The sequence below is a fragment of the Simochromis diagramma genome, unplaced genomic scaffold (genome assembly GCF_900408965.1).
Source record: "Simochromis diagramma unplaced genomic scaffold, fSimDia1.1 OVJJ01000603.1, whole genome shotgun sequence".
Taxonomy (NCBI): Eukaryota; Metazoa; Chordata; class Actinopteri; order Cichliformes; family Cichlidae; genus Simochromis; species Simochromis diagramma.
Window position 1 is genome coordinate 22,042,566 of NW_024387414.1, and position 72,089 is coordinate 22,114,654.

A 72,089-nucleotide genomic window follows, 5' to 3' on the forward strand; every position below is an offset into this window, starting at 1 on the left:
TTTTAATTTGAAAGTCTCAATATACATGATTATGTTTTTTGATTTGGTTTAGAAGACACAGCTGATTGCTTAAAGGTCTCCATCCACCCTGAAGTGAAGCTAACACTGTCTGCCATCAACAAGACCCATGCTGGGATAGGTTTCTGAAAGGCAAGCACAGAAAATGACGCAGTGATTCAATCATTTGGCATTTGATTAGCGTACCTGATGCAATAAGAAAAGTTAATGTTAATAGGAAAAGGAAGCTAAATATGCAGATAGGTTTACATAAAAAAGTGAAACTGTGGAAAAAAAGGGTACAATCAGCATAACATGAACTCTGTGTTAGCTTCTTTGTACCATCACCTTTGCCACAAACACTGTTTATATCTCAAATACACAAACGGTCTCATTGGTGTCCCCCATAACCCACCCTCCAGGACCCTGGGGCCCAATAAGCAGCCATCTGCAGACAACCTCTTCCACCACGCTCTGGCAAACATGGGCGAGTGCGTGCGTGTTTGTGTGTGTGAGAGAGAGAGGCAAAAAGGGGAGGTAGAGACAGTTCAAGGGCACGAGTACTCCATCAAGTTGAGTCCAGGGAATAGCCACCACCTTCCCTGGCCCCTCCCGTGTGTGCACCAGGTGAGCACCGAGACCTGTCCTTGGTGCTCGCCTGAATACACACAGTACGGTGCACTGATTACTTCACACCACACGCGCTCTTCAGTTTGAATTTGACCCTCTGCTGCTTCGCTGCAGCCTCCGTGTGGCAGCCCCAGCCTTCTTGCCCGTGGCCCCAGCTGACTCCCGGCTCTGGCGTGGGTGGTTGGGTGGGGTGGCGTGGGGATTTGGGGGCACTGAAGCTGTCCTCTGGTGCTCTTGCAGCCCTGCCTGCTCATCCATCCTAGCCTGCCAGCCCACAGATCGATAGCTCTGCTCTCTTAATCAGGTCTCTGGTGACTGTGGGCGGACGAGTGCGTGTGTGTTTCTGTGTGTGGACAGAAGGTTGTATCAGCTGGGGGCTGCACTTGTATTTCTTTCTATCTTCAGTCCTCTGACTCTTCACCACGACTGTTTATCTCAACCGTATCGCCTTGGCTCATTCTCCTCGTTGCTTATTGCCCCGGCCGTATCACTTACTTCATGCCCTTTGCTGACTTTATTTTTTGCATATTAATTTCTTTCACCCTCATTTTCACAGCTGTTGTTAGGAATCCAATCACTGTGACAGTCCTGCATCGTATTTTTGTCTTCTTTCCCTGGCTTTACTTACATCTCTTCACACGCTCTCTGCACACTCTGGCGGCACGCCAGGGTTCATCCGAGAAGAGTCTCACAGCCGAGTCGGTCCCGGTACCACTGCAATTTGTCGTAACTCGTGATGAAGACAGAAGAGGTTAGACATTGTAGGAATGGAGATGAGAACCGATGAGAGGTGAGAAGAGCGAGCGGAGCGAGAGGGTTAGTCAGATGGAGTGCGGGGCATCCAGCTGTGGTGTTGTGCCTTGCTAGAGAATCCGCCTTCAGGCTCTCATTGCACCTGCATCGCCACAGCTGCACAGACACAGTGTAACACTCTTTGGGAAAAAAATAACTTCCAAAACACTTTTTAATTAAAAATTTCCAAAACTTTTTAATTTTCATATGAAAACTGTTATTCCAAGTGCATCAGTGTGTTTACAAAACTAAATCAACCCAACAGTGTTCATCGTCTTTCTCCTGATTTACCACCGCACCGGCTTTCATTTTGTTTAGTGCAGGTTTAATTAACCATGATCCTTGATTCTGGTTACACCACTTTACCACAAAAAGCTGTCATTGTGCATTCTCTGATCACACCATTTTCACTAATCAAACATCAGAATATTTCAATAAGAGCATATTTACCAAACGCTGCTTCTGGGTTTGAGCATTTTTTTAGTGGAGTATTTGAAAATCCTGGTCATCACGATCCATGCACACCACAGCTAGCTGTTCCCCTCTCATTAATGCAGATTGAAGAGCGGACCCCTCAGTTTCGCTGGGTGCAAAACACTTCACAAAGTGTTTGAAATTTCATATTTATTTTTTGTTTTCCAAGAGCTGCCACAAACATTTGCAACCGATTCACATTTTTTTTTTTTTTTAGCTCTAAAAAGGTCCTCTACGAACCTTTCATTGTGGGAAAGTAGCATCATTTGAAAGCACACTCACAATTGAAGTGGTTTTTTTTTTTTTAATATGATAAGCACTTCAGTAGAAGACAAAGGGTCTTCTTTTTGATTCCTGAAGACAAGAAGTTCCCTCAAGTTTGAATCAAATCTCTTGGACCTAAGTCATGACCTGGATAACAGCAAACATGTACAGAAACACTGTTTTTACCACACCTTTTTGAAGCTAATATGGCTAATTTTGTGTCGCTAACACTGTGTCTCCTTGCAGAGGTTCTGTTTAATACTGCCCTAAACAAATATCAGACTGATGATTTCCACAGTTTTCCAATGTCACAGAAGAGTAAAAAGTGGTAGACAATAAACATGTTTGCCCAGTGACTGAATGATGGTACTACTTGCTCACTGCAACTACTTGCATTTAGTTAGTTACAGATTGCAATCAAAGGAGCTTGCAAAGAAAACTACGATGACCTGGATGACTGAGAACCTTCACAGACATACAGATTGCAATGTGACTCCACAGGCGACCTCCTAATGGGAGGAAACCTGTCTCCCAGCAATCATAGACTGACTGCACTCACTCTCAGAGAGATTGGCAAATAATTAATAACAGGGTGCAAACATATTGCAATCAATCTGCATCAGTTTCCACCAATGGGCACAAACTCTTTGTAACTGGGGACTTGAGTCGCCTGGTTGCCAGCTGGCTGTGTTCTGGTTACATAGTTAAATCACCGTAGCAACAACTACTTTGTGGAGGAATTTCTGTTTCAAACCTGCGAGGTTCTGCTTGGACTGAATGTAAGAAGTTAGTGTGAATTTCTGTAATCTGGCTTTCTGTGTTTGAAGACAGCAATGTATTTACAATTTTTCCTGATATATCTGATTTTTGCATTTATTTGCCAACTTGACCCCATTCACTCGCAAACTGTGAAACTGGCTGTCTCCTTTTTATTTGCCATTTTATCAGTCTTGATGCACCAATGTTGTTTTGAAGATGGCAGCTGATCGCAAGTGGTTACATACCTGTTCAAGGTCACGAGGTCACAAGTTCATTGCACACAGTCGCAAAACCTTTGATTATGATGTGCCCTCCGCTGTGTATTACATTTTACATATAAATTATATATATAGTGTATTTATAGTTGCGGATAAGTTTCCTCAAATGTTAGCTTCCACGATGTTCCATGATGTCTTCATCTACTTTTCTGCCTCCTCTCTGTCTACCTGTGTGCAGAGAAACAGCCGTGTTTCTCTCTGCTGATGTACACCTGCAGTTCTTTATCCAGGCACCTGTATGTTGTCATGCAACTTTTCCAGTCATGAAAAGAATAGTCGCAGGAGGTCCTTCTTGTTGACCTTGCCCATCTGATTCCTCGGCATCTCCTCTACCACCACCAGGCCTGTAGGTATGGTGTAGGGTGCCATGTGCTCCCTGCAATAAACACCACTGTTAATATGGATGCACACACAAATACGCAACAACAACAAAAAAAGAAAAAACAGCAAACAACTGCAAAACAAAGGCTAGCCCTGTGGCGGAGTAGTCGAGATAAGGAAACGTCCTTCATACACTCTGCTGTTCTTCTCCCTTAATATCCCCAATTCGCCTTCCAGGCACAGACAATCCCCCTTCGTACAAAAACAATATAATCACTGCAAGATGAAATAAAAAAATAAAAATAAACAAATAATAAAAAGGGAAAACAGAAGGCTGTGATAATTAAAAGTGTTTTATTTTTTTCCGTTTTGAATGCCTGGTTGTTACGTCAAGTCTTGAAGCCCGGAGCTTTTTTTATCATCTTCTAACCTAGTTTGTTTGTTTGTTTGTGTGTGTGTGGACGCGCGCGTGCTTTGGTGTGCAATCCAGTTGTGCGTGTGTGCGAGCATAATGACTGATATGACCGCCATCAAACACTCCTTTCAGCAGATGTCCGCGTGTTTCTGACTGAGTGAGTGAAGTGTGAATATATACGCATACATACACGTCTCTGTAACGGGGGCTTGCGTGCTTGTGTCGCCGATTTCTCCAGGGCAATGTGTTCCTGCATGTCTGCGTGCACGGGTGCGCGCGCACAAGCCTGAGCGTTCGAGGCGGTGTGAGGCAGTGAGGGTGAGACAGAGATTCAGACTGACAGCTGAAGCCAGGGCACTGAAGAGTGAGCATCCATCTACTTGTTTATGTCTCATTTTATCTCTTTCTCGCTCTCCCCTACACCCAGGCCTCAGCAGAGGGCTGTGTGCTGGAACTGTCTGTCTTCTGGGAGGACCCCTGGCTGCAAACACTGTGTGTGTGTGTGTGTCTGTGTGTGTTAACCTGAGTCACAGGCAGTAGTTGTAATCTACCATACTGGACCAGCAGGCGATAGCAGTGGGATCTAACATCCATACACCATATGGAGCTCACAGCAGTACACACACTCACACACACACTGCGCTCTACAAGAATTCAGTGATGTAAATAAATGACACTGGTGGGTTGTAGAAAGTGTGGAGGACAAAAACAGATGGTTGGAAAGTGAAGAAAGGGTGTAAAAGAGAGTGAGAGCAGATTTTTTATGAAAACAGACTGGAGGAGATAAAAAAAAGACTGTTTGTGTCACTGCAATGTGGAGGGTGAATGTCACCAGTAACCGTCTCTAGCAGACAAAATAAACTCAGCTGACATTTAGGAAGCGAGGTGAAAAAAAACAAACAGTTAGGTAGCAGGACAAAGTCCTCTGTAATAATCATTTGTTTGCTTCCTCCACAGCTTCTTCTTCTTTTTTATCTCCCTCATTAGTCCATCTCTGGCCTTTCTTTCTCTCACATCCTTTGCTATTGATCTGGGGACTTGAAGGCCAGTCACTGGGGATGTGTGTGCTGCTCAGAGACACACACAGTCTGAATTAGGTGCCTCCATTTGGTCTACTAAACTACATAAAATTGAACTAGTAGTTTAGCTTTCAGTTCTAAGGTCCTACAAGTCAAGACATAACAAAAAAAAAATCCAGCCCTTTCCAGGTCCTGAAATTAGGCAATGACAATGTCAGATGAAGAACAAAACATGACATATTACACCATGTCATTATTTATTTAGCAAAAATAAAGTGCAATAACCTGAAGCAATGGTTTTCTGTATGACTTTATCAGCTTCTCACATTATTGTGGGAGAACTCATAGCCCTCATCTTTACAATGCTGCTTCAGTTTATTGAGGTCAGTGAGCGTTCATTCATGCACAGCTCTCTTAAGTTCCCACCCCAGTATTTAAACCAGGCCGAAGTATGGACGTTGGACCATTGCAATGCTTTCTTTGATCTTTTCAGTCATTCTGTTGCAGATTTGCTGCTGAGCCCGGATCCCTGTCCTGTTGCATGACTCAGGATGGGCCAAGCTGTCAGACAGATGGCCTCACATTTGACTCGAGCATACTTTCATGGTTGACTCAGTGCCAGACTTGTTGAGTTTGCTCCTAATTGTACTGTCATGAACGTTAACATTTAACATGCTAACCGTTCTTCTTTTTTTAGTTTAGGAGTGATTCAAGCAGCTCAATTCTTTTCTCTATTTAAATGAAGGATTTTTTACCTTTTATTTTAACATTGCTGTTCTACTGTAATTGGACCTCCTTTTACAAGCCCCACCCACTGTTTATTCATCTCCTGCAAAGGCACGGTGATTAATTCGTTAGCACTGCTTGTGCTCACACAGTGACAAAGTCATCATGCATAAAACATCCCGAATCTCAAATCACCATGGCCACACAAATGCATAACACTGACTACCTCAGCTGAGAAGGCCCGATTAGGAGGATTTTATTGCTACAATGTTACTTTTTGTTTTATATTTTATATATTTTTTATTTGAACTATTTCTTCAAAGCAGCTTTATAAAACTAGATTTCTTCAGTGGGTAGTTTTATTTTAGATCAATTACTTCTAGTATGAAGTAATAGGTTAATTGCAAAGCTATGCCTTCAAAGTACTTTCCCCAGCACTGAGCAGAACTGACAAAGAGCTGTGAAGATTGTCCTTTTAAATCAGCTTAAGAAGACTTAACAAAAACACGGTCCTGTAATAATAATGGGATACGATGCTCTTTTTGGAGTTTGTTTTTGTGGATTCAGGATGATGGATTAGTTGTAAGTTATTCAGGTCACAATCTCCACTGGTGGTATGAGCTTGGAGTCCCCCTGGGCTGCAAAACACTTTTAAGGGTGGCAGGTGGTCCAGTGGCTAGTGGTGTTACATCTCTGTTTTTTCAAAAGCAACACTTTGCTTAAAAAAAAATCAAAGCTTTGCTGTTTAAAGTCTAACACCAGTTGAAACACCAGTTTAAAGCAATAAATCCATGTTTTTTCTCATATGACTGGGGTTCTCTCTGTAATACTGCAGTGTCTTTGTGTTACAATATAATTCACAATGCAAAGTCCATGTTTTAATAAAGTCTGCTTCCACTTGGACGTGTTTATCTGGTGAACAGAGTCCATTCCTGCAAAAGCAGAGCCACCTTAAACTTTTCTGACAGTTCACATATTTGCCTGAAAGAAAATACAGCATGCATTTTCACGCAGTGTGGATGTTAATATCAGCATAGCCTGATAGAATAGTACAGGTTTATGCAAAAATGTGGAAAATATCCCTATATGTAGCCTGTCAACAGCAATGTATTTGCTGGATATCAAAATAAAAGCAGGTATACAAACAGTGACGTTCACCCTGTGACAGCTGGGATAGGCTTCAGTCCCCCCCGTGACCTGAATTGAATAAGTGGGTAAGAGAGTGGATGGATTTTATGCACATAATGCTTACTTTTGTCTGCCTTACATGTTTGATTTGGCCGACTTTTTAAACCGGATGCCTTCTTGACTCAAGCTCAAAGGTGTCAGTATCTCCTCACCGGAGCTTGCTCACTTGCTTGGTGAATAAACCACAACACCAGTTGGTATGTGCATAATAAGAGACAAAATTAATTAGAAAGCTCCAAAAACAGTGCACAAAGTAAAGGTTATTCAGCTGAAAGTCACAGTACCTTGCCCAGGTCTTCAATTCTGGCAAAGTCATGCTCTTGCCCCTCTTCAGCTGCACTACAGCAGTGACTTTTTGACCCCACGTGGCATCTGGGGCTCCAATCACAGCAACATCTACAAGGTTAAATATGACAAAAAAAAATCAGACAAGCTGCAGGTAAAATTCAGCTACTCCTTTATTTTTGTCTTTCTCTACAGCAAAAGGACACCAAACTCATTTTTGATGAGTTACCTTCAGCACATAACTGCTGGATATTAACAGTGATCAAATGGTTGAGGTGCTGATTCAGGGCTTTGTGTGTCTTACAGTGGTGACATTACTTCATTCCACTTACCCGTGATGTCTGAATGAGCCAGAAGGTGACGCTCCACATCGAGTGCGCTGATCTTGTAGCCACCACTCTTGATGATGTCGACACTGGTGCGACCCATGATCCAATATACGCCGTCTTTATACACAGCGGTGTCTCCTAGAATACAGACAGGCCCATACAAGGAGGACAATGTGATGTAAGGGAAACAGGGAAAAATACAGTCATAATTTTCTGGAACACCATTTCTATAACAAGAAGTTATTAAGCCCAATTACAATATATATACACACCTAAAAACAAGGCTGATAATGAACTCAATTAAAAAAATTAAGTAATATTTTTTTATAGCTAAGAATAGGGAATGTAGGGTATGTAAACTTGTATCTGTGTGTAAGAGAGCGTGTGTGTTTGAGACACAAAGTCAGATAACAGTGGATGGATGAGTGTTTAAGTTGCCCCATCCTCCAGACATACATCCTCCACAGACCCACGCACACTCATACATAAGTTTCTGGGGGACAGGTGTGGGGGAAGGCGAGTACAGTATGTGGGATGAGGGGCGCAGCTGCGCTCGTGTATGACGAGCTGGGGAAATGGGTCAGTATGGATCAGTGGGGAGAGATTAGGGAGAGAAAAATGGACGGAGGAGGGAAGGAGAGGAAGCCTGAAAATAAGGATCAGGAATATATTCTTTAGCAGAATTATATTGGGGCAGTCCACAGCTGAAACAGAGTGGACGTAAGTGTGTGAGACACTGTGATGAAGTGAAGCATAGCAGTTAAGGTTGGATGAACAGGTTAAAAGGTCAGCGAAGGTCAGGGACTGTTCAAATATGCAAAGTGAACCTTTAAGTCTTAAAGCCAGCTGTGATGTTAGAAAATCTGACTCTTTTTCACACATTTATTATGACAACTTTTCACATCTTCCAGTTTTCATCGTGCTCAGCTGGGTTTTTTCTCTATCCAGGAAGTTGGTAGGTGGAGTTGGGAAGCTTGTTTGCATGAACCAGCAAGATCTGGGCTGAGCAGAGAGCAAAGTGCATAAAGGACTGCCATCTGGGTTATTTCTCTCTCTCCTTGGGCTCCTGGCCTCTTTTCCTCGTCTGTCTTTGGTTTGCTCTTCCAAACCAAAGACACAAAGACCCATGTATACACTCAGCCCTCCATTAAACACACTACTGGCTGACGTGACTACTTGAATATCTCAAAATTTCAAAACTGTCCCTGTGAAGTTTTCTAAGCAAACAGAAACTCTGGGAATTTTCTACTTTCTGCCAAGAAACAGTCCTCTCAGTAAATGCTCTGTAAAAATGTTACACTCTTGATTTTATTCGTATTTTTTCTATTAGCATATTCATTAGTGAGTTTTAGAGGTGCTTATAAACAGATTTAGCACTTTGTCCTGAGGATGTCATGAGCTCAGATTTTCACTACATAATTATTATGACCAAAAGAATTCTCTATAAGGACATTATTATGATGGCCATAGAAATCTTTAATTTACTTTTCATGTGTTTAGTGTCCTAGTCACACTTGGCTGGCAACACCTTGGCAACTACCAGGGTTGGTATGGAAAAAACTGTAGTTTCCATCTGGTTGGCAAGTGGTTGCTGGCAGTTGTTGTGAAACCAATTTCAAAAGCCTCAGTCACACAGGGCTTGGTCAGTGAACCCTCCAACATCCACAGGTTGTTAGGGAAGAATCTACAGGTACATTTGATCACAAAGAGGTAATACAGCCTGCATGTGATTGCTTTTTTGTGTTACTTTTCTGTGCATACTATACTACGATATACCCGCTACACACGTGTCTTTCCGGTGTACTGTGCACAGCTTGCAAGTTAGTATAAACCTATCCTTAAGATGCCACACAAATTATATATGATGTTACTGCACATGATATCACACGTTAGCCTTTCCTTTTGTTCCTGTTAAAGTAACTGGTTGCTGGCTGGAGCTTCATATTGATTAAAATTGTGTCAGCAGTTTAACTCTCAGTAAAAAAGTGCACAAAGCAAAATCCTTAAAGGCATGGTTGGACGTTTATTCCCCAAAATGCTGAACAATTCTGAGGGACATAGTTGCACTTGTAAGCTTTACACAGCACCCCTCAGCATTGCAAAAAACCTCAGTGTTGCCAGTTAAGAACATTTAAGGTAAAGCTGTGCGTGTTTGCAGACTGTAGCTGAAAAATATGGAGTCAATAAAAGAAAACAACTGCACCTGCCTCACCTGGAATCAGCACGAAGCATTGTAGGAGAGGGATTACATTTTGATGGTGGTCTGTTTTTACTGCCATCTTCCACCTGTCCTCTATTCCATCATTTAGTCTGTACTGCTAACCCCATATCCCTCCATCCGTCTTACCTATACGTCCATGTTTTCAGCTTCTCCAGCTCCAGTGCCACACAAACACAAACAAACTATGTTTTCTTACGTTTTCAATTCTATTTTTATGCTTCATTTTTTTCCCAACTACCTCTCAAACATCTCTCATCACATCTTCTGTTTCCTTCTCTCCACCTCTCTTCCTGTCTCCTCTTCCCCCCTCTTGCCTCTCCACCTCAGCATCAATAGAGGGCCCATCTGTTCCCATACATCATGCACTTCATTTCAGTTTATTAGCTGGGATAAATCATAAATATTTCATTATACATCACGGGCGGCTGTCGCCTGCACACCGACAATTTATCACCGCTGCCCTCTCTGCCGGCTTGCCACGGCGGCTATAAGCTTTCCAGTCTATTAAACAAGATTGATACAGTGTGTAAATTTAGATATTGGGAATTTCTTCACAGACCACTGCTCCGCACTGATAGGCCAGGGTAACAGGAGGGAGGAAAGGGAGGATGGAGGGAGAGGGGGAGAAAGTAGAGAGGCGAGCAGAGGAGCTGGTTTGGTGTTAACACCACTATCAGGGTAGTTACAGTTCCCCCTCTTTAAGATGAGGGGCAAAAGAAGAAGAAAAAAATGCAGAAATAATTTGGTTTCAGCCATGTAGCTCTCTCATCTTAAGCAAACAGATATGGAGAAATGAGCAGTTTACATGCACACTGATAAACTGTGTATCCTGCGTGGGCGTGTGTGTGCGCGCAAATTGAAACAGATAAAAACATACAATAAAATCAGTACATCTAGCTGTAGCGTCAAGGAAGAAAAGCTGCATTAACGAAGCAAACTCTGACAAAAGGGTTTGAAAAGGAACGCTCAGACAACATAGTTGAATTGAGTTTGAAGTACTTATACAGGACTCTTTGACCTTGTCTCTTTGAGGGGAAGGAAGTAACGAGGGATAGAACAACATGTTTGGAGAGACGCACAAGTGGGAATAGCGATTGGAGAACACAGACTGATAAAAGAGGAAAGAAGGGCGGGAGCGGGATTGTTGGGAACTGTGTTACTAGGACGTACATTTACACACACAAATATACACACATGCGTACTGTATGTACTCACACACAACACATGCGTACGCACACACACGCACACAATCACTACTTCAGGCATCAGAGACTCTCCGCCATTATGTGTTATGGCGTCTGAGGCAGATATGGCCGAATGGCTTTCCTAATTAAAACGATAAGAAGCCTAATTGCACTGGGCTTTCATCTCATTCTGAGGCATTAAAGAAAGTGAAGGCACACAGTGTGAAAAAAAGAAATAAAAATAGATCAAGAATTTAACTGAGGATGGAGGGTCAGAGGAAACTTCCACAGTGTCTTTCAGAAAACCAGGAAAATGACATTAGAGGGGTTTGCAGAAGCAGAAAAGAAAACATCAAATTATTTCAAACCAATAACAAGAAAAACAGCATCGTGAGGAGAGGTGAGCTACGAGCAGCTGCAATATTTCCAACTATTTAACCAAGATTACAGTAAAGCAGAAATTGCCTTTGGAAGGTGACTCATTTATTTTAACAAAAATGAATCGCTTTCACTCTTGCTGTGATAATTTTGCAGAATAAAAAATAAGCTTTTGTCGGTGATATCCTTGACGCAGGAAAACCAAACATATTATACTGAACAAACTGTAGGAAAAAAAGTGGAGAAATGAAGGGAAACTGTATAGTTAAAACAAAAGCTGGTGTATGTTTTTGACGGTATGATACAGTTGACAGAGCTGATATACACTGTATGGACAGGCTGGGGTTGGTCGGGGCCCCTTAGTTCAGTCACACAGGCCTGCAGTTGCTAGGGAAAAATGTGTAATCTGAGATTGGCTGGCAAGTGTTTGCTTGAGACTGCTCGCTGTTCCCAGGTGATTGGCTGCAAAGTGGGTATTACACCAAAAACAGAGAAAGTTTTTGTCTTCAGAGTAAAAGTTGTGCCTCACCACTACAACCAACACATGCCAAAAGCTGCAACTTTCACTTTGAAGGCAAGCATTCTCACACTTTTCAGACTCTCACTACCACGCACTGTGGTAATGAAACTGAGACCAGTTGGTACCTTCCATGCAAACTGCAGGTGATCATGTGCTACCGAACAAAGCAGTTTCAAAGCACAGTTTCACTAATAAACCGCAGTAATCAGAGATTCACTGACATCTGTTTAGACCTTTATGCATGATCTCACAGAGCTGCCACTTACAAACCTGTTAGGGAATTCACATTTTTCTGTTGTGGTTGCCAACAGGTCTTACCTGACGCCTTACCACGATATTCGAAACAATTCTGTGTATCTAACTTCATGAGAACAGTTTACCCTTCTCTGTCTCAGTATGACTGTTGGTGTGTTCCTAAAAAAGCTGGAAGTTGGAATTTCTGAGTTCTCAGTCAGAGCTGAAATCTGGAATTCCCCTTCGACTCGGATTTCCCACCAGGAAAGTCGGAAAAGACCCAGCAACCCCGAGTTAATAATCCAAGATGGCGGCACTGAACAGTCATAAAACTATAAAACTGTTCATCTGCACTGCCAGTGTTGTGTATTTATGACTGCCTAAATAAGCAATAAACAGCGCACTGACCAGCCTCCATCCATAATGTGCTGCAGCAGTTTTTAAATTAAAAGTATAAAAAGCCAGGGCTGCCCTTTGTCTCCGGTTCTGTTCATAATTTTTATGGACAGGATTTCTAGGCGCAGCCAAGTGGCGGAGGGCTTTCGCTTTGGTGGCCTCAGAATCTCATCTCTGATTTTTGCGGATGATGTGGTTCTGTTGGCTTCATCGGGTGAGGGCCTCCAGCTCGCACTGGAACGGTTCGCAGCCGAGTGTGACGCAGCGGGAATGAGGATCAGCACCTCCAAATCTGAGGCCATGGTTCTCAGCCGGAAAAGGGTGGAGTGCCCACTCCGGGTCGGGGATGAGTTCCTGCCCCAAGTGGAGGAGTTCAAGTATCTCGGGGTCTTGTTCGCGAGTGATGGGAGAAGGGAGCCGGAGATCGACAGACGGATTGGGGCTGCGGCTGCAGTAATGCGGACGCTGCACCGGTCAGTCGTGGTGAAGAGGGAGCTGAGTGTAAAAGCGAAGCTCTCAATTTACCGGTCGATCTACGTCCCTACCCTCATCTATGGCCACGAGCTGTGGGTAGTGACCGAAAGAACGAGATCGCGGATACAAGCGGCGGAAATGAGCTTCCTCCGAAGGGTGGCTGGCCTCTCCCTTAGAGATAGGGTGAGAAGTTCGGCCATCCGGGAGGGGCTCAGAGTAGAGCAGCTGCTGCTCCACATCGAAAGGAGCCAGCTGAGGTGGTTCGGGCATCTGGCAAGGATGCCCCCTGGGCGCCTCCTGGGCGAGGTGTTCCAGGCATGTCCCACCGGGAGGAGGCCCCGGGGCAGACCCAGGACACGCTGGAGAGATTATATCTCTCGGCTGGCCTGGGAACGCCTTGGTATTCCCCCGGACAAGCTGGAGGAGGTGGCTGGGGAGAGGGAGGTCTGGACCTCTTTGCTTAGGCTGCTACCCCCGCGACCCGACCTCGGATAAGCGGATGAAGATGGATGGATGGATGGAAGTATAAAAAGAAACAAGTATTATGATCCTATTTTTATATAGGATTTTATAATCCTACTTTTACTTCCTTTTTCTGGAACATGCTAAATTGGGAGTGGTGTCACTCCCGAGTTTCGACATCTGAAGTCCGAGGTATTTGGAACACAATGTGTGCCCCAGTGCACAAAGCAAAATCCTTAAAGGCATGGTTGGATGAGTGTGGTGGTGAAGATGAACTTTACTGCCCCACACAGACTCTTGTGCAACTGCACCGAACATCTTTGGAAGGGGCTAGAATGGCGAATGCAAGCCAGGTCATCGTGAAAATTTTAAAAAACTCCAGCAGGATGGTGTCCCAGAATTGGGAAGCTGTTACAGATCCAAGAGGAGGGGGGTCACATCCAAATTTGCCTATGAATTTAGATTGGGATGCCATAAAAGCTGCTGTAGGTGGCTAAATATTTTTTGTATGTTGTTATAGTTCAAGAAAGACAAAGCAGTAAATTAAGGGCACGTTCACGAGGACATGTAGTTATGTTTCACTAAAAATGAAGTTAATGCAGTTTACTCAGCCTGGAGCTTAAATTTTGGTCCAGGAAGGACAGGAAAGGCCCTCCTGCACAGGGTTGTTGTCTCAACCCATCGAACAAACTGTTTGCCTCTCTTGCAGAGTACCCACTCAACAAACACTCAGTGATGACAGGGAAGCAGAAAAGGGGCTCCACACTCATCTTCCTTACATCAGGAAATGTGACAAGATTCAACAGTCTCTTCTATTTTTAAAACTTGTCCTAAATTATTATTAATCCCCCTCATCGATGCTGCCTGTGCCTTAAAAATGATGCACTTGTATTACGCCCATTTTTTCCACACAACAATCCAGAACGACACAAAGACACACAGACAAAGTCTAGACGTGTTACTTTTCTAAGACAAAAAACGTGCGAAAGAAAAGGTCAGAGTGTGACATATGACAAAGGCCAACACTGCAGAAACAGTTCAGTCTGCTGCCACTAGCTTCACTGCGAGAGGTGCCGGGGAATGAAAGAATGAAAGAGAGAGACAACTAAAATTTCACAAAAACAGTTTCTGTAGAGGTGACAGAAGTCATCTCTTAGCTTGCCAGCACCTTCTAGCACCATAAGAGATTTCTGCTGCTACGGGAACACACAGAAATAAGTGTTTGTAATTCAGTGTGGTTTGAGTGCGACCTTGATCTAAGTACCATGCACTTGTGTTTGTGTGCATGCCCCACTCAACCCTGGAGATGTGGCTGGCATTTCACTTCCTGTAAAGTGTACACTTTCAGTGATAAGATGAAAATGTGTTCACATTCACATTTGAGCCCATTCTGGCTTGTAGTTTATGCTTTAAAAAAGGTATAAAAACACAACAACAACAGAACGTGAGCCTTGGGAAGGGTATGGAATAAATAAATAAATCTTATAGACATTCACACTCTCAAACAGCCTGAGCTTCTGGCTGATAGGGACTTACTTGTAAACATAATACTGACTTCAACATTAAAAACTTTAGTCATGTTAAATATGAACATCCAAGTCATAAATGGATGGACACGGTCAGCAACGATACTCAGGCACACTGTGGCATTTAAATGACGCTCAAATGCGGAGCCTATCATCTGAATGTCAAAGCAGACAGACTCATCAGAAAAAGGAAAATCTTTTCCAGTCTTCTGTTGTCCAATTATTGGTTGCAAATTGTACTCTTAGTTTCCTGTTTTTCTGCTGCTCTGTTTTAAGGTTCAGAGGTGCTCTTCTTCATACCTTGGCAGCAACAACTCGCTATTTGAGTTATGGTTTTGTTCCTATCAGCTTTAAGAAATCTTGGCAGTAATTCCAGATTTACGCAAAATATAGAAGTGAACCGTTGGGATAGTTAATGCTGTAAGTGATATGAACTCAGATTCAAGTCTGATGTTTAAGGTGATAAGAATACTTACATTTCACCTCGATGTCCTCATGGCTGAAAATTCCACATGCTGTAAAGGTGACGTCTTTAGCTGCCCTCTCTTTGACCTTCTATCTTCACTATTTACAGCCACCAATAGCCACTAGACAGGCTGCTCTGTAGGTGTTACACCTAATTAATTTTAATTGAGTGCCTTCAATCTACAGCATAGTCCCGTCCTCTGTATATCTTCTGAATACACCAATGTAGGTGGATGCAAACTTAAAAAAAAACAAAAACAAAAAACAGATATAAAATTTCAAAAAAGACTCCAAAACTCAAAAGTGTTTTTCCTTCTGACATTTTTTTGTAGAGCTGTTATTTGACAGACATAGAGTGTTTATACATGCCTCTACATGAGCATCGCTGAAGTGCTGAACATGAGCCTGACGAGGAGACGCTTCTCCTCTGCGGGAAGGTACAAGTGGAGTCAGGGTCTTTCAACCCATTCAGCACAACCTAAACTCTCACACTGCGGGTCAAAACTAAGCGCCCTCCATCACCGTGGAGAGGAGAGCCTTATCTGCAGAAGATGAGACAGGTCTAAATGTGTCATGCCTCTTCAGAGAGTGACTGTAAACACTTAGCATATATGAATATTAATGTTCCACATTAAAGCCCCGATGCCTAGATGGAAGTCTTAATGAGGATAAATAACAGACAGCCAAGCACCGAAATCTCAGCTCTGACATTATTTATCATCCTTAACTTTTGTCACAGCTCCTTTTTTAGTAATTAATATCATACAAGAAAGCACTTTGCACTTGGATGAGTGATCTAATTTGTTTAATATAATGCAATTAAAAGAGCTTGAATTGCTTTATGTTAATGTTACTGATTATATTCCTGGCTGGACTGCCTTTCTCAAAGAAGATAACAGGCTGAAGTCGAGGATTGATGTCTGTCTCAGATCTGCCACGTTCATCAAGGAAATTTAACCGCTTTTTACAAGCATCCACACTCCACAGAGTCACACAAATCTAGTCTCATTCAAGACACAGTTTTGCCTGACTTTGGATTCATAACAACTCTTGCCTTTTTGCCTTTCCCTGGAACAGACAGGTGAACGAGGTAAGAAAAAGAATCAGGAGGGAAGTTTAAAAATATTTTATGCATCTTCAGTTTACCAAAAACCCCAGAAAAAAACCCATCCTGTACACGATATGGTGTTTATTTACCTGCAACTAGTATTAATAAAACAATGGCCAACATGCGTCGACGTCTCAGCTGTAAAGTTGCATGGATGGCTGTTTGATCGAAGTGCTGCGGGGAGCGGGGCGTTGGATGAATCCCGTAGGGAGCACTGACATTGGAGTTAGGAGGACACGATGTAACTTGGGGTGAAATATGACATTGGGAACACAGAGAGGGATGGAGGCAGGGAAGAGGAGAGAACAGCTGGAAGCAAAAGACCAATGCACAAATGACTAGTGAAGGCTCTGCAGGATATGAGCCACACTCCTGTTTGTCTGTCTGCTGAGAATTTCCCCTGCAGATCTAAAGCTCACCTTTAAAGCTGAGGTTACATCTCTCTTGGTTGCACACAAGCACACACAAACACACACGCACACCCATACTCAATCAAATGTGTCCTAACACTCATGTTTGGTGAAATGAGATTCTGAAAAACGAAGCCCTGCATCATAATACAAATATGATAGATGCCAAAAAAAACCCAACCAAGTCCAAATTCATATTTTAACCACATTTGCAGCTTTTAAAAGAGCCATTTACCTCACATTAAAACCATTTGTTTCAAGCAATTTCGCATTAATGCTGCCAAATGAAAGACCAGACTTCATGAAAGGATTGAGAGGCAGTAACACAACAGGACCATCATGAAAGACAGCCTCTCTCAAAAACCCCCCTAATGTTTCTGCAGTTATTCTTCAGCTGCTAATTTTGAGGTGGAAAATCTTTGCTGCAAAAAGTGCAACCTGCTGATGGCAGACTTGGAAAATCTCCAAGTAATCCAGTCTTGTGAACAAAAACAGCTTTGATAAACTGAATGTTTCAGCTCCTCAGAAATCACAGTGAAATAAACAAAGACGTCCTGGACTGAATGATCAGCTTGCTATATGGTGGGTCAAAGTCACTAAAACATATCAATAACAGAATAGACTCATTTATTCATTCAACCATTCATCTCTTCATGCCTGTCTTTAAGGGGGACACCAAGGTGTTCCCAAGCCAGCTGAGAGATACAGTCTTTGCAGCGTGTCCTGGGACTGCCCCGGGATTTCTTCCCAGCAGGATATGCCTGAAATACCTCACCTACAAAGCATCCTAGTCAGATACCTGAGACACCTTAATTGGCTCCTTTCCTTTTGTGGAGGCTCTACACTGAGTCCCTCCCGCATGACAAAGCTCCTGACCCAATCTATAAGGGAGAGCCCAGACACCTTTTAGATTAAATTCCTTTCCACCGTTTGTATCTGCGGTCTTGTTCTTTTGGTCACTACTCAGAGCTCGTATCCAGATCACCGCAACAGGCTGGTACATCACCCATGTTACTACAGATGCCACACCTGTCTGTTAAATTCTTGCTTCGTGGATGTCTCACTTGTCAACAAGACCCTTTGACGCTCTTCCACTGAGGCATCAACTCATTCCCAACCCCGAGTGGGCATGCCACACTTTTCCAGTGTGTCAGCCAAGACAGCCCCACAGCATCCAGAGCCTGAAGAAACCTAAATCTCATCCAGCCCAGGGGCTCAGTCAACAGTTTTCTATTAAATTTGATGTTTTTATTTTACTACTTGGGTTAGATATGTCAGCTGACTAGTTTGCGTGTTTGTTTTCTGTCACAATGTTTAAAACGATTCATACAAAAATCTGTTTTTCTATCTCTGAAAAGCTGCTGGGAGCTCATGAAAGTTGCCCTAATAAACACCTTTCACACAGTTATGTAATTAAATAATTTAACCTCTCTGGGGCTAATAGTCAGATTCCAGGCTCAGTTTTATCCCAACTGCTCTCTGCAGCACAGCCAAACTTCTTATTAGTGAAATAAAAAATTCAAAAACAGCTAATGCTTAAGCTTCTCTTTCTTCCCATGAGTTCTGACTAATTTATGCATTCATAAATTACTCTTGGAGGAGTTCTGAGTTTTGTTTGTTGGCATCAACTAACAAATAACGAGCAAATCTGAAGCAACGCCTTCAGTCTCTCTTCTCACTGCTTCCATTGCCTTGCTGTATCTATATGTGTACAATAAATGGAATAACAAACGCTCTTACAGGCTTACTGGGTCAAGATGAGCTTTCTTTTTAGCTCTGGACAGCAGACAGACTGTATTGTAGAGCACAAAAGGAGGGCTAAAAAAAAGTGAGAAGGGATCAATGTGCTCAGAGATGTTTGTGAAGATGAGTGGAAAGAGAGAACGCTTAGGTGACAGCTTCCCTATCGAGCTGTCAATCACGCTACACAGCACCTGTTAACTCTGGAGAAGACACCTTTGGCCAGCTGAGAACCTATTGATCTAAACTCCCACTCGTTCTCTGCTTCTCAGATTTCACATTTCTTTTCCCATCTCTCTTTGCTTTTGTCAGTCTCCCCTGTTAGCATTGTTTTTGCAAAGTTCAAACAGAATTTTTTTAAAGACATTTTCTCCTCTTGCACAAAGCAATTGTGGCTAATCTAAAAAATGCATTTTTTCATTATGAATATTGAGGGCTGGTGTGCGTATTTTTCCTAACAGTCTCCCTAATGAGATACATTTAATCTAAAAATAATGAACCCAACAAAACACTGTACATTAACTCTATTGCCTTTCGACCTACAAGACGTCTAATGCAAAGTTATTATCATTTTCTATTTTCTTATTCATTTTTATTACATTTCCAGTTCAGGTTCAGTTAGCTGCCAGAGTGGATTTTCGTTTTTGTTTGAAAAATATTTAACTTTTTACAAGTTTTTATTAGTTTAGGCATGAAGGCTTTCACACACCGGACGTGTAAAAGTAGCGTGCACATTTCATTTGCAAGAAAATTTCACAGGACGAAATAAAACATCTGGTTTTCTGTTCCTTTTTTGTCTGCAGCAGATTATTCAGATCGCATCTTCTAAAATTTTGCCATTTGCAATCCACTTTAAAAGTTTGTACATCCACGTTTTTACAGCCCAACTCCATAAAGAAAATCTTGGTAAGAAATTTCGGTTAGCAGCCACCTTTTCCCCCAACCAGGCAGTTAAATCCCAGAGCATATAGAAAAAGTGAGATACAGAAATCTCCATGTGAAGGCCGCAAGAGATCAGCCCACTGTTAGCAAGCGAAAGATGGAGCGTGAGATTGAAACTGTGAAAGAAAAAAGTTGCTGTGTGAAACGTGGAGCAGGTGTAAGAGTAAAAAAGGAGACAGTGTGAGAAATGAGTTAAGAAGCTGGGAAGGAAGATGAAGTGCACAAGGTCTTCATCAAATTTTTGGACTTTGTCTTTCCCCCTTCTCCCTGCCTGCATGTGTATGACCTCAAACCTGCTCAGTAAACCCACATCTTGGATATAGTTTTACTTACTAAAAATTTCATATTTCAAAGTTTTCTATTATTGATATTTCAAATGTTCCAAAAGAAAACAAATAAACACAAGACAGAGTAACACTATTATAAGTTTATGTTTTTATGTCACTTTGGTGTGTTAAATAAATTCCTCAGTACTAAAGAGAAGAACAGAAAAGAAGCAAAAGCGTGAGTGGGAATAATTACCAAACTGATCTAACATTCACAATCATTTCGATGTAAACAGACAAAATGTTACTGTTCAACATTTTAAATGCACATCTCTTAATGACTGATGAGGGGATTCATATCGATTCAATAAATATTCACCTAAGTCGAGCAGGCACCAGGATAAAATGGCAAGCCTGTTTCAATCTAAAGCTCATAATAAACCTACCAGTATTTAATTCCCACTAATGAACACAAATCTATAATGTTTTAATTGCTTGACTTGTTTTAATATTGCAGATTTCAATCAGCTCTGGAACCACAAAATGCTTCAAAGGCATTTGTCATGCATGCAGGAGGGCTGCCAAATAGGGCTGGGCCATATCGTACCGTTCACGGTAATACTGGTATAATGTTGGGCAACGATAAGAAAATGAAATATCGCGATAGAATGTGGGTAAAATGCACATGCGCAGTGCCTTTGTTTTCATACGCACATGGCGGAAAAAGCATGGCGGTGACGGAGAATGAGAAGGGCGGAAGCGGATCTTTGAATGAAACGGATGAACCAGAACTGGTTTGTAAAAATGCTGCAACTTCAGTGGTGTGGAACTGGTTTAGCTTTCGTCCATCAGATACACAACAAAGCACTATTTTTGGTAGAGCATGCTAGCGGGCCGTCGTTATTACCGTGTTTTTTGGAAAATACAGCACACTTAAAATCAATCCTTTGATTTTTCTGAAAATCGACAGTGCCCCTTATAATCCCATGTGCCTTATGTATGAATTCTGGTTGTGTTTACTGACCTCGAAACGATTTTATGTGGTACACGGCGCTCGAAAAACTGTCAAATGTTTTAGTACGACTTTGCTAAGCTACGAAGCCAAACCGCTTGATGGATTGTCGGAGCATTACGGCTATCGTAGGCAGGAGCCTGGCGGAGTGATACGTACTGTGCTTCAACATAATATTACCGTATTGTGTGTGTATAACCTCTTTTTAAGTTTTGTGGATATTATACATGGTTATACTGAGGATATGTCAGCCAGTTTCCACTGGAAATGCCTTTTGGTTAAACTGTCAGCAAGGAATTTGCATTTGTGCTGTTAAATTTTTATATAACTTTAATGCAGATAAAAAACAGCTGCTCGTTTACGTGAAAATAGGTTGATTTTTTTTTTTGCATTAATAAAGTTGTGGAGTTTTAAAGTATTTTGTCTAGTCTCAATTATATCGTCAGTTATATCGTTATTGCAAATTTTCAAATGCATATCATGATAAATATTTTGGTCATATCGCCCTGCTCCACTGCCAAAGACCTGTGAACACACTGATTGGTAAAATCTGGATTTTTTTTTAAAATGTACTTGAGCTTGTTCTCGAGCTGAGTTAAAACACAAAGAAAGCAAAACAATGTGAATTTCCGACACAGCTGCTCTTGTTTGAATCATCGATTCACCGGAGAATTGAAGAAAATCTGAATTTGAAATTTGAAGGAAAAAAAAGCTGCATGTGTGTTGAAACTGGCATCAGCGAACACAGGCAGGGCAGGTAAGGTGTTTGATAGCTTCCAACAGAGTAGTCCACAGTGTGTGTGTGGCTTGAGGGACTGGTCTGTGGGGAGCTGATTGCACAGGCTCTCATTATGTGGCCAGTGGCTGTAATGGAGTGTGACAGCAACGTGCTGTGCTCTGGATCTCTGTCCTTCCAGCCTGCAAAGCCAATTAAACACACTCTGGCTTGCCCTGCTTCGTTCTCCATCACTCACTCCTTCCTTGCTGTTCCCCACTCCCGCCTCCACCACCATCGGCAGCTCCCAATCGCTACCTTCTTGGTCCCCAGATTCAGCTTTGCAGCTGACTCTTTCTAACCCCCTCCAACACATCTCCAAGCTCAATACTTCAAGCTCCTTCCCAAATCTTTTGCTTCTTCCTCTTATTTCCTGTGGTCTACATGACAATTCAAAGCTCTGATTGCTTCTGCCCTTCTTCCTGCACTCCTCAGCCCCCCCCTCAAAACTAACCGAATGCCTGCCTCTCCCGCTGCTAAAGTATGGGTCTGTTTGGGGGGGGGCACGAGGGGAGAAGTGCTGGGCTAGAGAGAGGAACATCCTCTGATGACAGCTTCCCTCTATGCTACCACACACACACAGAGCAATAGTTGGTTCTTCAGGACCTGGAGCAGTCACAACCACTTAGGAGGAAAAATGCCCTGCAGCACCAAAAACACACATAGTCCATTTATCACTCCCTCATAGTTCCCCAAAACGTGCACGCGCACACACACACTGTCTGAATGTGTGAGTATGTGTGTGCTTCCAGCATTGGACTCCTGGTTTTTAAGTGTTTAAAATCATGTCATCGTGCCCCGAAAGTACAGTGTGCAACACTGATGAAAAAATCTTATGACATCTTTCATCTCCTGTGAATCCCTCTGACAGTACAAACCATAAATGGTAGTGAAATGCACTCGCTATGCATGCATACTGCTGGGGAAGATGAGGGTTTGGTACCTGTCTTGAACCAGCCATCCTCAGTGAAAGACTCTCTGGTCTCCTGAGGTTTGTTAAAGTACTCTTTAAAAACAGATGGCCCTCGAACCAGAAGCTCCCCCTCTTTCCCCTCCAGACCAGGTCGTACCTGATGCATATACATGGAAAGAAAGAAAGAAATCAGGATAAAAAAAATCACCGTGCTTAACAGCTGGTGTGAGATGTTAGTGCTGATATACTGTGTTCGTTTTATATACTATCATTAAAAATCTACACTGATTTTGTTTATCCAAAGGACATTTTCCCAGAAGTCTTATGATTTGCTTGGATGTAACATAAGCTGTGCCGCCATGTTCTTTTTAAAGAAAAGTGGCTTTCTCCTGGCAATCCTTCCAAGCAAACGCCACTTGTTCAGTCTTTTCCTAATATTACTGACATGAACTTTAACATTTAACATGCTAAGTCAGGCCTGCAAAGTCTGAGATGTACTTTTTCTTTATCCGTCATACAGTCTGACCTTGGGGTCTCACACTTGTTGGTCATCAGTTATTCAAGTGCATTTCATTAGCAACAGGAACAGGATTGCATTGAGTCTGATGCTAAACCTTTGTTTTCACATGATTTTACCTGATGACACCTATATATATTGAACTTATGGATTACCTGAGTCTCTTTGTGAGTGCCTTCCACAATGGTTGTATTAATTGTGTTATTCATAACAATCCGAACTTCCACACCAGGCAGCGGCAACCCAACAGCTCCTGTCAAACACAAAGAAAGCCCATGAACACAGAGAGAAGAGAATACACTTTGTCGAAGCAGAATGGGATGATTTTTGGCCAGAAGTGGAACACATATTCTGGCAATAATCAGTGAAAAAGCCATCAAAAGCATTCAGTGAGAGATTTTTAACACAAGAGTCATCTTCTCCAAGACAGCATTAGCCTCCATCTGCAGGCCAAAACTGGCCACTGGCTTGCTGAGCTTGTAAAACACTAAACTGAAAGCCATTCGTCTCAGTCACCACAAACCAGCTTACACGGACAGTAATGGGGATTTCTGGGCAATGCCTGATCCAGCCGTTTTCACAAACTTCAAGTAAACGTCAAGTAATAGAACTGTTTTTAGGTGTTTGTTTGCACTTTCAACCTGTTTCTGAAGCCTCCAAAAAAACAAAAAAACAAAAACAAAGAAAAAACAAGGACTCAAGGGTACAGCAGGATTCAGTCCTTCAGTCTAATTTACTGCTGAGCACTTGACATGTTTTATTAATAAAGCACAGCAGCATGAAATGTTATAACTGAGCTGACAAGTATTAAAATACAGTAAGAAGTCTGTGTTAAAAAATCCAGTGTTCATAACTGTGAGGTGCAGTAACGTTTAAGAGAAAACTGTTACTAAAAAAAGGATTTCCACATTTCCTGACATCACCTGCTGTCTCCACATACTGTGTGTGTGTGTGTGCGCAAGTGACACCTGGCGAGTTAAATAATTAAGGCACAAAATAAATTCTCATTGGTCTTCTGTGTGCATTAATATTTGCACCTATATTTTATTTTATAGCCTGGTTTAACTGGAGGTTTCTTCCTGCTAAAAGGGAGTTTTTCCCTTCCCACTGTGGCCAAGTACTTGGGTGTTGTGTGATTGTTGTGGTTTCTCTGGATTATTGTCGGGTCTTCGCCTTACAAAAGGAAGTTCCTTGAGGCAACTGTTGTTGTGATTTAGTGTTACATAAATAAATGAAATAAACGGAATATTTTATGTCATTTTGCAGACTAACATTTGCCCAATAAAAAGACCGTCAGGTTTTGAAGGATTCTATCAATTCAAACTGTATGAACTTTGGCTTGGAAAAAGCCACACTTTGCAATCCGTCCCCCACCAAGGGCAATTATAACACTGAAAAAGTACACCATTTGAACCTATTAAATGTAATCACATTACTGCAGCGGTATCTAATAATAGCATCTAAATGTTGGGCATCAGGAGAAAAATCCTGTAAAAATTAATTCCTTATCTCAAGATCCTTTTTGTCCTTGAAAATGTCTGCAAGTGAAGTAACTCTGTACTTCTTACACAGGTAGAATGAGAATCCTACTACATCCTATTTATCATCACTTCATTCATTTTCTAACTACTTATCCGATTTATGGTCATCGGGAATAGTGTATTAAAATAACAGTTTTCAGATGCTAGCACGATTACCCTTAATTCACTAAAACTGAAAATGGATCCTTTTGATTGATAAAAAAGGCTGGGGTGTGAGAGCTTTTGTTTTGGCTTTTTAAGGTGGGGAAAAAGCTATGAACAACTGCTTTTATAAGACTACCGTATCTACACTTTCTCTGTGAAAATACAGGGAAAAAAAGCCTGAAAAGTGGGACAAAAAAGAATCAAAGAGATGAAAGGGGCAGCAGTGTGAGATAATAATAAGATGGGGGGAAAAAATGAGGATGATCTCATATGTTTACATCTCAGGACGGGCAATATGACCTAGAAAGACACTCAGCTTTGTTAATATGAAGAGCTCCAAAAGTGTAAGCACCACAGCAAAATCAGGATAGTTACATGGCCTAAATACAGGAGAGAATTACTAATGAAACTGCTGCCAATAAGTTGTATTAAGAGCTGAAATGTCATCTGTTTAGCTGCTGTGGGGCGGGGGGGTGAGAAAGAGAAGAAGGTGAGAGTGAAAGAGAGATCCCACTCCACTGCTCTTCTGAGAGCGTTTCCTGTGGTTGCTATTGATCCATTTTAACCTACTTAAAAGGCAAGATAGGAACACGCCGACTCAAACAGGCGCAGCCTCGTGCCTACATGTGCTCACACCGTCATACACACACACACACACACATACAGGCAGACATACACATACACTTACACAAATGCTGAGAGGAGACATCAATAAAAACACAGACCTCTTGAAGCCATTCTTAATAATCACCTGAGAGGAGTCGAACGCAGCCTGCTCGGTTCATGCCAAACATTCAGTGAGCAACAAACAAAACAATACCCTGACAAAACAGGCAGGCAGAGGATTACCAAATCCACTTGCAAGCTAATTAGCTCTACCTGTAAGAGGAAGTGTTGTCTGGGGAACAGGAAAGGAAGAAGACGGTGGAAGAGAAAGAGAGGGAAAGAGAGAGAGAGAGAGACAGAGGAAGAGGGGATGACAGGAGAAGATGGCAACCGCCACTACTCTGACCTCATTTCCAGACCTTGCTTTTGTTTTTGCGTATGTGAGGGAGGTGTAGTTGGGATCATGGGGTTTTACCTGACATCACGCCAGAGACAACTACCTTTGATTAAAGCACAACGGGTGAAGTTGAAGTACTCACTCAAACTGATGAGGGAGGGTCGAGCAACATCAGAGGTTTTTGGATTATATGTGAAGAAGAACAAAATTTTTGAGAGCATTTTCAAAGTGTAGTGTAAACCGGGAACACTGGCTCAATTAAGCAAGGTTTGCTTTTTAAATTATTATTATTTTATGTCGTTCTGTTAAACCACACTGCCTTTCTATGTTTCCAGGATACAGATTTCTAATATATATGTGTATACTTTTAACATAGAGTGGCAGAAATCAGTGATTGCAAGTTTGTTGATTGATAATCATACGTTACCAAATTGTAAACAGCAATGTCAACTCAATGTAGAGCTTAATTAGTACACACAGGGGGAAAAAAAGATAATTACCCTCTTTCCTACAAATCTGAGACATTCGTTTTAGAAGAGAACAACATCCACAGTCACAAAGGCAACCTTGGTTGACTGCCAACCAATCAAATATTCATCATCAATGAAACTGTGACTGACAGACACACTGATGGCAGTATGCTTGGATAGTTGTGCTGTGCAGTATCTCAGTATTTGGCACCAAAAGATAAATGCACCAAATGACAAACTGATCGAGGGTTGGCCTGATTTAAAAAGAGAGCAGAAAACGCTGCCATTGGTTTGTCATTAAGGGGTTTCAAGAAAAATGCTGATAATCAGATGCCAAACCGATCTTTAAGAGGTTATCTGTATGGCCTCATTTCCTGCCATTGCTTCAGCAGCTGGTTTGTAACCTGACCATATTCTGCTTGGAAGAGCACCAAGACTTGCATTTTATTATCAAGTTAGTATTTTGACACCTGAGGTTTCACAACTTTATCATTATGCAAAGGGATAAAGGAGTTTGAAAAAAAAAAACAACATACGCAGCTGGCGCCCAAACTATACATGTATCCGGTACTGACTTTGACATTCTAGACAATTTTTTAGAAGATAATTCAGAATACAGATTTTTGGATGAAGCTAAAATTGCGTAATGCAAGTTTATCTAGCTGAGTGGCTCCAACCATTGTTTACAGGACTCTGCAACAGTGACACGTGGCAGATAAGAAGATAGTGGTGCAAAGTTAAGCAACGTGCAGCGAGTTGCTGACTTGTTTGTGAAATACTTTGCCGGAAAGTTAACTAATGATCCCATGACTTCCCTTTTTAAGATAAGTAACACACATACACATGTAAAAAAAATATTCTTTCTTTACTCATGTGTGTGTAAGGTGTGAGAGTACAAGTGCATTCACTTAGTTCAACCTGGGACGCGTGGGCCCTTGAGAGGGTTGGACAGCGCCATGCCGATCTCAGTCATGCCGTAGCGTTCGAGGAGTGTGTGCCCGGTAATCTCCTCCCAGCGCTGCAGAGTGGGAAGCGGGAGAGCAGCCGAGCCTGAAACCATCAGCCTGGAGAGAAAGGGACGGGCATGAGGGACACACGCCAAAAAACACATCTGCAGTTTATATTTTGCCTGAAAAACCTGTGTGAAGCATGTAAATGTCTAATTGTTTGCTAATTAGAAACATCAATTTTTGTGCATCTTCTTATACATCTCCAAGGGCCTGATTTGTGAGAGTCAGTAAGCATAGGGTTGTGCCTTACAGTATTCTATAAACTGCAGACTGTTTATGAAAAATATACAGAGTGCAGCATGGGAGAGATGATTGGCAGCACAAAGGAAGCAAAATAAAAACACACTTGTAAAAGAAACTGTGGCAGTGAAAATTATTAAGAAGCAAAACATGTACTGGAAATGTGGTGTGACATTAATACACCATCCACAAAGGTCAAAAGATTATCAAGTAGCAAGAAAACATAATGTAACAATAATGCATGCCACGAGTGCATACACACAGAAAGGTGACAAATAAATTACAAATGAAAAGAACTACAAGTGTCTCAGGGCCAAAATAAACTTTTAAAAACAGGCTTAATGCTTCTTGGGACTGACTTTGCTTCAGGTTTGAACACTTCAACACTTCTGGGGAGGAGCGCAGTCTGACACGCACGTCAACCACACCATCATGTGGTTTTCAGCTCGGTAAAAGGAGCAAAGATGGCAAGAGGGGTGAGTTGGACAGGTACTTGTTGTTGCTCCAAAAGCAGCCGAAATTGTTAACTGTGGTTTGATGCATAGATTTGGTTTAGACACCTCCGCGGTCAACAGCTGCAGCTGCATCAGTCATTGTTACACAGAACTTGCTGAGGTAGTTGAAGCACTGAAAAACTTCAATTTGTCTCACAAATGAACTTTATTTTCCAATTTTGCTTTTTTGTCTTCTTTGAATGTGAACCGAAAACACTGCCAGGATAGGGTGATGGTCAATGGGCCCAATTGCTAATCACTAACGCATCTGTCAGTTAGCTGAGCTACTAACATACAGATGTTTGGAGCCCAGAGACTGGCTTACAGCCAAACTCAAACGTTTGTGCTGTCATATTCTGCTCTGTCAGGTAAAGTCAAGGCTTCAAGTTGAAGGAGTTTCACCAAAAATACTCTCCATCAAAGTCATCTGGACACGGCTGTCTGCACATACATAAATACTAACAGGAATGATGAAGAGCCCAAAATAAACGAACTCCATAGCAACATTAAATTTCCTCTTTAAATTGCCTAAAGCATCCAACTATTGGGTGATTAAAAAAGATGATAATCTCCCAACTGATGACAAAATGCATTAATATTAACTTTAATTAAGCTCTATACATCCCTGTGAAAAGGACATTTAAGAAACACTGCATAAAAACCCTGCATTAAACCATTCAGTGCTACATTATATTTGCTCTGTTCTTAACCATTTTGCCACCAATCAATATGTACTCATACATACATGGAAGTATTCACAAATACAGCTACTTGTGAGTAAAATCATGTGGCACAGATTCCACAACCAGTACCTTATTCTCTCTTTGCAGACTGCTTTGACAAAGTCCTTCACATGAGGCTGTGTGAAGTGCTGATCATAGTACTGGATCAGCTTAGAGTAAATAGTTGGCACGGCCATGAACACATTAACCATGGGAGCCTTGGAGCTCAACAGCATCTCCCACACCTGTGGGGGGAGAGAGGGAGAGAGATAAGCACAACACATAACTGAAGAAGGAAGGAGGAGGAGGAGAGATAAGGAAAATAAAAGCAGTATATCTAACAGTGGGGCATTGCAGACTAAATTATTAAATCCAGATTCATTCCATTAGTTTTAGAGGGGAAAAAAAGTGACATTTTTTCATTTATTTGATGTAAATGGCAGAATAAAGTCCAGACAGCAGCCTCATATTAAACCTGTCAACATAATGCAGGAAAAAGACAAGCAAAAAATGCCCAGATTTCTAAAAGGTCAGGAGGAAGAAAATAGCCGGCTGCCCCGGACTGGAGCGGTATTGCCGGCCAGTTAAAAGACCTCGTGTGCAGCTACTTTTGACAAATGTGCTTTTCGACTGCCACAAAAGGAGCCGCTCCCATCCTCAGCTGCGTCAGACGTGCCGCCTTCAACACCGGCGGGCACTAATGGACGCAAACATGTGTCGCCAACTACATGCACATCCAAACATACTGTATGAAAATCACATAAACTCACTTGTTCAAGGACAAAGTCATTTTACACACCCGGCCCCGCCCACTCAACCTCATTCCTCACACACGCTCACACATTGCAGTAGACGGCAGAAGGATAGGACGACAGCATGAATTAAATGAAGGTGAACGACGGCTTCTCTAAGTCACTCCCCCCCGCACCACCGCCCACCACCAGTGCCCCCCTCCAAGCTGTCTCTCCTCTCAGGCTACTCGATCTCACTTCTTCTTCATTCATTCTGCCTCTATTTTCCAAGTGCTCCGTTTTCACTCTACTTTCATCTCTGACCCCACATCCTCCCTTCATCTCTCCCCCCCCCCCTCGTCTCTCACCCCCCTATCTCACATTCACTTACCTTCTCTCTCCATTTCGTAATTTCCTGCTTCACTGCCTCTGCAGTCTCTCGCTCTCTCAGACACATACACACCTAGACACATACTCACACACAGAAAAATGCACTCTCTCCCATCATTGCGCTCACCTGAAGTAACACCACATCCTTCTTAATGTGCCAGCAATTTCTAAACTCTTCCTTCCACTTCTCTTTTGTGTGACCCTCACATCACAGACTCACCCAATCTATTATCTACTAAACTATCTTCCAATCACTTCCTCTGCCTCTAATAAAAACACAAGTCAAACACACAGACAAATACAGCTAAGATGATTAAGATATGCCAACAGTACAATTTAATCAAATCCCAATCCAGTCTCCCAGAATAGCGTTACAGGCCGATCTAAAAATTGCAAGTAACCTGCGGTTCACGCGAAGAGATACAGAATAAAAGTTTGAAGAGAGAAAAGGATGATTAGCTGAGCGTGCCCTGACCATACTGGGTGGTGTCTGTCAAGTGCAGTGAAGCGCTCCCACCAAGCCCACTCTAGGCGGGAGAGGAAGGCAATTTATGTCCGTCAAAGAGCTGGCCTCCACCTAGGGGACAGGATGCGGTGAGAACCGAGAGCTATGGCCTGCATCCTAAACAACTTCATGTGCGCTGCACTCAACGTAAGACCCTGAAAACAGTTCTTCCCGAGAAGGCCCGATTGTTGAATGTCAATGTGCCAGCAGTGCTGATTCCTAAAAACTGTCAGGTAAGTTCACTCAGCTCGTCTGTCTCAGTAAAGAACATGTCTTTCAGTTTTAAAGTTTTACGTACTGGGAAAACATTTAAAATAATCTGGTCCTTAGTGGGTCTAAAAATTGGGTAAATAAAACCTCAGATGAGCAACAATATGTGATCTTCAACTGTTTCATTTTTAAAAACAAAACAAAACCAAACAGCAGAATCAGTGTGTGAAAAACTAAGCACAGCCTTACAAAACCACAGGAATTAAGAGCGTAAGTAGCAGCCAGATGCTGCTAATCAAATGCACTTGATTAGGCAGAAATTTTGGTAGCTTGCTGGTCTGGAGCATTCAGGTGTGTGTTAACACAATGCCAAGGTGGGAAGACATCAGCAGTGATCTTAGAGAAGCAACTGCATCGTGTTTTAATGTTCGAGCATTTCACTGACCTTACAGTGGAGTAGACCTTGTTTTAATAGCCAAGTCATTAACATAGTAGTATCAGCTATGTAGTTAGCTAAGTTTTTAATTAGTGTTTGCAGGTTCCTACAAACAGACAGCTTTTTTATATTCCTCGTGGATAATAGCTTCAGCTGTAGGCAGATTACCACAGTCCTTGACAGCAGTGTCACATTATCGGTGTCGTAAATGCTTCATGTGAAGCAGAGGTGAAAAACATCAGTGTTCAGGTTGCCAGTGTGTCTGAATTAGCAGATAATAAAAGTTCCTGCTATTGACATTGATAAGTAGTATCAGTTCTTATATAAGACTTATCCTAATAGTTGACTCTTCCTAGAGAAGGCTGACTGTAACAGAGAGCAACCTGCTATACAGAGTGGCATACGGATTCTTACAGCCAAACACTTTCAAAATGCTTTATCTGTCTGAACTAGACAACTGGTGTATGAAACATTATTTTAAAAATGTCAATTTCACTTTGAATTACAGAACAGGCAGTTGTGAGTATTTCCAAGCAGCATTCCCATCAATCAGGCTACTTAAAAAAAATGCCCTTGCCTGTTAGAATTTAAAAATTGATGCCTTAGCCATCCCTCTTGAGGAAAAACAATGACAGTAATATTACATTTGAGTAGTTGCTGTGATGAAGCAGTCAATAAGAAATCAAATAAATTAAAAAAAGAAAAAACAAATCCGAGCAACGCTGTTTGAAACCCAGGAACGCTATCTGCTCCCGTCAGTCTAATACAGTACACTTGAAAAAGACTTATCTGTGATTTACTTGATCACAATTCCTGCACTGAAAATTCCCGACACTATCTCCAGGCAAAATCAGAAGAAAAAGAAATCAATGCTGGCCTCTGCTGCCTAGGGTACCCTTCAGAGATCTTAGGGGATAGAAGACGATCGATCACTTCATCAATGTACTGTAACTTCAGGAGGAGGAGAATAAAGGCTCTTTTTTTTCTCTGAAGATGAGAGAAGGGGTTTTGTGGTTTGGCACACAAGGTCAGGAATAACAGTTGAATACTGATAGCTATATTAGTCTAGCAATACCCATGTTGACAGATACACATTTTCTTTAAGGTCGTTTCTTTTTCATTCACCTTAAGTGTCATGAAGTGGTAGACTTCCTGACGTACAAACAAAGAGAGCAAAAAACAGAAAGGCACACACACACATACATTAAAAATTGTGCATTTACACTTCAATACAGCTACACTTATATACACACACTTAGCACCCCATCTTCCCCTCCCTTCTCAGGGCCAAACAAGCACTATCATCCTTCAATGTCAGCTCATCGATTGATCTGCTGCTTAAGCCCCTGCCGTGTGTCGGCATTGGTCAGATACAAAGCCACACAGGGCAATTCATCACTGAGCCCCAAACACTTAGTTTTGACAGTGTGAGAGGGGGAAAGAGAGGGAGATGCAGACGGAGAGGAGATGAAGCGAGAAGAGAGGAGCAAGAACAAAAGAGCAAAGGGAAAGGGAAGCACCAACTGAGAAAGAGGGATTCATGTGGAAAGAGGTAATGGTCTTTTTTAATCCATCAGGGTTGTCTGCAGAAGACCTCTCAATCTGAAAACTGTCTTTGCCTTATGATTAAGTTAGATGGAACCCTAAAAAAAGCCACTTTTGTTCACGGGGGATAATAAAAGACACTGTGTACTGTGCCGAGAGACAGAAGAAGAAGAAGAGTGCATCTCTGACCTTCTGAGGATGGAATTCGGGAAGCATGACACAGGTGGCGCCCACCCAGAGTGGGCACAGCAGCTTGTTAACGACGCCATGAACGTGGTGGAGAGGCAAGGTGTGCAGGATGACATCATCTCTGGACCACGCCCATTCTGAAACCAGACACTGGACCTGAGGGGTGGGCCGGAGTGGGTTGTTAAGATGTCATATTGTCTTTACAATAAATTACCTCAGTCAGCTTTCACTGTTACAGACATTTGTTACAATGATCTCCCCTAAGCTGTCGTTTGGTGCACTTCCAGATGGCAAAATTGATTTTTGTAACTTATTTGAATTCTTCCCCATTGTCACAGTGCGCTATACGAGAGGAGGCCAACAACAGCGAGGTTCAAATGAAAGTAGTAACAGGAGTATCAGGATCCCTGTGTTTTAATAACCTTGATCTTGATCCCTTTTATTGTATTTGTTTTGTTTACTGCATTAAAATTGGGAAAAATAACTTTAAAAAAAAACATATAATTACGTGTCTGATTTACTGTATTTTTTGTGATGTTGTTTACTTGCTGAACTTTTGGCACCCAGCTAATTTCCACCTGTGCACGTATGAGGTCCGACAAAGTCAAGAGATCCCTGTGAAACTGGTTACAGCCAAAAAGCACAATAATACTAAAAATCATTATAACCTAACCCCACTCCACTCCACTGAGGTGGCTGCTGGTGTAGAAATCTGTATACACCTCATCAACAGTAATTTCTCCCTCTGTGCTGGGCAAACAAAACACAAAAAAGAACAACATATTCTAAAGTTTATCATCGATGCTCTGCTGCTCTTAATTAAGGGTAGCTTAAACATCAGTGCAAGTCCAACATATACAGTTAGGTCCATAAGTTCTTTGACACTGACACAATTTTATAATTTTTGTCTATTCACATCACCACAGATGACCACAAATGAGACTGAAGTGCAGATTTTCATCTTTAAATGTAATGCAATCCCCCATTTTCAGTGACTCAAATATAAAACAAACAGACATAACACCGGTGTTGAGCTTTATTAATATTAAATTCTGAAAAAAGGAAAAGCATCTAGTTTTTTAGTCTATTAACTTTACTATAAAAATGATTAGTACTTTACACTTTCCATAATTTTCTTTTTAGTTTGATTTGCTCAAAAAATTTCATTTGAACAAATCTTTTTCTTATATGATGCTTCAACACTGAAAGGCAAAAACATTTCCTACAATCACTCTAGTAATGAAACCATCAGACTAAGGACCTGCTTAGCATTACATAGAAATGGCCACGGTCATGTAAACAATACACACATGTAATTTTTAAACTATGCCACCAATAAAAGTATTATTATTTATTAATTTTGTTAAAATGTTTCAAGGTCTAAACTTTGTGAAACCAGGACTTAAATATAGGTAAAAAAAACAACATCTAACTTCATATTCAGCTTATCTATTATTGGTTATATTGACACAAATCTCAGTGAGAACATCACAAAACTAACACATGCAGATCTATAAACTGTATCTATGATTTTCTTCTTAAATTAAAGAACTGTTTAGACACCCCCAGGAGACATATTCCCTGATTAGCATCACCCTCGTTTTTCCCCCACCGTGCTTCCTGAATAATCACTAATTTATGCCATTAAAGATCTCCTGAAGTTTTTCTGTGCAATTTTAAGTGAAACTGACCTACATGCCTGGCAGTGTGGAAAATTAAATCACTCTAAAAGGAGGCAGAACTTGAATCTGGTCGGTCTGGAAAACTGAGTGAGTGAATGATTAAGTGAGTCTGTCTGGTTTTTTGTTTTTTTATTTTTTGAGAGGTAACGTCAGGTTTTTTTTTTTTTTAAATGCCTGCAGTGAATGTGATCACTAAGGTGCGCTGTGTCCAACATATTGTGCATAATGGTATTTAAAGAGATGAGCATCATGAACAGTGTCAGAGTACTAAATGCCATCGTACATGGCTGCTGGCTTGTGTTATGACTCTTTGAATCATTAAATTAATTCTGACATTTGTGTGCATGAGCATCACCAACATGCATGTAGAACACTGAATCTGGTTGCCTGTACAAAATAACGTAAACAGAAATTTACCTTCACGTCTCTCCCCCCACTTTTATTTTCTATGAAGTCACATTGATGGCCAAAAACATCAAATGATTTAAACAGATGCACTTCTGTAGTTTAATGCCAAACAAAATTATTCGTCAGGCCTTCCGTCAAATTTATTTTTTTCCCAATAAATGAAGCTTAATTAACCTTTTCTTTGTTTAAAATTTTCAGTTGTATAAATAAAACTGACTTTGCAAAAGAAAAAAATGTAAACAGAAATCCAGCAAAAACCTTCATTCCTTATAAAAATAATCTTTCCAAGCAACAATTATGAAATCTTACAATAAGATAGGACTTATTTTTTATTGAATACTGTTATTAAGGACTTATACATTAGAAGAACACAAATAAAACCTAAACATTTAATAAATAACTGACATAAACTGATTTTAGTTGTACATTCACATAGCTTACAGCAAACCATGAATGCACTGTTAAAAGGTCTAATTTAAGAGACCCATAACCCTATGATAAAAAAAAAAGCTAATAGCTTAATTTACTTTGGCTCCAGTGTAATTAATAGACATAATTTACCATTGCTTGGACGCTGCCGTGTGTATGCAGAACCCCTTTGGGTCGCCCTGTTGTTCCACTGGTGTAGATGATCATAGCTGGTAGATCAGCCCAGTCTGTGATGGCTGTCTCCTTCTCCTGTGCGTCTTCCTCACATAAAGCATCCAGGTCAGAAGTAGGGGGCAGCTTCAGACACGGCAGCCCGAGCTTCTGTGCCAGAGGTTCGAGGGTTTCAGTGTAGGGGTCCGCTGCCAGTAGCAGCGAAGTCTGGGAATCAGAAATGATGTACTCCAGTTCTGCCGGTGGGTGTTTTCGGTAGAGTGGCACCGCCGTCCCACCACTCATCCAAGTGGCCCACTGTGCTACTGTATAGGAGGCGTCATTAGCACACAGGAAGGAGACGCGTTTTCCTTCCAGACCTCCAAAGTCTGAGTTCAGAGCTGTACCGATTCTATTTGCAAGACCTAAACTGCGGCAGTACAGCTGCTTGTAGCTGTGGCTACCACTGCTGTCCATGACTGCAAGCTTTTCTCCATACACTGGAGCTCTGGCAAACACCGGCTTCTGGTTTAGCCTTGATGAAGGTGCTGTAGTCCAGCTATGAGCCTTTCTCAGACCTGCCTGTCTTAAAATCCATTGCCCTGGCTCCAATGGACAATAAGTTAAGGAAAAGGCAGGTTTCCAGTGAGGCAAAGTCCACTTCAAATAGTGGCAAGTAGCGGTTATACATCCTGGCAGCATGTTTGACTTTTAGTTGTTTATACTCTCCACAGTTAGAAGCTCATTACGGCTCCATCATCAGTATCTTACATCTGCTCATAGTGAATATCTGTGGGTTGAAGTGAAAAACATTTGCGCTTAGTTTGATGAAGCAACACACAAAGTCATAAAGCCAAATCTGTATGATTAACTTTGATCACCAGGGATTCTTTCTGTGACAATTAACCACCTGATTAACCGCTAGTTTTGGGTTTTTGTAGATCTGCTGGTTGATGGTTACGAATACAAAACAAGTGCACTGATGTGGTCAGCTTGATAAAATAAATAACTGTTTAATTAAGCAACAAAGAAGATGATCTGGTTCCACCAGTGTTTGAATTTTTCATATATTATTTCCAAAATAATTACAGGAATCACTCAGAGATACAGAGAGTCACTGGCTGAATTACATCAGTACTACTGAGCACTGTTTCACCCAGTGCCAAAGTTTGGTAGCAGAACACATCTGGGATAGAGGAAGAAAGGGAGTGAGACCGTGTGGCATCACTCAAAAAAAACACACAGGACTTTAGCACATCTGTCACCAGCGTATAAGGAATTGAACCCGTGAATGATGATAATGAAATTTTTAGTGAGACATCGACATTTTCTTCAGATCATTAATTAGACAGTTGGATCGGTTGTTGTCAGAGAAACGGGCCTTTTTTCACTGTGTTGGCTGACATTTTAACGTGGCATTTTTACACTGGCTGCACTGAGATTTCTTATCAGCCTGGTATTTACAGTAAACAAGCACGCTGTGTTAGATAGTGTGTCTGCAACCTTAGTATCTAAGCATAGACAATGCTATCTAATATTGTAGCGTACAAGAACTGTGACAGTGACAGCCTCAGACACTATCAGACAGTTTCAAATGGTGTTGGTTTGACGTGTAAAATGTGAATAAACAAAAAAATGCTTTAACTGAGAAGTTTTGACCCATTTTGTGAGATACATTTTTGAATGTATTATTTCAAAATAAGTAGAGTCCTGAAAAACACGCTGTGAAACCACAGACGCTGGACAATTTCAAATACCTGAGGCTAGTAACACAACCACTCTTATAAAAAAGCTCTGAATGACTTTTGTCCTGAGGCCTTTAATCCTCAGGGACTTGTACTGGGACACCACTCAGAGCTTTCTGACAGGTTGCTTCACCACATGGTAGAGCAGTAACAGCAGGGACTATAACATCCAAGAGAGGGTGGTGGCAATGCAAAAAATATAACTCATAAAGGATCTATCTCATTCACACAGCAGTCTGAGACAAACACACAATGAACATTAACCTTTGTACTCTATATAGTTAATGGTTTATGGGTCAATCCATGTCAGCTGACCAAATACTTTAAACTACAAGAATATACACTCTGGGATCATGAATGCTGCCTGAACATATGAATTAAACTAATATTAAACTAAACATATGACTCTTTCTAAAAATTATTTATGGAAAGGGGGGCTGAACACCACCACAAGTTTTAGACTACAAGACAAAAGCCTTTCTAGATTTTTTTAGGTGGTTTTATATTTTTGGAATATCACATTAACTTGTTTTTTTGTCATAAAAACAAGAAAACATGACGAAAAATATATTATTATTAAACAGGCAATACAAAACCAATTCATGTTTTCCTATGAGCCAAGTCAGAGAAATTATGGAACATTCACACACTAAAACTACTTTTTTCTTTTAAGGAATGCAAATAAATAACAACTACAACTGGAATTAAAAATAAAAATATTTTTTTCTATAAAACTATGGTTGAAAATTCATCAACAATAATGACATATTAGCATAAAGAACTGATTTTGATTTCATCTTCAAGAAATTATGATTTGAATAGTTTCATGGTACAGAGTACACCTCATATGTGGAAATCAGTGTTCCCAATTTCAAGGCCTGGGTGTTTTATATTGACCTTTGCTACAGATTTGCTACAGATTTCACAGATTTCCTGTCACAGTAGCGGATATTTACCCGAATACTTAAAATTACTCAAGGAATTCTCTAGATGCATCTATTTGAAATGGCTCCAACTGGTAGAAAGAAAAAGCTTGAAAATGCCCCTGACTTCAACAGAAATGACTTCTCCAGGCTGGGGATTTTTCTAAAATTCTAAAAATCGGTCAATTAAGCTTTCACTGTTATAGTAGTTACTTAACATATATTGCGCTATTATTTTAAACATTATTTTAATCAATGATTAACAACATCGTGACTCTTTAATAGCATTAACATCTTTCAGTCACTTGTCGACTTAAACAGCTTTAAACAGCAACAGCGTGAAGTTACAGGAGGACGGACGATGATGAGGATGACCACCGACCGAAATAACCTCTTCATCTTAACGCCACTGTGTTCAGTCCAGGTGACTCTGACCGTCTCTGACTTTCACTTTATTCAGCGAGGACAGGTGACCGGACATCAGCCATGATATGAACGGTACACCTCCGCGTTTGACGGCTACAAACACAACGATATCTCGTAAAATAACACCCAGTTTCACTGTCTACACCTTTCTCTATGAACTATTTCACTTTCACCTTACCTACAATAACAGTCGGCATTTCTTGGAGTGAAGGACAGTGCCACGGCATTAAGCGTCCGGTTTGAAACAATAGTGGTTTAAACAGTTCCCGTCTCGTAAGTATACAGCACAAAGCCAGTTTCTGCAGGGTGGTTGACACTTTAAATACGCAGCTTTAATAACCCTTGAACAATGTTTTAAATGATTTTTAATGATCTTACTTTATTAGTCTACAAAATAAAAACTTACATAAAATAAAATGACAATCACACATTCAAAGCATGTCTGGATATAGCAACGCAAAACCCATGATCTTGTCTCTGCCTATCACTGTACTGCTGCTTTAAAACTCAATTAATTTTCCTATTTTGATGATTAAAGGGGCAAAACAATAATAAGAAATGAGTTAAATATCAGGCCAACAAAAAGATAGTTTCAGATAACTAAATCCTTAATTATAAACAAACTAGCATGAGCTGTGTTTTTCTGTCATCCTGTGGTTATTAACTCAGCTTGGCAGTTGTTGGCATAACCTCCACCCACTTTACTGAGGACCTGCAGATCCAGTGGAGAAGCTGCTCGCCAGAGAGGAGGACACGGGAGGGGAGAGCGGGATGTATACGCAGCCGCTCCACACAGTGCTGTGTTTTAGATCACGTGCCAGTCCCACCACGCAGCGTGCCAACTAGCTTGGCTGGCTTCATCATCACAGTGCAAGTGGGCACATTCAGCCGCCAGCTGGCAGTCGCGGGCCTCAGATAAGAGAATGGTACAGACATGGCACACGTTCAAAAAGTTTTCACTTCCCTCCCCAAACCCCCTACACTGCAAACGAGGATGGCATGTTCCTAAAAACTGGAGCCTTTGTTTCTCAGTGCTCCCCTCCACTCTCAGGAATAGTGGCAAAGACCACTCGTTCCCATTCGCAGGGAAAATGCTATTGAAGGGAATGCTATGCTACCCCAGCAACTATGTAATTTCCAGAGAATCCTTTATTTGTAGGGAATTTGGAGTCTTCAGTGTTTTTCTGACGCAGATGGCGCTGCCAGATTTTCGAAGGATTCAACTCAAAAATGACCGAATGTCATCTCTGATGTAACGAAATAAGGCGCAGAAGACCCGTGTTTTTGGATTTGTTTCCTGGAAGTTGGCCATGTCTTCGACGTGCGTTATGTGGGGACGGGAATCTGAGCCAGAGATTTATTTACAGCTACTTGTGACATGCAGGGATGGATGAACAGGGGAGGATAATAAAGACACGCTTGTCATGTAAGGACGAGACACGGCTATCGCAAGGAGTTACGGTTTTGGCTACATTGCGAAAAACGAGGGTTAGATGCAGTATATAGTAAGCAGAGGCTGGCATTCTGCTGTGGTGGCCTCCTGCCAGCGCGCCATTCAAAAAAGAACACCTTAAAGGATCTCGCCACTGATGGGCAGGATGGCCGCAAGCAGGCGCCAACTCTCATCTTGGCAAGGGACGGCATCAGAGGAAAAGAGAAAAGAGGGGACCCCCCACAGATCTGTGAGAGTGGCTGAGATGGTAACACAAACCGTGGGGAGTACCCAGGCATGTGTCAGGTTGGCATCAATGTGAGAATGTCTTGGCAAGCGTGCCGTTCTCTCCCCTCCCACCCCAGCTCACACACAAACACACTGTTGCCCTGCTTGGAACACATGGTACATCAGCAGCGGCATCTGGCCACGCTGACTCCTGGCAGCTGCGCTTCGTCTTCGCCAGTTGGGAGTCTTGGCACTGCCACTTCATCAACTACCTGTGGCTCCTCCTGGGTAAAAAAGGCGAGCGATGAATTATTCCGAGGCTGCAGCTGCAAACTTGACTTTCATCCAAGAGATTGGATGTAAACATATGACTGCCTCACGGAGCACATGCCACCCACATGCTAATGCACAGTTGACGACGTTGCTTGTGTCCTGCGCAAAGGGACATGGGTGTCCTTGCGCGATGGTGCGGTTCACTTTAAGGGAAAGTTAAAGGCTTGTGAAAGAAGCAGCAGATGCAACTGGAAGCTTTTGCTTGACAAAAACAGATTTGAAAGCTTCAAAATAAGAAAAAGCAAATTGAGAAAAAGACACATTTAAGAGGCAGCGACACAGCTTTCTGAAGGACATAGGAATTTGAGCTTAGTAATCTTCATACAGCGGCATCAGCATGTCTTATTGTGTTGGGAAATAGCGTTGAATAGGCAAATCGAAAAGCCAAGGATTACTCTGAAAGGAATCTCACTACCATTTTGATAATGAACAAATGGACCTTTCAACTCTACAATTACTGCCTTACATTCCAGTTCTAATGGAGGTTTTGACAACTGAGGGCATTTATCTGAGGTTTTTTGAATTCATTTCAGCTGTGACATCATGGATTGATGGCAAAGGTTAGGAAGATTACCTCCAAATGGAAGAAGAATTTTCAATAAAATCATTGGGAGATGTGATCATAAAGCCGATAGACAGTATTCCCTGATGTTAATTTGTTTAAAGCTCTGTAGTTTTTTTTTAAACTCTTGTCACAAATCATATCGTCTGCTGTTTCATAGCTGAGCTGCATTTAATGCCAGCTCTTCTCCATCATTCCAGAAAGGTTTGGGGGATTTCCTCAATTGATTTTTCTTGCGCTGAACACCTCGTGGCAAAAACCCAAATGTTTCAGTTTATCCCAAATGTCAGCTCTTCTTCCATCCAAGGCTGTTAGTAGTGATCCAAAAAGAAGAAGAAGAAAAAAAAAATTACATTGTGTTTACAACGAGCCTTGTTGAGTTTTAATGACATTATGGGCACCCAGTCAAGTTATCGATCACATATTTTTTGTTTATGTTTATACATTAGGTAAAGTGAAGGCAGGCAGAGAAGGGAAGAGACATTAAGACGGCAAAATGCCAAATGAAACACGAGGAATTCTTGCTATCCCCTCGCTTTCTGCAGAGTTCATGTTCTTCTCTCGGCTACTCGAGAACTGCCTGACCCAATTTGAATTCAAAACTTGTTGTGTTAGTATTTTTTCATCCTTGTTTCGAGAGCAACGTTGTTGGCAAGCTGTTAAAATCTGTCAAAAGTTGAATAAATCACTCACTTGAACACATATAAACACACACACACACATTCTCACTTTTTTTTCTGTGGGTGTTAGTCATCTGACAGTGACCCAGTGGGAGTTTTTTTCTCCATCTGTGTCAGTCTGACCCATTTTTGCCCTCGGCCACATCCAACTGTTCCATGTCCCAAACATATGTGTGGTGGCAGGGGGATAAGCGAACCATCGCCGCGCGGGACCTGCAGACACACTGCAGATATGACACTGGACCCTGCTCTCCTGTCTGTCTGCTTCCCATAGCATATGTCATCACTGCTTCTTCTGCTTCTTTTCCTCCCCTGAGTCAGACGTGTTTCATCAGATTTGATTATCTGATGACGTGAAATTAATTTGTGCCTCCTTCTTTTCTATACTGGCCTCAGTTTGTCATCCTGAGTCTGCATCTGTCTCATTAACAAATTTTTATTGAATGTGCACCTAGGGCTGGGCAATATGGCCTAAAATCCATATCACAGTATAATTTGAAGCATGTGCGGTAACGATATATATTGCGATATATTTTTTTCTTCTGTATAATGTATTTTACACACTGTAAGGCGCACTTAAAATCCTTTAATTTTCTCAAAAATCGACAGTGTGCCTTATGTATGAATTCTGGTTGTGCTTACTGACCTCGAACCGATTTTATGTGCTACACAGCGCACAGAAATCTGTCAAAAAATGTTTTAGTTCGACTTTGGTAAGCTATGAAGCCGCACCGCTTGATGGATTGTCGGAGCATTACGGCTACCGTAGTCAGGAGCCTCGCGGAGTAATCTGGGTCCTAAATTCTTTCATCTTTAATAAAATGATCAGCGTTGCTGCTTTACCAGGTGTAACAATTAAGTTTAACATCCAGGCATCCATGAAAACAGAATTTATTACATTTAACAAAGTTAGAAGTTAGCAAGAAGTTAGCTCGCTAGTTTCCACCTAAATATATATATATAGCATGTTCTGACTGAGAGATTTCTGAAAAATTCAAACGTACAGCTCTGCTATCACTTCCAACATAAATGAAGACAGAAAACTAAACAGCAGTGACGTTTGTAGGGTTACTGAAGTTGGGCTAGCTGGTATATAATGATGCTATGCAATCGCTAGCTACACAGCTATGTTAGCATAACATTAACACAGTGAAGCTGGAGGATGAGCGCTAACTTTTTTCCACTCGATGAAAGTTAATGTGAGAGTTTCTGGTGGTTAGGGGCAAATGCAATCACATGGCAGGATGCTGTAAACGGACCGAACTTCAGTCAGGAAAACAACTGAGATAATCCATCCACAATACGAGGTTAGTCATTAATATACTGCAACAGCATGGGAATAGAGCAGCTGCGAGAGAATTCAGCATTAATGAAAAACAAAACAAAAAACAAAACTCACAAATTTCCATAATGAGACATCGAAATCTAGCACATGCTTTGATGAGGGGTAGGGAAGTGGAGGAAGCTCAGGTTTCGGCTTTCATCATTTTCCAAAAGTGCTTCATCTCTTTGCTATTACTGTCGCCCGGCATAATTTGCAGATGATGTTGTTTGTAGCCGCTGCAATGCTTTCGACCAAAACAGGCGCAGCTTAATGACACCATCAACATGCGCTATCGTGGTAGAGCGGTATACCGTTGGCCAAATTTATATCGTTTCTACCGTATACCGTTTAGACCGCCCACCCCTATGTGCACCTTTTATATTTCTTCTGTTTCTGCTGGCCAGCTCTGGAGTGGGCCCTTGACTTGGTGGACTGACTTCATTATCTATGCAGATTATAACATTAGCCATTTAAGGGCAAAATTGCCCAAGTAGAAGAGGGATTGTTTTTTTCCTTCAAGTTGTCCATGTTGGCAGATGAGATGGTTTCATTGCACAGAGCCAGGACTCACTGGGGACTAAGGGTGTGAGGCACATATGGGCAAACAGGCTGCTGATGAGCTGCTTATATGAGCCTCTCATCATGGCCTTAGAGAGTGATATCTCCACCAGAGGATTTAAAGTGGCTGTGTGCGGTGGATGTGCATTGTGTGGTTTGGCACCACAACTTGGACTCATGCCTCATGGAGAGCAGATATGTTTGTCTGCATAGATGTTCTCACTCAAAATATCGAGCTCCATCCGGGGGGGGCAAACACTGTAGAACAGAAAAGGGAACATAAAAATGCCCGAAACTGGAATTTACACGTTCTTGAATAACCGAGGGAGACGGTGCAGTCAAATGGACAGAATAAAGTTGATTTAACTGTAGTCTTAAGCTTACTCACCCTCTAAATAAATTCTATCTAACTTCCTGACCTACTGGCTGTAATAGGCTTTAGACTGCTCAAGAATTTTTTGATAGCTTTCCACTAATGCCTTATTGATTCTCCTCTTTCCCTTTTAACTCTCTCATATGGAAATGGAAACTATTCTGCTAGATGGACAATCAGGGCCTCGGCCCGGCTTTCTCATTCACCTCACTCCCTCTGTCCTGCATCGTCAACATTACGCTGCCTGCGAACATTCAAAGTGTTAAATCGTCTCATTCAAACAAGCGTAGCATGCTGTTGTGCTGTATTACAACCAGATGTAAACTGAAATCATTTTCTCTTCAGTCACTTTTGTTTAGAAACATGCTGATAAAGAAACTTGGAGAAAAGTAGAGTTCACACCAGGAGGTGGCTGTTCGCATTGTTTCCCAAAGTCTGTAAAATGTTTGCCATGTTGATATCTGTGTGGTTTAAGTGACTGCGCAAGAGAAAGATTTCCAATACATGCTTTCCAATAGAGTTTCCTTGAATTTATTTTTCTACTTGGCAGCCATCTGTCTTGCTCCATCTCCTACAAACATGCCCATAGCACAGCATAAGCAGCTACACACACCCTCAATTGCCCTACACACATAACATAGACACAGGGAGAAACGCACACACGAAGGCTGCCAGGATGCTTGGGTGGTGTGTTGTTCTCTGGGAGACAGTGCCATATGCTGTCTAGCCTCCCAGGGAGGGCAGAGCCTGCCGCTGTACTGTGTGTCCTGACTCTTAGGGAAACCCACTGCAGTGCAACACCTCACCTACTGGTAGTCCTGAAACTCAGCCCATTTATGTGCATTCAATAGATTTTTCAACTTAAACTCTACACAGAGACTGCAAATGTGAGATATTAAGCTAGAGTTTATCTCAATGACTAAATTTGTTTTCTTTCTTTTAACCAAAGTAAATGTGAAGATTTTTATTTTGTTGTTAATTTTATGGAGTTTACTCAGGGGAACATGATTTAAAACAACAAATGGACTCTTTTACAAAGTATAATGTTCCTTTTATTTATGTCATTGTGTCTTAGCGTATCCTTTTATTAGCTGTTATAGCACTTAATGTTGTTATTTATTTTAGTCTTTTTGTGTTCAGTGCTCTGTAACTGTTTGTCTTTGAAAATTCTACTTGTTTTTGTTACAATCTTTATGAGAAAGAAAAGAAATAACTCACACGATACATACAGGGAGTGCAGAATTATTAGGCAAATGAGTATTTTGTCCACATGATCCTCTTCATGCATGTTGTCTTACTCCAAGCTGTATAGGCTCGAAAGCCTACTACCAATTAAGCATATTAGGTGATGTGCATCTCTGTAATGAGAAGGGGTGTGGTCTAATGACATCAACACCCTATATCAGGTGTGCATAATTATTAGGCAACGTCCTTTCCTTTGGCAAAATGGGTCAAAAGAAGGACTTGACAGGCTCAGAAAAGTCAAAAATAGTGAGATATCTTGCAGAGGGATGCAGCAGTCTCAAAATTGCAAAGCTTCTGAAGCGTGATCATCGAACAATCAAGCGTTTCATTCAAAATAGTCAACAGGGTCGCAAGAAGCGTGTGGAAAAACCAAGGTGCAAAATAACTGCCCATGAACTGAGAAAAGTCAAGCGTGCAGCTGCCAAGATGCCACTTGCCACCAGTTTGGCCATATTTCAGAGCTGCAACATCACTGGAGTGCCCAAAAGCACAAGGTGTGCAATACTCAGAGACATGGCCAAGATAAGAAAGGCTGAAAGACGACCACCACTGAACAAGACACACAAGCTGAAACGTCAAGACTGGGCCAAGAAATATCTCAAGACTGGTTTTTCTAAGGTTTTATGGACTGATGAAATGAGAGTGAGTCTTGATGGGCCAGATGGATGGGCCCGTGGCTGGATTGGTAAAGGGCAGAGAGCTCCAGTCCGACTCAGACGCCAGCAAGGTGGAGGTGGAGTACTGGTTTGGGCTGGTATCATCAAAGATGAGCTTGTGGGGCCTTTTCGGGTTGAGGATGGAGTCAAGCTCAACTCCCAGTCCTACTGCCAGTTTCTGGAAGACACCTTCTTCAAGCAGTGGTACAGGAAGAAGTCTGCATCCTTCAAGAAAAACATGATTTTCATGCAGGACAATGCTCCATCACACGCGTCCAAGTACTCCACAGCGTGGCTGGCAAGAAAGGGTATAAAAGAAGAAAAACTAATGACATGGCCACCTTGTTCACCTGATCTGAACCCCATTGAGAACCTGTGGTCCATCATCAAATGTGAGATTTACAAGGAGGGAAAACAGTACACCTCTCTGAACAGTGTCTGGGAGGCTGTGGTTGCTGCTGCACGCAATGTTGATGGTGAACAGATCAAAACACTGACAGAATCCATGGATGGCAGGCTTTTGAGTGTCCTTGCAAAGAAAGGTGGCTATATTGGTCGCTGATTTGTTTTTGTTTTGTTTTTGAATGTCAGAAATGTATATTTGTGAATGTGGAGATGTTATATTGGTTTCACTGGTAAAAATAAATAATTGAAATGGGTATATATTTATTTTTATTTGTACAATTTGTACAATTTTACAATAAAAAAGGAGTACGTTCTGTAGAAACACACTACATGTGTGTGTCTCTGTCTTGCTGGATGATAAAAAGGGCTACCAGCAGCACAGTGAACACTTCTAGGGGTAAAGAGCAGCTGAGATGGAGTCTAGACAATGACTAACCTTAAAGTGAGAGCACCTGTCAATGCCTCTGCACATCTGCAGATGAGAAGTCTTGAAAATTCATTATAGCTTGAGAGAGTTCAGTTGTGACACACAGGGTCTCTTAAAACCGATGGATTTGTGCTTTCTCCTCTTTCCGAGTGAAGGTGAGACAGATGAAATACAGATGGTAAAATCACAGAGTGCAGCACGGTGGAAAGAGTGTTTGGATACCTTTGGTCAGAAGTGGCGGTGGGTGTGTTTGTTGAAAGGGGATGCAGGAAAGAGTGGGTGTAAGAGTGCGTTTGTGCAATGACTTGAGGGGTAGGGGACGCGTGTTCAGAATTTATCTTATCTGTGTGTTCATTACTACTTTGCATTTTAGGCAGAGAGCTTGGGTGCTCCACTAAATCGCAGGAAGGATTGTTAGACACGCGTGTTATTAATTTTTTCAGGGTCCCTGTGGCGTCTGTATGAATCTTAATGCTGCTGACTGGGCTGCAGCTCTATCGACTTTCTTTAAAATATGAAGAAGCTTTGCTGGAAGCGCCTGGGGTCATTAGCTGAAGAGTAGGCGCAAATCCCTCACCGAGCCTGCTCCGGCTTCGCCATGTTAAATGTGCTCTTAAAATATTCATAATCATACTCTTGCCTGCACTCACGTACACACACATGCATACACACGCGCACACACACACACATACACACACATGTATGCACACAGACAAAGCACCAGGGACATAAGGGGATCAATATTAAAATGTATTCCTGTTCTGGTGTGCGGTTAATTAGCTGCGGTTCTTTTAAACCATGAAGTTTGAGAACAGATTAACAGTATCTTTTTGTACACAAGATAATATTTACTTGTGCTCCATCTATGCAGGCATATATGAAATGCACATCAGAAGATGTTGACACATAAAAAACAAACACACACACACAGATTTGATTTTGTGTTCGCGCTTCTTTCATGTAATCATAAGAGAAATACGCAGTGGCTTCTGTTTCACCGAGATGCTGCTATAATTTCTATATTTGTGTGTTTCTGTATTTCAGGGTGGCTTTGCATGAAATTTGCATTAAATGCTCACAAGCTGCCATTTGATCCACTGTACTTAAACAGCAGTTTCAGTTAGTTTACTGTCTGTTCTTTCTCTTGCTTTTATTTCCATATGTTTTTATGTTAAAATGCTGGTTTGCAATAACTAGACTCAGGTATGGTTTAATTACCTGAATGAGTCTACAAACAAAATCAAAATGTGGACATTTTACAGCTTAAAAAGACTATTTTGATCATTCAGGTACAGACCTTTGAGTGTTGGAAACATACATATTAATAAAACAAAGTGCAGGTTAGAAACTGGTTTACATACCAGCATGAAATAACTGAAGTGCAGCTCTTATTGCTTCGTGTGTTCGTGAAAGTTTAACCTTGAGCTGCAGCATACTTTCCTGGATTTTAGGACAGTATTTTATTACAGTCTATATAATCACTCCATCCACTTTCTGCCTTCTGAGTTGGAAACGTGCAAATATTCATTTAGAAAAAATGAAAATGTATTAACCCGAAGTAACATAGCATGGTCCTGTTTAGGCCAGGTAAATAATTCAGGTGACAGTTAGTATCAAGGGTGAGCGGCCTTCTCTGTTAGGGAACCCACTCTCTGAAACGAGCTCCCCAGGGAGATCAGATCGACAAGTTCCCCGTGATCTTTTATATCTCTCCAAAAAACGTATTTTTAAAAGTCGATTTTCTTGGTGCTTCCAGTTTAAGCTACTTTTATGTTGTCTCCTGTTATGTTTCATCATCTCTTCTTACTGATTATTTTGAATTATTTCGTGTTGCTTTTAATTTATTTGTTTTTAATTTTAAATGTGTCTATTTATTGCTTGTGCTGCTAGGTTTCACCTACCTATGATGTATAATTCTGAAACTTTTATTACAGTCTGTTTCATCACGTCTGTCTTTGAAAGGTGCCTCGAAAAGGTGTTATATAAATAAAACTTATAGATGTTCACATGGCATAAAGAAGAGAGGAGGTTGTTTAACTGTAGTGGTACGTGTTTCTTGAATTAAATGTGTTTTGGTATATTGTGATTTAAATATTGCTGATATTTAAAATCCGCTTTTGCTTTGTCAGCAAAAAACAGAACATGATATCAGCTGTCAGCAATCTTTTCTCTTCTTCTCCAATGAATTTCATTATAACACTTGTTAAACACAGGTCATACAATAGGCCTGACACATTTACAGGCCAATTTAATGAACACAAGTAAAGAGTAAATCTACCTCTGTTAAGATCTACAGAGAAACGGGTTCCTCTGAGGTGTAAAGCAATGATCGTGAATTGTAATTTTCTTTTGGTTTGAGTCCTTTTTTCCCCATCCTTTCCTGTCATGTCTCTTCTGGAGGCTCTCTAATAAAGACATAAAGTGTCCTTAAAGTACTGATAAAAGAGAACATTACTACAGGTCAGCCACACATCCTTAAAAAGCCATGACACTAAACCATGTTATTTAAACAGCTTTGACATCATAAATTTAATTCCAGATTCCCTGCTGTCTAGTAGCTGAAATTACACATGCTAACAGTACACAGACTCTATCATTTGCCACAAAAGAACTGAACTAAGGTAAATTAGCTACTCCCAGTCTTCTATTCGCCAGTCCCCGCATTTCTCTTTCGCTCCATTTCTTGTCTGGCAAATGTTTAAAATGGCAGTAATGATTGATTAGTTGATGCATAATAGTGGAATGAGGTCAGATTACTTAAAGGTTCTGTTTTAAAGCTGTGGACATTGACCGGCTTATGTGATAATTATTTTTAGCCTGGTATTAGCTATTGGACATCGAGTATGACCATAACATGATAGCTTTCATTAGGCGCCCTGAAACCAGCAGTAATTTATATGTGCAAACAGACATGTATGTTGATGTCAATAAAAAAATGGTGCTAGTATTATTTCAGTAATAATTTGTACAGTAAAGAGATATCAGCTGTGCAAGTCATTAGCTGAATGTGACCTGCGTGGCACGTGCTATTTTTAACCCCGTTTGATTTGAACAGGGGTTAAGTTACGGCCCATCAAAGGACTCCAACATGTCCGAGACAGGTGCTGCAATGGAGATGAGATCAAAACAATCATGTTGCTACAGAAAGGCGGCACAGCTTGCTTAATTGAGGCCTGTTTGTGTGGCACGCTTCTGGACAATGGATCAGGACTGGCAGATGTATTGTGGAGAGGGGGGGGGGGGGTTGAATGATACGCACAAAGCCACTGAGAACAATACTGCAGAAATAATTGGGGAAGGCAAGTCTATGTGTGTTTGTGTGTGCGTTTGTCTAGGAAGAGACAAAAATCAGGGGACTCATAAGTCTATAAGTTACACACATTCTGTTATTTAGCAAAGTTTGAATACTGCTATTAAAATTAAATCCTATGTTTTTAAAATTACATGAGTGACACCCCTAATTTCCTTACATGTTGTTAAGAAAATCTGAAAAAAATGCAATGACTTATTGAAACATGTACAAACATGGAAATGCAGAATGTAGGACAAGAACCAGTTCTAGCAAGCTTAAAAGTCAATATTTGGTATGGTACCTTTTTGGTACCTTTATCCTTCAACACAGTCTGAACTCGCTCATCATTTCTTTAAGCAGTCTTCAGGAATAGTTCTCCAGGGTTCTTGAAGGACATTCAAAGCTCTTCTTTGGATGTTGGCTTCCTTTCTGTCCTGTTCTCTGTCAAGATGATGTCACATTGCTTCAATAATGTTGAGGTCCGGACTCCAGGGAAGCCAACCCAGTACTTCTTGACAGCCACCCTTCCACTGAGACCATTTCAGATGAGACTTCAGTGAGCTGATAGATCAACTGAAGGGCGAGTCTTTTGTCAGGTCTTTGCTGGATTCTTTCTTTTTCATAAGGACATGACTTTCAGGTGCTCTTCATTAGTTTTCAGGCCTGACACTTCTTCTTTTGTCCTCCATTTCTCCAGTTTCCTCAAATTTTCAAGTACACATTGCATACCATGCTGAGATGTGCCAGAGTTTTGGCTAATAACTCTTTGAGAATCACCTTGTTGGTGTAAAAACAACTTCATGCGCATCAAACTGCATCATCGGCGGCTTTTTTGTAGATTCAACTAAAAACGGGGGAACAAATTATTTTTCGGGACAGGCTTCAAGTAACAAAGTGGAGAAATATACAATTGAAAGTTGTTTCTCAGGTAAGAACACAACAGTGTGCAGCTGTTGTATAATATGTAGACACAACACTTGTTAAGGTGCGTTTGTCATGCTTGAATGATTCACAGGCCATTGTTAAGTGGCTAAATAATTAAACAAATTAAAAAAAATGTTCCTCTGAAAATGGTCTGAACTGAAAATTTACAAGAAAATCTGGCTGCTTTGAAGGAAAATGTGAAGAAATGAGGCATGACTCAAGACTTTTTCACTGCACTTTATAGAAGAGTGCATAAAGCCTCTTTTTTAGTTGTTACCTTTATAAAGTGGTTTGATACAAAATGACAGCTACTCACTAGTGGCTGATGTGCATTATTTAGATGTGGCCGCACGTGGATGAAATACACCATTACAATGCTGCTTACACTCAGAATCATTAATATTTAACAACTTGAAAGGAACTGGTCTTTTACATGAGTCATTATAATACATTAGTTAAATTTACAGCTAATGCTTCCTCAATTTTCGTCAAATAAAGTTTGAAAGCAAGAGTTTTTAATGGACTGTTTGTACATTGTGGTGCTGCCACTTTTTCTTAAGTAGCCTGGGATGTGAATGTTTTTTTCCCACCACTTTACAGATGATAAGCATTTATGGCTAATATATTATGAATTTGCTGTAGATTTGTGGTTTGCATGTAACCCATTAAAGTCTAAACAGATGGTGTAAGTTGCACACAGTCAAAAGTTTCTTGACAAACTGTTTTGTTAGGGTCATTTTGGAACACCCAGGGAATAAAAAAATCTGGCATTTCAATAAAAGAAAATATTAGTAAATAATGTAGCTGTCCTTATTTTCTTTTTTGTGTCACCTCTTTGGGAGTTTTGACCACTGCTGTAGCAAACATTCGATTCAGGGACGGTGTAGCTAATGTTACACAACATTAACGAAACTCACACAAGAGGCAAATGTGTTAAAAGATTTCTTATAGTGGAATAACATTTAAACTTTCTCCAAGGAAAGGCTTAATCATGGCCTTACTCACGATCTCCCCCTTTCCAGTGGTACATATTGATCTGTGTGTAGCTTAATGTTGGTCTTTATGGCTACACTGCGGTCAGACAAGCCAGTAGGAAAAACTACTTACTCCAGCCCACTGTTATAACTGAATCAATCCATTAGGTGAATATTGAAACTGTGGTCACTCTCCACAATGTGTAGTGATTATATATGGCTGCAAATTGAATTATTCAATATGCGATTCAGTTATGAGCAGCATGTAAAAAAAACAGATAGAGATGAATGTTTTCCTCAGGCCGCGGCGCATTACATCTATACATAAAATTGAAAATGGGGAACCATGACATTAGGCCATGAGACATAATTACAGGCCGTTCAAGAACAGTAGGGAAAGGAAATAACTGTGTGTGTGTGTGCTTAACAGACTGAGAAGTGTGTGTGTGCTTCTCTGGGAAAGTGACTGCTGTTTGGCTTGGCCCCCTGTCCCCTCTTCCAAAGGACTGTGAAATCAGAAATTAAACGCCTCGCCATCGTGAACCAATTCAGCCTGATACATCTTCCTCTCTTGTAATTGTTTGTTTATTGGACCTTGTTCAAAAGCAATATTGTGAAGGTCTCTGCAAACTCTAGGGGGGCAGCTTGTGTACTGGAGGGAGGTCACACCATGTCAATTAGCAAGCCTGCCTGGGCATTAAGAAAGAAAGTAACACAAAATACAAAAAGTCGCCAAAAAACCATCATTTTACATTCAGACATTTAAACATCTATATCTATTCTAACATTTTCCTCATAAGTTGTAAAGCTGCTATGACAGGAGAGGGAGAGATGACCTCACTAGCAATAACAAGCATCTGAGGTGGTGGCAGCACAGTCCACATTGATACTAAATGACTACAGAGGTCATGACCAACGCGACCTTTTAACCTTTTACTTCAGTGGTCTATTGTATACTTTCATTCCAGTGCATTTGCTCTTCTTTGCTCTTTCTTTGTTCCAAATATTGAACAATACGGGGAGGGGATGAAGAACCATGGCCAGGCATAACATTTCTTATTAATGAGATGACAGGGAAAAGAGACATTAAAGACCTGAGCAAGAAGATACAGCAATTTAATGTTTCAAGGAAAAGAAAGAAAAGGGCTGTTGAGGTCAGAAACAGCAGGACTGTGAAGCAGAGACAGTTGTTACTCAGCACAGGAAAATTCTTCTCATCTACTGAGAATCTAATGAGTTAGATGAAATAGATGTCACAAATTAAGTTATGATTTGTTATCGTGACTGTAACAACATGAATAGATATTAATGTTTCTCCTTTGACCTACTTTATACAAATAACATATTTAAAATGTGCTTACTGACTTGTTTACCTTGAATCATTCTTGACTGTCAGTAAGAGCTGTCTGAACAACATTAGCAGATGTAGCTACTTACTTAACCTTCCAGTGTCTGGCTGTAAAAATCCTGCAAACCTAATATGAATTGAGAAACAACAAAAACACTTTTTAAATTACTAACCTCTTTTATTGCTAATACATTAACATGTAAGACATGTAGGATTGTTTTATAAGATTTAAAGGCCTGGACATGTATAATCCATGATAATATTTTGTGCGTTAAAAATATATTTTTTGGACTCTTAGGAATTTGCATGATTTTTTTCAAACCAAGTTCAATTTTTTGGATCCGAATAAATCGATCTGACCAATCAGACCGCTGCACTTGGCAGGTGTGCTATACCTTGAAAGGTACTGAGTATACAATAATAACGGAAATAGTAAAATACTACTATTTTACCTCAAACACACAGTCATGTGCTGCTGGTCAGTCGGCTCTCTGAAATTATTTCTCTGCCTCCTCAGATGTGCGATGTGCGCTCACTCCGCAACAACAACGCAAGTTCAAACTGTTCCACTGACATCCTGAAATACGTGATAAAACTTCAACCCCTAGATCAATTCATGAAATTCTCGCTGCTGCTGAGTTCTCTTGAGAATTGCATGAATCCAGAATCTCTGTTTCTTATTTTTCTTGTTCAGAAACATCAGGACAACCGCATCGTGATTTTTTTTTACAGTGCATTTTTTGAGGATACTGCGTTTGGTGTGCATATACGATACACGGCATCTTCGGATCCGACAGATTTGGAATTTCGGTTTTTTTTTTCACAAAGCCAGGTGTTTAATTAAGTTAAACAAACCTTAACTCAGTTAATCTGTAAAGTGACTCAGAATTAAAGCTATCAAACATATAGTACAATAAATAGAGTAATAGTTACTGTAAAACACAGTACCTTAACCTCCTAAGACCCAAACTCTTCCATGGCATTCATTTCTAATTTCTCTTTGCTAATTGGGCTGATTGGGACCTGATGAATGCAAAAAAAAAAAATTACCAGATTTGTTTTGTTTTTTGTTTTACCTGATTTTTGTTTCTAAGAAAAATGAGAGCCACATATGAGGATATTCGTTTAAATTTTGATAGGACAGTGGCAGTATAATGTCCTCGTAAGTGGATATCAGGCCCTTGTAGCCACCTCGCAAAGAGCTAAAGGTTTTAGCATTTATAAACCTATAACACGCTGCAAAACAATGTTGTCTTTTTCATGTCACCGCAATAACGTTGCATTTATATCCACAAAAGCTAAATTATACATGATTGTATTTGACCCCATTACCCCATTGCTTGGTGGCTGTCACCACATTGCACCAGCTTCAATGATGAATAATCTATGATCGATCACGTCCATTTTCTTTATTTACTTTTTAAAACATGATTAAGTATATCAGTTTTTCAACAGCACAATCAAGCCCAACAACACTGTAGCATAGAGCATGTTCATGTTAATATGAAGTAGAAGAAAACAAAACGTCGTACCTAAATTGCCTAAAAAAACGAACAAAACAAAACAACAAAAAACAAGTGACGGTAAATAATTTAAGTAACCTTAATTTACATAATCTATACGGACCTCACTGTTACAGTATGTTAACAAGTATTTTAACTTTAACTGCAATGTTTCAATGTTTACCTACATTTGCATTTAAAAAAAAATATAGCTGTAATATGTTATATCCCAACAGATAGATGGATTGCATGGTGACAGCTGCAGGGTCTGAGAGCAGGTGCGATGGGATAGAGGAGACTAATTTAGCCATGCACTAGTGGTGCTAACAAGACCTCCACAATGTGAACACACACACCCACACAAACACACACACTCATGACATGGAACCAATCATCTGTTCTCAGCCCGGAGCACCTTCAGCTCTGTATGTGTGTGTATCCAGGCACACATGCCATATGTACTTGTAGACACCTGTCAGTTGAAGGTAGAAAAGAATGGCAACATCTGATGAATAATTCAACCTAAGCAGCAAGTTCACCTGAACTTTCACAGCTTGAGTTCACAGTATGTGACATTTTCTGGACTTTTCTGTATCCTTAGACAACATTTTCTTTTTGATTCTTTGCCATAATCGTCCTGCAGACAAGATTTCTGCAGACAGTGCATTCGTTGCTTAGATTTAGTCTATTGTGAACGATTAGGTGAGCCTCAGAAAAGAAAATATTTAAAGTACTAAAATCTCTGGTGAAATACATGTGCTGATAATATTCGTCTGCCATTCAGTGGAGCTAGTACGTGTGCACTGGACTTTTTTTTTTTTTAAATGATGTAACCAATAATGAAGATTTTATAAATAGAAAGTGGGCTATGATGACTTTACTGTTACTAAAATGGAGGTTAATAGGTTTCAGATTGCTTCTGCCAAGCTGCACTTTTGGATGGGGAACATAGTTAGAAAGACTTAATTTGGGGTTATTTGGACATTATTTACCTAGTTAGTTATCACATTATTGAGAGTTATTTATTACTACTAGAGAATTACTACTCTTTTTGGTACTAACCTACTATGTACTGCAAGATCATAACACATGAACAACTTTTTTTACTTTCCAACAATAACTAGCAATTTGGAGGCTACTGGGGAAATTTAGTTATTTAAGTATTTATTTATTTGTTAAGCTGTTAAAATACCTCTTGTAAAGAGTAATAAAGTAGAAATAGACTACACATAAGTATGATAATAAGTAGCTAAATATTGTTAATCTCTGTAGGCAAATCTGAAGCTTTATTGAGTACACACAGTACTGTGAGTACAGGGACAGGGTGGAGCAACAGTTTGACAACCCTCGGAGTATGTGGCAGGGACTAAACACGATCACAGACTTTAGAGGGAAAACCAGCACACCGCAGACCACGGCCTCTCTGTGTGAGGATCTAAACGTATTCTACGCTAGATTCGAACACCATGAGACCGGACAGTGTGCGCACCGCGGATGACGTCAGTGCGCACACTGTGTCTGAGGAGGATGTGCGGAGGTGCTTCAGGAAGGTGAACGCACGCAAAGCTACTGGTCCGGACGGGATTCCCGGCCACGTCCTCAAGTCATGCGCGGCTCAGCTGGCTGGAGTGTTCACGCACATCTTCAACCTTTCCCTCTCCCTGTCTGTAGTCCCAGAACTGCTTCAAAATGGCCACCATCGTCCCTGTACCCAAATCCTCCACCATCTCCTCATTGAACGACTGGCGACCTGTAGCCCTGACCCCCATCGTAAGCAAATGCTTCGAGAAGCTGGTCAGGGACTTCATCTGCTCTGCACTACCCGACTCACTGGACCCTCTACAGTTTGCATACCGCCACAACAGGTCCACTGATGATGCCATAGCCCTGACACTACATACTGCCCTGTCACACCTGGAGAAGAGAGACACGTATGTGAGAATGCTGTTTGTAGATTACAGCTCAGCATTCAATACCATCGTTCCCTCGAAGCTGGACAGGAAACTGCAGGATCTAGGACTGAGCAGCTCCCTCTGCAGCTGGATCCTTAGCTTCCTGTCTGACAGACGCCAAGTGGTCAGACTGGGCAGCATCACCTCATCCCCCGTCACACTGAACACTGGTGCTCCACAGGGGTGTGTACTGAGCCCTCTCCTATACTCACTCTACACCTACGACTGCACAGCCACTAACAACTCCAACATCATTGTGAAGTTTGCGGACGACACTACAGTGGTGGGTCTTATCACCAATGGTGATGAGACGGCTTACAGGGAGGAGGTCAGCGCCCTGACCCACTGGTGTCAAGACAACCATCTCACCCTCAACGTCGCAAAGACAAAGGAGTTGATAGTGGACTTCCGGAGGTGCAGAGAAGTACACACCCCCATCACCATCAACGGCGCTGCTGTGGAGAGAGTGAGCAGCTTCCGGTTCCTTGGTGTACATCTGGCTGAGGATCTTACGTGGTCAGTACACACAAACAAAACAGTGAAGAAGGCGCAGCAGCGCCTCTTCTTTCTCAGGAGACTGAAAAGATTCGGCATGAGCCCCCGCATCCTCAGGACCTTCTATCACTGTGCCATTGAGAGCATCCTCACTGGATGCATCACCACCTGGTATGGCAACAGCACCGCCTACAACTGCAAAGCTCTCCAGCGAGTAGTGCGGTGCTCTGAACGGATAATTGGAGGTGCGCTTCCCTCCCTCCAAGACATCTATAGGAAGCGGTGCCTGAGGAAAGCGGGGAGGATCATCAAGGACTCCAGTCACCCCAGCCATAAACTGTTCAGACTGCTTCCATCAGGAAGGAGGTTCTGCAGCATCCGGTCCCGTACCAGCAGACTGAGAGACAGCTTTTTCCATCAGGCCATCAGACTGCTGAACACTTCATAGACACCTCAGCTTCACTACTGGAACTTTAACATTATGCACTCCATACTGTACAGTAACGCCACTGTTTTGCACATGTCTCACTCTGTATATTTTATTTTATATATTTTATTTATTGTTTACTCTATTTAATTTGGAAAATATGTGTACACACACACACACACACACACACACAGGTAGAAAAATATTTAGTATACACATCCAGAAATGCATATACTATTATATATTGTACATATATTTATTAGTTTCAGATGTAGCCATTCTTGTATTTTGCTTGTTTACATTATTGTATTTTGCACAACTCTGTTGCTTGTGAAGCTCGCACACAAGAATTTCACTCACATGTGCTGTACCAATGTACCTGCACATGTGATGTGACAATAAAAGTGATTTGATTTGATTTGATTTAAAGTTTTAATGCTGAATTAAAATCGCCTAATTTAGCAATGACTAATCAACCTGTTTGGGAATATTAATCATCCTGAAAACTGATAACATACAGCCATTACTTTCAAGTTCATTTAAAAACTATAAAACGTTTTAATAATGAATACAGAATTCTGAATGCTGAAAATGAATATTAAAAACAAAAAACTAAATATAACAAAAAAAGCAATTTATATGGCAACAAATCCACACAGCGAGACTTTGGGTTACTTTTTTTTATCACAAATATTCCACAGTGACACAAACTGTGTGTCAGTCAGTTGTATCATGTGTGTAGGCACCCCTCTTATAATATATATTTTATTTATGATTTACAATTTAACGAAGATCATTAAAGTAACTGGTAGAGCTCTGACAGAGCGCAGCTACAGCAAATGAGAATAAAGCAAAAGCCCCTGCACACTGAATCTATATTCATTCTTCATGGCAATCTAATATCACACAATACATGCTAATGAGTTGTCATTGTTTGAAGCCTGAGCCATGGAACCGAGCTCACACTGAGCGGAGATGTGTGAGACGAGTGTGAAATCTTGTAGAGGAAACAGACAGACAGTCAAGAGTCTGAGCCCCAAGGCCTCAAGATCTCACCACAGCAGATATGCTGAACAGTGAGGAAAATGTGTTGCTGCAAACTGTGCTAGTGTGTGTGTGTGTGTGAAGGGTTAGCCTAGGATGGCAGATGTCAGACCTCTCAGCCCCACCCCCACTATGGGACCACCTGTTGGACTGAGGCCATCTGGAGGGTGGGCCGTCTCTTTCTGGTGTGATCCTGCAAGGGTCTGACCCAGGATGCTGACCAACGATAGATGATCACATGATCACACAGAACGTTCTGCATGTCTGAGTCCTTCTGTCTGTCTGTCTCCTTTATTCTCCTTTATTTCTGTTGTCTCCTTTCAGCTGAATATTTGGTGTTACTATGAAGAAAACTGAGATCAATACAACAATAATACAAATATTTTCAAGTAATTTCTTAGCAGCAAAATCGATAGTCGCCAGCTAGAAATGAAAAGCCAACAAAAGAAACCAAGAACCCATTATGTAAAAGAACAAACAAACAAACAAACAAACAAAATCACAAGAAAATTAAAAGTTAAATCTCCATCATCGCTGTCACAGGAACAACTCCTGACAGGTCAGTGTTACTCATTTTAATAAAAAATAAAATAAAATGCCATATCATTTTTTTTATCACTGCAAAGATAATAAATGATAATTCCAGAGTTTTAAATTAATTTAATCTGCACATTTTCAAGTCCAGAAAAGCAAATTTCACTAAATGTTTTCAGTGTCAGCAGAGCCTAAGAATGATTTCTGCCACATTTTATTATTAAACACAAAGTTACTTAGCGCCCTCTCACACACATACACTAGTTACCTTTCTCCTAATTTCACACACTTGATGTCTCTCTCTCCATCCCTTCCTCCTCACCTGCGACCTCTCCTCACCTTTTCTGTGCTGTTTTTATCTTATTTTCCCTCTGGCTCTGTCAGTTGTCCTGCCAGCCTCACCATGCCTGACACAATTGAGATTTACATTGTAAATGCTGTCCCAGCTTTTCTTTCTTTCTTTCTTTTTTTAAACTGGGGTATATAACAATATTTTCCCTTTCAGTGCATTTTCATGTGAATATTGGCAGGTGGCAGATTGGTGGCCTGTGATGGACCCACTATTCAAAAGGTGCTTAGATGGCTGCACCAGCTTTAAGATCTCCATCTGTTAGCACTTTACCTCTGTTGTAACACACTGTAACTGAGAAAACATTTTTGTCCAGCAAGGAAAAAATCACCAGCATCTTTCAGCATTTAATAAACCAGCTGTGGTGCACAGTAACTCCAATAAAATGTGTGTTTACAATACATATTCCCAACAGTCAATTTACTGTTAACGCAAGTGGTGGTGTAATTTTCACATTTGTTTTCCCCACCTTCTAGGGGCTCAATTCTTTTTATGTCAAAATTAACGCAGAGAAAATGGAAAGTTGCTCAGCATAATGAAACACCTGTTTGCAATAGTTTCTATTATTTTACCTTGGAGTTTTGACGGTGTTAGTGAGTTCAGAGGCTGAAGTGTTAGTGAATATTTGTCAAAGTTATTTGTCTGATCTCAGAATAGTGTACTGGTGAACAGTGTTGGGAAGGTTACTTATTCCGTTACTCAATGTGAGTAACTTATTCTGAACACTTAATATATTGTCATGCTTTTCACAACTACATGAATGTACTATTGCTGTGTGATTTATTACTATTACTGAACTGAACATGATTATTTGCAGCTAGCAGGTTGCTAATGCTATCCATCAAGTATAACAGTCTGCAGCCTATGAGCTAACCTCAGCTAACGCCAGCTAACAATGTTAGCTCGGTGATGAGTAGCCTTCATTAATAGTAATAAAACACACAGCAATAATGCACTGAAGATACTGAAGTGGCACATAACCCAGGTAGCTACCACAACTAAAACAAGGTAGTTGCAGAAAGCTAATGTTAGTTTTTAAAAAGAACTTACTTCCAGATGTTTCTTTAGGTTGGAGGTGGAGTCTTTTGATGCTGAGAGCAGCTTGGTTGCTGGCAAACAGAGTTTGCATTGCACGGTCAGATTTCGCCCATCCCTTTCTTCTTTAAATGTAAATCGGTTTTGGAATTTCCAAGTAAGAAATACATTCCTGCCCGTGCACTGCTGGCTCTGTTGTGCTGGCTCCGGGTCCACTGGCAATGCGTGGAATTACCAAAATTAGAGAGGGGATAGCCTAACATATGAAATAGAAAAAGATCACTGTGTAATCCATTTGTTTCAACAAAGTAACTGTATTTTAGTTATCAACTATTTAAGTGGTAACTGTAACAGAATACAGTTACTCATATTTTGTATTTTAAATAAGTAACGCTGGTACATGTATTCTGTTACTCCCCAGCGCTGCTGCCGAACAATTAGGTGGTAACCTACACAAACTTCCAGTAGTTTAACATTAACTGATAAAAGAGTTGGCAAGTGGCAAGCTAGCCAATCAACACTTATAATCAGCCCTGCAAGTTGATGTTGCTGCAGGACCAAATTTCGATATTCTGCTTGCAATACTGCATGACAGCTATGTGTGTGTGTGCTTTTAATGCATATGTAGTGTTTGTGTTGAAGCCCCTGTTGTAGTTAATGGGTTTTGCTGACATTAAAGACTTTTTGTTTTTCAGCTGGTTTTAGTAGAAACATAGAAGTAAAAATAGAAGTAGAAAATGAAGCTCTGAGAAAAGGCACATAGGAATGAAAAAACACCATACCGTACTGTCTTTTACACATTGGTTATTCAAAGACAATTTATAGGCAACCGTTGTAGTTGGAGAAAAGTTCATTTTAACAGTTACAGCTATTCACACATAACATATGGTCGGTAAAATTTAATACAAGAATAATGTTTCATATTTTAGACAAAATTCAAAAGCCAACAACAACTGTTTGCCAAAGGCACTTTACATTGCAAAGTAAGTACCCTTCAATATTATAGAGAAAACCTTAACAATCAGATGACCCCCGTTGAGCAAACAATTGATGACAGTGGGAAGGAAAAACTCCTTTTCAACAGGAAGAAACCTCAGGCAGAACCAGGGTCAGGGAGGGGCAGCCATCTGCTGATGGGGAGTGAGAGAAAAGAGAAGAGAGCAGAGAAAGAAAGGACAAAAGACACCAGAGAGCCAGAGCCAGAATTTTAAATTAATTATTAATAATTAAATGCAATAGTGGTGTAAAAAATATATGGAGTCTAAAAGAAAAGATGAGTGAAGAAGAAACGTTCAGTGCATCATGGGAAGCACCAGGAACCTAGTTGCAGGGTAACTAGCAGTGGCATCACCATCACCCTGATCCAGCCCTAACTATAAGTTTTAAGGTAAATCTTACAAGTAGAGAGAGTATCCGTCTACTAAATCCAAACTGGAATCTGGTTCCACAGATGAGGCTCTGCCTCCCATTCTACTTTTAAATACTCTAGAAACCACAAGTAAGCCTGTAGTCTGAGAGCTAAGTGCTCTAATGGGACAATGAGGTCTTTAGGATATAATGTGTTGTTATTCAAGACTTGCGTCTCCATTTCAGTGTTATCTCCTTGTGCATTTCAGGACTGTCATCATAAACATTTCTTGCAATTTTTGTGATCAGTTGCCGGGTTATTCACTGTGAATTCATTACCCACTGCACGAAACACAGTTTCCCACAACATCTTGAGGCTTCTGCTGCCATTGTACCATATTTGCAGTGTGTGAAAATGTGTGTCTGTGTCAACAACCGTGACAGGCAAAATACTTCCACATAAAAAAACCTAGGTACTAGGTTACCATTTTCCAGAAAGTAAATTTAAAAAAAAGGAAGAAAGTATAATCTGTGCTGACTACCATCTGTTCTGACTGGTGGGATACAAAGTGATCTGCTGATTACACTGTGGGCCTAAAAGCATGAATATGATGGCAGTGTAAAGGAGGAGATCAATATAAGTGAATTAACATGCACTGACAATTTTTTTTAAATAAATTCTTACAGGGTAGGCCATTTATATGGATACACCGTAATAACATGGGAATGGTTGGTGATATTAAAGTCCTGTTTGTGCACATTAGTATATGTGAGGGGGCAAACTCCTCAAGATGGGTGGTGACTAGGGATGGGTATCGTTTAGGTTTTATCCGATACCGGTGCCAAACCGGTACTTTTGAAACGGTGCCGGTGCTTAAACGGTGCTCAAACCGGTGCTTAAAGAATGGAGAACACAAAATTGGTCCAAAAACCTCTCATGTTCAGCTGTTTTTTTGTAAAAAGATAACAATGTTAGCCTTTTCTGCAGCTATGGGGCATATATGGTATCATTCTTGGCTGGAAGCAGAGCTTAAACAATGGAAAAAACACAAACTTTGTCCAAAAACCTCTCCAGTGTTGGTCAAGTTACTTGAAAAAATTAATCAGTAACTAATTACTGATTACTTCCCCCAAAAAGTAATACCGTTACTTTACTGATTACTTATTTTCAAAAGTAATTAATTACTTAGTTACTTAGTTACTTTTTAAAAACACGATTTACAACCTGAAGAGGTGATAAAGCGATAGATCTTTCAGCCCAATTCTACTTTTTCTGCATAATCCATCATACAAAATGTAATCAAATGGAAAAGTCTCTTTTTTTAACTTGTTTTATCAGTTTTAATCTTTTAACTTTATGCATCAAGCAAAAATTTAATTATATGCAACATTCTCTGAATTGAATAAATTAGTTTAACATTTAAACCTATTTTCTGCTCATTCCAGCACATAAAATAAAATATTTTTTGTGTTTACACTCACTCTTTCAAATAGATGCAAGTAAAACACAGCAGAAAATAAATAAAGTCAAAGACTCAGCGGTCCGGTTGCTCTATTTTCACCTGTAAAGCAGGACTGGGGTAGGCGGAGGTTTACCCTGGTGCAGGTGTGCCGCGGTCAGTTGAAGAATCCGCGAGTTTCTCTGTGAATTTCCCATTACATCGTTGCGCACTCGGTGCTTGCTTGGAAGTTTAGGGGTTTTTTTCGCTGAAAAAGAAGTTTTCTTCCCACGCACGATGGACGCTAATGTTTTTGTCACTTTTTATGGAATCAAACTCAAAATAAGGTCAGTACTTCCATGCTTTAAACGCTGCACGCTCATACTCTCTCCCACAATCGATATGTGATCCATTGTTGATCTGCAGACAGCTGTTGTCACCAACGGTGCACTTGCTTGAGACACGTCACTGTCATGAGACATTCTCGCAAAAAAATCACGGTTTTAGTAACGCAGTAACGCAGCGTTCCTACGGGAAAGTAACGGTAATCTAATTACCGATTTTGCAATAGTAATCCCTTACTTTACTCGTTACTTGAAAAAAGTAATCAGATTACAGTAACGCGTTACAAGTAACGCGTTACTGCCCATCTCTGAACCTCTCATGTTTAACTGTTTTCCACTTTTTCTTTGGTCATTTTAGCCTTTTTGGCCAGGGTGAAGGGAGTATCTGCCATCAAACAAGAAGACAGCCGCATGTAGCTATGATGATGTTTGCTAGTTCACCTTACATGCATTAATGTAATAACATGGTTAGCCTACTCAACGTAAATTACACACGAACAACATTAAGCTACTCACGCAGAGAAGAACGGCTGCTGCTGCCATCATCATCCGTCATCATTTCTGCTACACTGGCAGGGCTAGGGGCCAGGACTCTCCTCTTTGGGTTTTTGGGAGATGTTGCAAACTGCGGGTCCGATAACAGGCACCACACCCGCAGTAGATGTGCACGGTGTGAGGTCTCGCAGCAAGCTATCAAATACGGCGCATTTCTCGGCTTTTAAAAAAAACGCTATGCGTCGCCAGGTGTTTCATCGGATTTGAGGTGTTACCTCCTTTGACAGTATCACAGTATCAGCTTAAAGCACTTGTTGCAGGCTGCTGAGTTTGCATATTTTGCTGTGAAGTACAGCCAGACTCTTGACTGCTTCGCCTTGGGTATTTTAATCTGTAGCTCTGCTCTAAAAGAACGTACGTACCTGGACTCGCCTACTATCCTCGGAAGCGTAAAATGATTGGCTAGAATCTAAAGTGTATCACAGCTCAGGAAAAAAAAAGCACCGAAATAAAGCACCAAAATGTGCGCTGCTTTTCGGTCTGGTTACTACCGTTTATGACAGAACTCATCACTGAAGAAAATCTTCTGCGTGAACTGAGGGTCCTGTTCCAATTTGTGTTTTGCCCATTCTGCAAATTCTGTGTGCCGATCTGGGTCATCCTCGTTGAGATGCTGCAGTAGCTGGAGTTTGTAAAGGTGCCATTTGTGAGTAGCTGATATCTGCCGAAGGGATGTTCGACTAATGCCACTCTCCAGTGACATGCGGCGAGTGCTATGCTGTGGGCTCTTGCTGAATTCAATTCAATTCAATTCAATTTTATTTATATAGCGCCAAATCACAACGAAAGTCGCCTCAAGGCACTTCATAGATACAGAGAAAAACCCAACAATCATATGACCCCTATGAGCAAGCACTTTGGCGACAGTGGGAAGGAAAAACTCCCTTTTAACGAATGAAGCTAGGACAGCCACTGATGTTTCTTCATTAGTGACAGTTTTCTTGCGTCTACATTTTGGCAAATCCAACACTGAACCAGTTTCACGAAACTTAGCAAGCAGTTTGCTAACTGTAGCATGGGAGATGGGTGGTCTCGTAGGGTGTCTTGCATTGAAATCTGCTGCAATGACCCGGTTACTGCGTTCATCAGATATCAACACAATTTCGATCCGCTCCTCACGTGTTAACCTCTTCGACGTGTCAATGGCTGTGAACAAAGAGAACCTTGTAAATAACTCATGAAAGAATAAAGTTACGTTGAAACCAAGCACACCATTGTTTTCTTGTGACATTACCAATAAGTTTGATGTGTCACATGGCCCTCTTCCTATTATAAAAACAAAAGTTGTATCCAAGATGGCCGACTTCTAAATGGCCACCATGGTCACCACCCATCTTGAGGAGTTTGCCTCGTCACATATACTAATGTGCCACAAATAGGACTTTAATATCACCAACCATTCCCATTTTATTACGGTGTAGCCATATAAATGGCCCACCCTGTATATTAAAAGGGATGGATGTGAATTTTGCTGCATAAATATATTTTGCAGTATATATATTCACCTAGAAAATGATCAAACCAAGCTTCTATTATCCAGCTATGCTCAAAGAATGCTTAAAGAAGCAGTCTGTTAGCTTATCTTAAGCAGATTCAGCATTTGGTTAAAACTGATACCCAGTTTAAATAATAACAGCAACTACTATGAGAGCACTTTATGTTCAAATACAAAACAAATTAAGGCCTTTATTTCAGTTCCTGGACTATTTCTGTCCTTACCTTTGCATCTATTCAGTGACCTATGCCATTTCAAAAGTAAACCCTAAGAAGCATTATAAAACACTGATCTAGCTTATGAGCTGGAAACAATTATGAGCTGATGCGGAAATGCCTAAAACATACATTGTGTTTAAAGGCCACCAGATGGCGATAGCTGTGGTTGCAAAATGACTTAAGCTCCTGTAGATGTCTTTCGGAAAACAGCTGACTGTCTTATCCTCTGTAAACACTTTACCGCTGTATGTTATGAGTTTTTATAAGTTATTATAAATTCATGGGCCCATTCACTTATCTTTTTTCACTTTTCTATTTTGTTAATCTTTGTCATAATATGTTTGCAAAAAGATTACCTGCAGTATGACACTTCACACTTATTGGCTAATGACTTCCTAGTCACAAGTTATCAGCCAATGGGCGGGCGGATCCACAGTCAGACCCTTAGTCACACTTACATGTGTTTTTTGCAACCAAGATGGCAGAAATGTTCACCACAAGGCTTCAGAACCTAGCGAAAGCAGTGGATGGCGTCCCGATAGCTACATTTATCTTTTATGCTGTCTGTGGATTTTAATGGCACATTTTGCATACTCCAGACCTGCACCTAGTTCTATTAAACTTTTTGAAAATATATTTTATTACTGGCTGATTGACTGAAGTGATTTAGAAAATGGAATAATATAATGACTGTAATGATTTTAAATGATTGTAGCGAGGCTGAGGCTTTTTCAACTCTGATAATACTATAGTCTATATATTTTTTTTTAATCCAAAAAAAGCTATATGCAGGCCTACGTACTCATATGTTCATTTTTATATCTTCAGCTGTATCTTTAATTGTTTAAATATTAGGATTGATTTTTAGTTTCCCCTCCTTATGAGTATAATTCCCCACTTTGTTTACCTTCTCAAGGAACTCAATGAAATTTTAACGTAACTTTAATTTAGCTAATGTTGGCACCCTTGTGGGGACTCTGTTGAGTTAAAAGCCCTTTTGGTCAAGAGGGCTTTTAATTCAGAGCCCCTGCAGTGTATGTTTGAATATCATTCACACTACTGTCAAAAATAAAACCAGATGTTAGGCTACATGAATACCTTCTGAACAATAGCAAGCCATTTGAATGAATGTTGAAAACTGCCACGGCTCTACTCTTTTTTTCTCTTTCTTTTTTTTAACAGTTAATGTTTTGTAGAGTAGGTTTCAATAAGAAGTGGTGCAACCATTAGTCACATGTAAAGAGAGTTTTATTATGTGATAGGCTTGTAATTATGTGGCATACGTATTTTGATTCATTACAGGAGAGATGACAAGCACAGCGATAACAGTCTGCATCTCTGGGCTCTGCTTTATTTATCAAAACAGTAAATCATGCCCACGTCGGATCACTCTGCAATCACAGACTATAATGTGTCACAGATATAATATGGCTGAATATGCTGATCGGGGTGAGACAGGATGTTATATGACTGAAAAAGGTTTCATATATTTTGATTCACACTGAATACTGAATCTAAGCGGGAACATTAACAGATATGCAATCATCCATTTTCCTGGGGATGTATCCAGTGCAGGATCCAACCTCAACCTAGGATAGGTTATTTCTTAAAAAACACTGCTCTTTTTTTTTTTTTTTAAGGGTTTGGGCTTTTCCAGTGCCAGTATACCCAATGATTGTCAAAGTATGTACACACATGTACTTAAATCTGAGACAATCCAATCATATGTCTGTGTGAACCACGCCTGCAAGCGCACTGTACATATTAGGGTATGCTTTGCATATGTCCAACTCCGCCTGTGTGTATATTGCTGCTTGTCTATTTTAGGGTCATATTTGATAAGCCCTTGAGTGATGTGGCAAGATAAAGTGACAGTTTGTCAGAAAGCGGGTCATGGGGCAGTCACTGTGGAGGCGGCCCTCTGCGCCCGTGTACCGGGTATAATTAGGCACTCATTACCATATCAGTCAATTACCAACAACCACTCTGGCTGCTTTCTCTCAGGAATCTGTCCTTCTGGACACCAGCTCCGAGAGAAGGACAGATTTTTCCTGGCTGCAGAAGTAATTATTTTTCCTGTCTTCCTCCCTCCTTCCCCTCATTATGATTGCTACTGGTAAAACAATGGCTTAGGTTTTGTTGTGTTGTGTTCCTGCGGGCACCATCTGTGGTGGTGAGGGGGAGGCACAACAATACCCGTCCATATGGTCAGGGCATCAGCAACGGGCTATCTCTGCTCATCAAGTCCTGTCATTGTCATCAGCCACTGTGCTCATACACTAGTCCATGTTCATCTGTCAGACATGCACACACACACACACACACACACACACACACACACACACACACACACACACACAGACATGGAACAAGCACAGCAAAAATACAGTGGTATACTTTTTATGAAAGAAAGATGAGGCTGGATGAGCAGCTGTCTCGTTAAAGCAAAAACAAAAAAAAAATCTGAATATTCCAATCATAGTCCTCATTATAAATGATTTTGGTCTTCATGCTGTCTTTCCTTAGATTTTAAATTTAAATTTTTTTTTTACTAAATTTTACTTCTGTGGTGTGATTTTGATAATCTTGTAATCAGTTTTTATCTGCACTAATTAAATAATTTGCCACCTTAACATCAATCCCAACCTGCAACTGCTGATTGGTGTGGGGAGCTTGGGGCTTTTGTAGACATATCCATCTGCTGTCTCGCACCTCCTAATCTGCTGCACACACACACACACACACACACACACACACACACACACACACACACACACACACACACACACACACACAGTGTGTGAGTGTTTCCATCCATCCATCCATTGATTTTCTTCAGCTTATCCACGTCCAGGTCAGCGTTTCCTACTACAAATAATGTAACTAATTACACAAGCTTGATAATAAATCAAATATCCTTGTCAATATATATATATTTGCGCCCCCCTTTGTCTCTCTCTAACTTCAAGAAGCAATTGAGGAAGACACGACCAGAGGACAGGAAACAACTAAAGCTACATTATTTATACCCAGCTATACCCTGCAAAAATAGGTGTGTTAAAATGTTTAGATGGTGAGATTTGGTTATTAGACGCAACATACCAATAAGCATGTTATAGTGAAAGACACGAGGACATGGGTTTGGAGAAAATGAAACAGATTACTTGAGAAAGATCGAAAAGTGATAGAAATGCAGAGATAGAAAGTGCGGGAAGGAGGGTAAAGGAAGGACAAAGCTGAAGGCGTGTGAAAGCTGAGATAACTGGTTATCCCTGCGTCATCTCACTCTACGCTTATCTCCGTCTGCCTCTAGCTGTATCTCTCCTCATCTTGCTGTCTTCCCAAATAATAGAAACCTTGAAACAAAGCCCAGTGTGACTGCGGTTTTTAATTGGTCTTCAGAATCCATAATTAACACAGTTCCTTAATGTGCAGAACAACACACTGGCTGCCATTACTTGCGGAGTGCTCTCACATTTTCACATGTAACACTTTGCTGAAATTTATGAAAGTTGCATTTTGTTCTGCTCAAACGTAGGCTTAAAGATTATTTATTCAGTGCCTTTACTGATCAGACAACTATTTTAACTTCCATTCTTTAAGGGGAAAATGAATGAATTAAAGTAAAGAAAGCATTAAAAAAAGAATGTAGTGGTTTCAGCAAGGAGAACAAAATGTCCAGAAGGTTTTATAAATCTTTCACTTTGGCTGGTTTGTCTTGGTGTTAAGGAGCGAGGCCCGTATGGACAGGCTAATACGCAGCAGATAACAAGGATTGGGATATCGGTTAAAGGATCAGCTGAACAATAGGCAGGGGAGCTTGCCTCTTCTCTCTGAATCTCTATTTTGCCTCTGGCATTGTGGAAGACAGGCCTATCTGCTTCAGTCCTTCTGCTCCTTCAAACTAACACTGCTCCCCATCTTGACATCTCCCTTCCTGCCTTTTCACCCTCTGTTCCTGTCCTTTTGCACTCTTTCCAATCTGTCCCCTTCACCTCCGTAGTCAATTTCAAGTCCTGCTTGCTGTTTTGGACCAATCGTCCCCCAGCTCTGTTTGCCCTCTGGTCACCTGGCTCAACACCACAGCAGAAGAGATTTCAGGCTGACAGTTTAGCCTCTGGCGAAGGGAAGACAGACTCATGGACAAAGTGGAGGGAAGAGGGGTGGGGGGGTTACATGGCCGCCTCAGTCAGTTCCAGCCCTGGGAGACAGCTGGACTCCCTCTCACCTCCTGGCTTGTGGGGGTCAGCCCTGTTACCACAGCCATAAGGACCAAGTCCTTAGAACATGACTAAAACCTATAGGACTTGGCCAAGAGAGAGGCCTTCTACCAAAGCCCAGTTTGATCAGGGATTACAGTCCCGTAGGTCACTGGAGTATGTACAAAGACTGCCATGGTGCTGTTTATAGTGGCAACAACTGATGCGACTTAATGAATACAAATGTGTAAAATCTGAAAGGAAAGCTTTGATGGTCATAAAAGATTAGAGAAATTAGAAATTAGATAGGAAAAATTAACAAAACCCAGGCAGTCAAGACCCCGTAAAACTTCTCCGCTTGATAGTATCTACTTTTTAAGACTGTAGCACAAGCTTGGCATCTCAGATTGTCTTACACATATTTCCTTTTTATCAGATTTCCTGAAAGGTGTAATTATGTCGACCCCCTTGAAATATCCCCGGCGTGTTCGCTCGTATTCGTGTGGTGCTCAGCACATATAATTTAATTTGAATTCATTACTCCCCCTCCGTCAGTTAATATATTCATGACTTCCAATTCCCTCAGAGCTGTCCAACCACCTGGAGTGTCCTCCCTCATCTGTGTCACTACTTCCCCCTCCTCTTTCCCTCACCCTTCCTCCTCCTCCTCACCCCTCCTGGCCCTGCGGGATCCCTGGGGGCCCATGAAGGGGTGTTAGGGCCAGGGTCACAGAAGCTGGGGGGCCTGCTGTCATTAGGGTGCAGTGGAATGTGTTAGCAGGGACCAGCTGGGACCAGCCGGCTCTGTCCCGTGCCTTTTCCGTGCTGGTGCTGCTGGTGTGGGTGTGTGTTTACGGTATGTGTGTGGTGGCAGGGAGACAGTGACACCTGCAAATAACAATGATGAAGCACCGTTGGTGAATACTGATGCTGCAGAAGTGGAGAAACAGACTGTGTCTCTGTTCAGTATGTGAAAAGTTGCTGTTGGGAATTCTGATTTGTGAGCTAATGTTCCTTTCTCAGACGCACAGTTGAAGTCTTAGGATTCAAAATTTTATATTAACACCCACATTTGATGCTTAAATTCAAAAACAAGGCTTGAAGCATTGTTTGAGCATCATTATACTGTTGGGCTTTGTTCTAAATTTTCCATAGCGTGGAGTAGATTTTAATCAAAAATATAGATGATAACAAAGTAATAGAGTATGGGTCTTGTTTGGATGACAGTGAGGACCCTTTCATATTTCATCTGCGCCTTCTTCCTCCTCTTCTTGTCTTTCCTCCCGCTCTTTGGGAAAATGATGCATTATTTATCCCTTGCCAAAATATTACATCATTAAATAAAATGCTAACAGAGTAGTCATGTTCCTTTTCGGTTTGATGATTTCAGCTTCAAACTGCTCCGCTCCTCCTTTCATATTCTCTCTATCTTTCATGTTGCACCTTTGTACCAAGCTCTCGACCAACACTGACTGAATATGTCCCTTCTGTGCGGTAAATATTTCATGGCAGGGAGCAGCTCGAAGTTTGATCGTTGCAGGGTGCTGCTGTAGGAGTTCAAAGGAGACGGTGGGCCTTCTGACAGCCAGCCAGAACAGAGCGGAGGAGGAGAGACTGGGGTAAGACAAGAGGTGGGGTGAGAGAAGTGAGGGGAAGAGGGGAAGTAAGGAAAGGAGGCACTGTTGTGTGCTCAGTTTAGATTCAGTACCACCAGTTTCCTGGACAGCTCCCTCGGTCTTCAGCAGAAATCTGTTTTTTTTGTCTGGATATTCTGAACCGTTTAAGAAAGAGAGAGACCCAAAGAAAGACTTTAGTGCCCGTCATGAGATAAGCACGTGTGTGTCTGTGCATGCACGTGTTACTATATCTGCGTGTGTGTTAGAAGAAATAGAGGGGGGCTTCATTATTAATCAGAGCCCTTCCCTAAGTGTGAGAGCTGCTCACACTCCATGGCTTAATGACTGAAAATGAGCCGTAATT

At 41.0% G+C, this 72,089-nt stretch overlaps 1 protein-coding gene across 9 annotated transcripts; it reads right to left on the minus strand.

Annotated features, from left to right (window-relative positions):
* Positions 1-1,595: 1,595 nt before the first annotated feature.
* Positions 1,596-38,685, minus strand: acsf3 (acyl-CoA synthetase family member 3). Of its 9 annotated transcripts, none has more exons than XR_005693153.1 (11): positions 38,592-38,681; positions 35,302-36,109; positions 32,651-32,806; positions 28,735-28,889; positions 27,097-27,242; positions 23,176-23,273; positions 22,534-22,660; positions 7,481-7,615; positions 7,148-7,259; positions 6,943-7,028; positions 3,460-3,570 (listed from the first exon to the last, which is right to left on the minus strand). XR_005693153.1 is itself a non-coding variant. In XM_040011597.1 (10 exons), exons 2-10 carry the CDS (start codon positions 36,019-36,021, stop codon positions 3,456-3,458), a joined length of 1,764 nt encoding a protein of 587 aa, XP_039867531.1. In that variant the 5' UTR covers positions 36,022-36,109; positions 38,596-38,685; the 3' UTR covers positions 1,596-3,455. The 9 variants fall into 9 exon arrangements, 7 of the variants coding, with proteins under 7 accessions (XP_039867531.1, XP_039867528.1, XP_039867532.1 ...); XR_005693152.1 differs by having other exon boundaries at positions 3,463-3,570; positions 6,928-7,028; XM_040011597.1 differs by lacking the exon at positions 6,943-7,028 and having other exon boundaries at positions 1,596-3,570; positions 38,596-38,685.
* Positions 38,686-72,089: the final 33,404 nt, after the last annotated feature.

Bases quoted from the DNA above. Each gene is read 5' to 3' on its own strand.
- acsf3 (XM_040011597.1), bottom strand. From the start codon at position 36,021: ATGCTGCCAGGATGTATAACCGCTACTTGCCACTATTTGAAGTGGACT. The intron at 28,890-32,650 runs GTCAGAGATGCA...CTCCCCCCACAG, and splicing joins CCGAATTCCATCCTCAGAAG to GTGTGGGAGATGCTGTTGAG. The intron at 23,274-27,096 runs GTTGAACTAAGT...TGTGTTTGACAG, and splicing joins CAAGGGCCCACGCGTCCCAG to GAGCTGTTGGGTTGCCGCTG.